The sequence below is a fragment of the Hyperoodon ampullatus genome (genome assembly GCF_949752795.1).
Source record: "Hyperoodon ampullatus genome assembly, chromosome: 6".
Taxonomy (NCBI): Eukaryota; Metazoa; Chordata; class Mammalia; order Artiodactyla; family Ziphiidae; genus Hyperoodon; species Hyperoodon ampullatus.
Window position 1 is genome coordinate 38,391,762 of NC_136919.1, and position 72,089 is coordinate 38,463,850.

A 72,089-nucleotide genomic window follows, 5' to 3' on the forward strand; every position below is an offset into this window, starting at 1 on the left:
CAGGTGACACTCTGCAATCCCTGGAGTACCATTTCTCTTCTCTGGGGCAAACCCAGGGAGGCAAAAAAAAAAAAATTGAAAAAGTGAAGTGACAAAAATCCTCTGTTTCAAAATAATGAGAAAGAAGAAAAACTCAAACTAGTAATAACAGTATTAATAATAGTAATAATAGCATCCATTGAGGAGATGTTCCTGTGTGCCAAGACCTGTGTTGGTATATCTTATCATAATTCTTAAAACAATCTCCCAAGTGGGTATTTGAAGGAGGTCCCCCTAAGTGGGTTCCCCTGCTTTGCTACTGCCTCATCTAGACCCTGCCTTGGCCAACAACAGCTTTTTCTGTTCCTGTGCCACATTCCAAGAGGAGGGGTCTTGCAGGGGCTCTGACCTGAGCACATATTCTATCATTTCTTCCTCTTTCTTCCTCTTCTTTTACTGGTAGTGGAACGAATGGTAGAAGTACTTGGAGCTTGGAGCAGAGACACATGCTTTATTATTTGTGCTTCTGACCAACTGCCTATAAATCAGATGTTCCCACGACACTCTGCTTGAGTTCAATTAATTTGCTAGAATGGCTTACAGAACTCAGGGAAACCTGTTTTACTCACCAGATTACAGATTTATTATAAAAGGATATTAAAGGATATGAGTCAACAGACAGATGAAGAGATACATAGGGCAAAGTCTTGCCAAACAGAGGAGCTTCTGTCCCAGAGGAGCTTGGGGACTTGCAACAGTGGCATGTGGAAGTGTTCTGGTTCCCCAATGTGGAAGGTCCCTAAAAAAGATAAAAATCTGACCTTTGGGGATTTTATGGAGGCTTACCTAGTCATGATTGACTAAACCGCTGGCCACTGGCCAGTGACAACTGATTCAACCTCAAGCAACTCTCCCCTCCCTGGAAATCAGGGAGTGGGACTGAAAATTCCAACCCTCTAATCACATGGTTGGTTCTCCTGACAACCAGCCCCCATCCTGGGGTAGGATCCAAAAGTCATCCTCATTGTGTTGGAAAGGACTTGTTATAAATAACAAGACCCATTTCATTTTATGGTCCTGAAGCATTTTTCAGGAACCGAGGACATGAGACCAAATATTATAACAAAAGATATTCCAATTGCTTGTATTGATCAAAAAATTGTAAGGGTTTCAGGAGCTGTGGATGAAGATCAAATATATTTTGGTAATCTAAATGACCAAATATATATTTTTCTTATAAATCACAATACTGCATCAATGATAAAATATGAAAAGGGGAAAAGAAAGAGAGAAAGGACAGGAGGGAGAAACAGAAGATAGAGATGAGAGACAGAGAGAGAGAGAGAGAGAGAGAGAGAGAGGAGAGAGAGAGGAAGAAAGGAAAGAGAAAAGGAGTGTTTTATGTTTAAATATTTCTCATCTTGCCATAAAGTATGTATTTCATCAATTTCCCCCTTGTGATCATCTTTAATCTTTTTTTTTTTTTTTTTTTTTTTTGTGGTATGTGGGCCTCTCACTGTTGTGGCCTCTCCCATTGTGGAGCACAGGCTCCGGACGCGCAGGCTCAGTGGCCATGGCTCACGGGCCTAGCCACTCCGCGGCATGTGGGATCTTCCCGGACCGGGGCACGAACCTGTGTCCCCTGCATCAGCAGGCGGACTCTCAACCACTGCGCCACCAGGGAAGCCCCATTAATCTTTTTTTTTAAAAAACATCTTTATTAGAGTATAATTGCTTTACAATGATGTGTTAGTTTCTGCTTTATATCAAAGTGAATCAGCTATACATATACATATATCCCCATATCTCCTCCCTCTTGCGTCTCCCTCCCACCCTACCTATCCCACCCCTCTAGGTGGTCACAAAGCACCGAGCTGATCTCCGTATGCTAGATCATTAATCTTTTGATAGAAAGCATTAATTGATCAAATATTTGGTCCCTCAATGCCAGGTTGGTTGCTTACATGCCCTGGGCCTGGGTCCATCAAGTCTCTAGATGTTGGATCTTAATAGTGCAGTTCTTTCTTTCCTTTTAGGGGCTTATACCAGTAAGACGTCTGGCAAGGACTAATGGTCAATTCCAACTGGACTTATGCCAATTTTACCATGCATGTGCATTGTGCATATTCATTAATTTATAGAGAACAATGTCATTAGTAAAGATTTAAGTCAAGAACCACCCAACCAAACCATTTCCTAGTATTTCCCCTAAGCTGACAAGAGGATCATTCAGAGTTGAAATTTGATTCTTCATGTGTCATATGATGAGTTAACAAATATCATGGCCAAATGGTCATACCACTGGAAAACTGATAGAAACCAGCTTGTTTATATTAAAGACAGATTGGCAGTGGCTGTTTCCAAGGCTAACCACAGATGATCTTGAGCCCAAGGGAAACCACGTGTTCACCTTTCCAACCAACCTGGGGAGAGCCAAGGCCATAAACTTGCTCCATAAATCTACTGGGTCCTATTAGGAGATACCCAATATTTAACAACTAGTGAAAAGGAGTATTTATGACCAGGCTCAGGACAGGTATCATTAATTGGCCAAGAAAGAGGGTTTTACTAAGTGACATTGACAGTAATGTTAACTTTCACAGTGCTAAAGTTTCTTTTCTCTAAAATAAAATTTCTAAGGGCCATCCCTTAGAGCCTTAGAGAAGAGAAATCCACCAAGGCAACCTAAGAGTACTGGATACAGGTTGCCACAAACCCAGCAATTGTATTGATTTTACAGAAACTTTCAAATGATTGAGCTCAAGGAATAAATATATTTGGTTCATGAGCAAAAGTGTGAGCAATTGTCAAAGTAATTAGTATACAGGCCTGGTCCAGCATTTGAGTCAGCTGTCTACAGTTGGGACATCCGTCAGCAGATGTCCTTTTCTTCTCATCCTGGTCTGGTAATGTTGGTCTTAGAATAAGAAAAACGAGTTACAGTTTATTCAGGAGGAGGCCTGATGTTGTCCCTTCCAGTACAGCTGTAAAAAGTCCTTTATCTGATATCTTTTCCAGTGTGCATAATCTCCTGGTTGCAGGTCACGTAGCATCTGATCTTTACCTAAAATAGGTTACTGTGATAAGCTTCAGAAACAAACTTAGAGTGTCTTTTTAACAATTCACTTAAACTTTGAAATAATATAACATCAAGGAGCTATCTGGGAAGTGAGTCTTAGGCAGTAAATACAGACATCAAGTAACAAAACTAGAATGTAACATCCACTGAAACATAATCTTTTCTCTCTAAAATTACCCTAATTTCTACCAAATATAGCCAAATTAAGACTAATTTCTTTGCAAAACAATTCTGGTTAATTGACCACATAGGCTGTTTTAAATTGGTCGTGCTGGAACTTTTCATAAAATATCTCAGATTGAACTTTTTAAAAAAAACCTCTCAAGGCCAGGAAATCCACACCAAGGGCATGCCCCAGATTCTGCCTGCCACACCTATATATATGGATGAATTCCTCTCTTTCCAAGGTCTGTTAAATACCTTGAAATTCCTGCACCTGTTAGGAGGTGAGCTTCCTTATTTACCTGATGAACCTGCTGGGAACATAGGAGGGATAAGGTAGAGGGAAAAGACAAATGTTTCAATTCTACTTATAAAAGTATAATTTACCAAATTTCTGTATGTCATAATTAGCTCAAGGGAGAGAATTTCTTTATATCTGGAAAACACTGAATAAAAACCAGTAATATTTCAGACAAAAATCAAAAATTATAACCATACCCATCAGTTCACTCAGTCCTATGTGACTAATCCTTGGTCTTAATCCTCAGGTAGCTGTTTTATGAAGCCATCAAGTTTTTCATTAGAATTCTTTAATTTATTACCCAGTTAAATGGTATGCTCTGAAAGTTATCAGAAACCTATGCTTGTCAAAAAGTTCTTTCTATGAATCTTTTTAAAGGTGAAGCATTTTTTGCAAAAGCATCAGAGTAAGACAATAACAGTCTATACATGACTCAAGACATCAAAATGAAATGTTAAAGATATGATTGCAATGCAATTGATAAAGACACTTGGTTACTGCTGTGACATAAAACAATTTAAGATAATTACTAGAATTATGTCTGAAAACATTGTACTAGGACAATGGATTTTTTGGAATTCCATATAATTTCTAGAATATCTATATTAATAACTTTTACCCATACAATGTAACCAGTTTATCACCACTCATCACCACTCATCACCACAATGCTTCCCATGTAATTTAACATACCAAATATACCTAATTAGCTTAATATTTCTCTCTCTCTGTGATGCTTCAGGGGTCCTCTGTGAAGCATCCCAAAGTTAGAGGTCAAAAGAATTTTGATTAGAATTCAATATTGGGATGTTTGTCAAAAATATCAAAAGGTTTCAAAACACTTGGCCAAATAGGATCATAGGTCACTGTAGAACAATGCTTATTCATTTAACCAAAGTGACAATAAAAGATTTTGAAGGAAAATACAGAAAGTTATAATAGATTACTAGTTAAAGGTAGAGAAATTTACAATCTGTTATCAAAAGCAGATCAGTATTTTAAGAAAACTTTATCCTCTTGAAAGAGAGAAAACCAGATTCAGGTTTTGTATCATTTTACTTTTAATATTAAAATTTATTTACTTAATCAAATTCAGTCTAATATTACCTAATATTTACAATGCATAAAAATTTTTCTTCAAGGTTTCCTTTCCCTTAACAAAATGAATTTCCATTTCTCACACCTTCTTTTACTGAAAACATGCCTCCTACTTTCCTTACATATTGAAATGTTTCCCTTATTATTATAGTAGTTTTTGTTACACATATTTTAATTCTTAGCCTTAAAACCTAGTTTCTATCAAAAACCAACAAGTAAGCAATTATGAACTGTCTTTTATATTAGCATTAAATAGATTTTAGCCAACTTATAAATATTACTTATGGTTTCTAGAAAATATGTGCTTTTTTAAAATAGAAAATGTCTTAATGTGGCACCAAACATATTTACTAATTGTCCTAAATATCTTTAGTTCCTCTGTAAAAAGAAGTCTATGTTCAGTAATTAATGTTCCAGTATCTTACTTGGAAGTGATCTGGGTTTTTAGTGGATTCCCATCACTTAATTTAAACAAAACTCAAGTTACCCAAATCTGGAAAGACTATTTTAAACAGACATTCTCAAAATGTAATTATTCCTGAAGATTTTACCTAAAAGATTTTATCTTATTTAATTCTATTTTATTTACTTAAAAATTTCACCATACCAAGTTATTTTTCTTGCTGGCAAACTTTGTAACGGGAATAATATCTTACTTGATTTCTAATAAACCTAAGTATAATAAAAGTATTATACTTAATGTTGATAACTCTAAAGTCATGTCTTAATAATTAAGCCAACAAGACAATATCTTTAATACCAGATATTAATTCAATACTGAATATTTCCCACAACATGTGAATCTGAAATTCATTCTGACCAGTTTCTTTTCTAATTCTGAGTATTTATATGAGCGCTTAATTTCCTGTAAGGCAGTTAGATAGAGCTCTTTTACAAATTAACTTTGGGAATACAAGACATCTAAAACACACATATAAAAACACACAGACACCCCATAGTTCCCATCCCAAAATTTCATCCATGAATCAGTTATAAAAATATAAAACCCATCAGTTACAAAAGGGGGTGGATTCAAATTGGGTTTCTGGCAGATGGAACGAATAAAGGTCACCTGTCCGAATGGCTAAATCCTTTTTACTAATATTTATGGAGAAGACACTTAAGATCTCTATTTGTCCTTGACAAGTCAAGTCCCAAATTACCTATCTTCCTTTGTTTTACCTTTCTGAAATTTTAAAGAGATGGGCAAGACAAGAGTTTCTGGAGAAGACTAGGTAGAACATTGGCATGTCAAAGGCACAGGAGGAGAAAAGTAAGCTCCTCCTAGGAAGTCTTAGTTTCCTTAAGGCCAGGAAATTTTTTTTTCAATTTTTTTTTTTAATGTCGGTTCATTGGTTTGTTTATTTATTTATTTTTGGCTGTGTTGGGTCTTCGTTTCTGTGCAAGGGCTTTCTCCAGTTGCGGGAAGCGGGGGTCACTCTTCATCGCGGTGCGCGGGCCTCTCACTATCGTGGCCTCTCTAGTTGCAGAGCACAGGCTCCAGACGCGCAGGCTCAGTAGTTGTGGCTCACGGGCCTAGTTGCTCCCCGGAATGTGGGATCCTCCCAGACCAGGGCTCGAACCCGTGTCCCCTGCATCAACAGGCAGATTCTCAACCACTGCGCCACCAGGAAAGCCCTTTTTTTTTTTCAATTCTTATGAACCTCTTAAGATAAATAGAGGAGGTTTGGGGCGTGGTGAAAGGATTGATGGGCTTTGGATTGTTTCTAGAGACACACACCTCTGGTCCTATAAAGACTAGATTTGCAAAATAAGGACAGTCATTTTTAACTTCTCAGAGAATTGGCTGGCCACCCCAATGACATCAAAAGACTGACATACTCATTCACCTATGTTGGAACGTTTTACTTTCCCTCATTTAGCTTAGGGGTGAAGGTCCCCTCAAAAAAATTCCTATCAGGCTCTGAATATTAGCTATAGTCAGTTTAGTCAGACTGGTGGCCTCTCATCTTGGTAATCCATCTACAAACACTTTTGAGGATCCTCCCTGGGTTTAAAAATATTCTTTAACTATGGTACTTAATTTTTTTTTTTTTTTTTTTTTTTTGCCGTACGCGGGCCTCTCACGGTTGTGTCCTCTCACGTTGCGGAGCACAGGCTCCAGACGCGCAGGCTCAGCGGCCATGGCTCACGGGCCCAGCCGCTCCGTGGCATGTGGGATCTTCCCGGACCAGGGCACGAACCCGTGTGCCCTGCATCGGCAGGCAGACTCTCAACCACTGAGCCACCAGGGAAGCCCACTTAGTCTGTTTTTGATCTGAAGATGTTCACATACAGCCTCAGGTTGTCCCATTTCTAAAGGTAAGCATTTAACAGTGTCTTCATTGTGGAAAGTCAATTCAGACAGAATATTACTAGAAAGACTACTCATATAAAAGATAGTTAAAGTTTTAGGTCCTTTTACATGATTAATCTTTAATTAGCTTTCTTAAACAAATCTTTCAGTGAGGTTATTTTGGAATTTTGAAGATTCTGCATACCAATGAAAAGAGATAGTTTAAGATGAGAGCTCTCTAAAATTTTAACAATTTAGAAGTTTTTCCAAGTCAAAGGATCCAAGGAGCTAGCCCTAAAAATATTTTTCCCTGCTAATCTAATTTTAGAAAGAGAAAAACTCTTACCATTGTTGTTTCCAGTAGACCCTGTAGGCAGAGACCCAAGAGACTGCTGGCTTCAACTGTTCATGAAAAATCAGTTTTGGAATGCCTAAAAAGGAATCCCATCTTGGCCATTTCAGAGTGGGATTTCTTTTAATTCCCAATTACATACTTGCAAGCATACATAAATGCAGCTGGCATTCCCATAGGTGGTTTTCTGCATGGGAGCTGTTTGGCCTTTGAGGCAAAATTTCCCATTATTAATTTGGTAGCCTAATTCACATATGAGATATGATCTGAACAACTTTCTGAGGACACTGTGGTAGACTGAATATGTGCTGCTTCTCAGTCTGGCTCCTCAAGGAGTTACCCTTGAGTCAGTTCGACTCTTTTACATGTTTCAGTTTCTCCTTCCAACAGTTTAAAACCACTCTGCGTGCTTGGAGCACTAGGTAATCAGCTTCTGTCATGCAGTATTTACTTACTGGTTGCACTGGGTCTCCCTTGTTTTTTGAAGCTGCATAATTTAGTCTCATTTCACTAGAAAAAGTTTTGTTCAGACCATATATCAACTTGTTTTTTTGTTTGTTTGTTTTATTGAAGTATAGTTGATTTACAATGTTGTATTAATTTCTGCTGTACAGCAAAAGTGATTCCAATATATACATATATATTCTTTTTTATATTCTTTTCCATTATGTTTTATCTCAGGATATTGAATATTGTTCCCTGTGCCATACAGTAGGACCTTGTTGTTTATTCATTCTATATGTAACTGTTTGCATCTGCTAACCACAAACTCCCAGTCCGTCCCTCCCCCAACCACAAGTCTGTTCTCTATGCCTGTGAGTCTGTTTCTGTTTTGTAGATAGGTTCATTTGTATATTTTATTGATAGATTCCACATATAAGTGATATCATATGGTATTTGTCTTTCTCTTTTTGACTTACTTCACTTAGTATGATAATCTCTAACTCCATCCATGTTGCTGCAAATGGCATGATGTCACTCTTTTTTATGGCTGAGTGTTATTCCATTTTATATATGTACCATGTCTTCCTTATCCATTCACCTGTTGATGGACATTTAGGTTTCAACTTGTTTATTGTTTTTTGGGTTTTTTTTTTTCAATTTAAGCCAAATTTAACAAAAACCCAGCCACCTATGTTTTCCTAGGCCTTCTGCCCAGATCCTCCTAAGACCATGCCTGGGAAATGTATACCAGTGCCCTTTAAGACTCCAAGTCTTAAGTAAAAACAGCTTGAATAAAACTCAGGATCATCACTCAAACAATGAAATCTGGATGTCAGAAGAACTCACCAGAACACCTGCGGAGTACTGAGAAGCCAGTGGGGCTCAATGGGTCCATGCTTGGTACCAAACACCAGTTTGGGGTGGACTCCAGGTGTCTTCTGGTGGGTATCTGTGATATCCTGCTGGCTACACCATACATGTTTGAAGAAAAAATTAATCAGTTGACCTAAGAAAGAAATGGAAAATTTTATTTGAACCACCCTGAAGATTACAACCCAGGAAACAGGCTTTCAGAAAGCTCTAAGGACTGTTCCCACACATTAGAAGTCAAAGCACAGTTAAATAAGTATTTGGGATAAAGGGTTATATGTCAAAACAATATATATCGTTAACAGTTTACACAATCCAGATGTACACATACAAAGCAAGTATCAATAGAAGGTCAGGGGTCATCATAGCCCCTTACAAGATAAAGATGAAAGGTTATCTCCTAAGGAGTTATGATCCTTGATGAGATTAAGAAGGAATGTTATCTCCTAAGAAGGTCTGGTTAATGCAGATAATAACACAACACACACTAAAGGGGTGGGAGGAGGCCCAAATGGTCAAAGAAAAATTTTATGTTTAAATTTTTCCTATCTTGTCATAAAGTATGAATTTTATTTCATCAGGAGGGAGAGAAAGAAACTGTCATCAGGTAATCTGTCACCTGCTAGTTATTCAGCTTCACTGTATTTTCTGTGGTTTCAATGAGCTCCTTGGAAACATTTTTTATTGAGTTTTTCTTTCTTTAAATTGTTGCTTTTGTATAAGTGGTACCCTACAAAATAGTTTCAGAATTAACTCCTCTCTCTCCTTATGTAAAAAAGTTTTCACCTGTAAAATTTGGTTCTGCTATTAAAGTAGGCATTTAGTTTAAAGTAAACAGGTTTATTACTTTTGTAGACTCAATATTAAATATTACCACTTCAATAAGATAAAATTTGAACATCAATATTAGACAAAGTTGTCACATGTAACATCAGTTATACATTTTTAGCCCACTGAACCAAGTAATGGGCATGCAATTAGTAACATAGTAGAAGGATATGATGAAAACCAGAGCTATTTGTGTTATCAGATGAGTGAGTATTCTAAATGTTTATTTTAAGGACAAAATGTGCTCCTCCAAAATGGGATAAGAGCCACTCTAAAATGAGAAGTCATCTCACTTGGATACAGTTTATTGGAAAACACTCACCAGGGGTCAATTCCTGCTTCCGCTGGTAGAGAACTAAGCAGACTGTGATATGTCATCACCAGATTCCATTCAAGGATTAATGGCTCCAAAGAACAAGATGCCTCTCTAAGTCTTCCTGTAATGTTACACCCAATAGTGACTTGTCCCTCCATTCTAGTCGCCTTTGCACACTGAGGGGCAGAGGATGGCTTTTCACAACTCTCAGAGGAACAGGGCACATGGATAATCCAATACATGTTCTAAATCATCTCTTTTGGTTCAGGCCAAGTCATGGCACTTGTGGGATCTGCCAAAACAGAAGCTCCTCTGCCCTGGGGTGGGTGGGATAGCAAGAGATGGAATTTGTTTAGAGCCATCTCTCACCACAAGGGAAGGCTACAATGTCCCTGGAAAGATAATTGTCTGATTCTGCTACTAATTTGGTTCAAATGACCTTGGAAGGATTAGGGATTTCTGTAACTCCTCCACTCCATATATAAAGGACTGTAACAATGAGATTTCAGGACACCACATGTGGTCTCCACAAATCAGAGCTGAGGATCCAGGAGTGGGACTGTGAGACTTGTCTTCATTTGCATCCCCGCAGGATATCAGTTCACCTGTAAATTCATCTCTAAGGTACAGTGTGTTCAGCTTTGTGTTGTCAGGTGTGGGAATAGCTTACATCTGGGGCTGGGAGTTGAATCCCAATTTTTATACATGTGTTCTTTTTGGCCATTTGGACTCATTTTTTTCCCCCTCACTTTGAACACCCCACCCTGTGCCAGTTTGGAAATAGAGTTAGACAGGCCAATAGGATTTTTCCGTCTCTTGATTTCTACATGTCAGTTATGCATGAATTTCAAGTTAAAGAGTGTGAAAAAAAAAAAAAACCCAGAAATCAGTTTTTTATCTCACTGAACAAGGCTCTCTTAAGATTAAATAAATAAAATACAGAATACACCTCATGTTGATGAATGGATAACTTAGTCCCAGGGAAACATTATTATGGGTGCCAGAATCATGGAACCTTCTCAGAAAGCTGAAGGTCAGGAGAATTAATCTTTAATTTTTTTTTTTTTTTTTACTTGACTGAATTACCTGGGACTTGGGAAATTAGACTGTAGAATTTTCTTTTGTTTTAGCTTATATAATTGACCATTGCCTAGCCCCTCATTAGATGATATAAGTGCTTGAGCCTCACACAAAATCAAGATTCAATAAATGTTATTTGATTAAACTGATATTTATTTAAAGGAAGTTCTAGTACTCTTTCACTGTAAGTTAATTTACCAATTACCAAAGGAATTATGACTTTTCTGAATTGGTAATGAGTTGCTGCAAATAAAACTAATTCTTCTGATAGATATAAACTTTAGTGAAAAGTACTTCACTGTGGAAATGCAGAGAAACAGAACTGCTCCTTTATCAAAGAACAGTCCCCTTTTGCTAAAGTCCACTTTTGTCTAATCATTGAAATTTGCCCTTCACATATATGTAAGGCAACCAGACATCCTCATTTGGAAGATATAAAGTGAAATACAAAGCTCCTGTAATGCTGAAGGTACAGCTCTTGAACTTGATACTCATGGATTTCCCTGACTATTAGAGCCAGAAGGAACCTTGGTAAACCTCTAAGCCAAACAGCTTCGAGGCTTCACAGATGAGGAGACTGAAGTGAAGTGTCTTTGCCAAAATCTAAAAAGAAACTCTGTAAACAAAGTGAATGAAACTCATAAAATTAAAAATGTTTAAACATGTATTTAAGAAATAAATATATTAATCATAATATGGTTGAGATAACTATAGGCCACGTATCATCCAAAGAAAATAGGAGAAATAGAAATTAATAATTGGCCATTTGGAATATCTATCTACTGTGAGAACTTTGAACATTTCTTTTTAATTACCTCAAACTATGTATCTTTCCTTTTAGCACAAGAATGCAATAAAACTTGTTAAAATTTGCATTTATTTGTTTAAATGAGTTTTATGTTTGAACACAATTGAGTTAAAACACATACTAACTCTATATTGGCACTGCCATGGTTTGTTTATCCATTAATTCAAGAAATACTTTTTGAGTGCCAACTACTTTCCAGGGCCTATCTTGGGGTGGCACATTCACATATGTTCTCCTGAGTACAAGACTAGAAGCTGTGCTTTTGTCTTTTCACTAAGAGCTGAATACATTGACAGTCTGGTGTTTTCTGCCCTAGAGGAGATTAAAAGCACCTCTATAGAAGAGGATTATCTAAGTCCATAAACATTCCAACATTTCCATAACTGCAGAGTGCAATATGGAATTATACATTCGACGTTTAATAATATATAGACTTTGACCTGCAGTTATACTTCTAGGAGTTTATGCTCCATATATACTTGTGAACAAAATGTATGATTCACTCTGTAATTTTTTGGTAATAGATCCAAATAAGAATTAATTTAATGTCCATCAATACAAGAATGCTTAAATAAATTATGGCATATCCATTAAAAGTGGCAACCATGAAAAACAATATGGGCTGGTAAGGAAATATTTTTTGAAGTGAAAAAAGAAAAATGCAGAACAGTGTATATAGTATGGTTCTACTTGCAAAAAACATGCACACATGTGGTTTCATTAAAATGGAAATGTAAATAAGACATCATTAACAGTGGATAACTTTGGGAGGTGTATCTGGCAACAGCAAGGAAAGAGAAGATTATGAGTTTTATATCCTTCAGTACTTTTTGAAATGTTTTGCTGTGTACTACTGTATTTTCACATTCTTTAAGGAGCATCTTTGCTTATAGTGTAAAACTTCAAAACTGGTTGACCAAATTATTTGGGGGATTTTCTGACAAGAAAGATTGAATAAATTGTGGCATGCAGTAATTTTCATATGTATCCCCAATATATGGACCATCACAACAAAAGGGGAAAAAAATTAAAAGTGACCTACAATACTCAGAGAGAAAAAGGAAGGTGAATGCTGCTCTAAGTCTCCATATTTTGGTCTCAAGTGTCTTATCTCCTTCAATACCACCACCAAGTGTGCCAACTGTGTTTGTCCTCCTTGTCAGCCATGCTCACTGTTTTCTCCTCACACTCCAGTCTTCCAGAATTTGTCTGTTTGGACACAGCTGCCTCTCTCACATCTCTTGATTTTCTAAAGAATTATGCTTTATTGATCACAATGATCCAGCTTATTTAGAACCTGCTCTCTGTGGGGCAGAAATGTGAGATAACAACCACCATGATTTTATTCTCACTCAGCAGAGCAATAAAGATGATTAAGGAGGTTTGTTCCATATATTCCACTTTCTGAAAGAAAAAGAAATGTTTCTGGACATGCAACTATTTGGGAAATCAGACTCTGGCTAAAACTCACTTTTTAAAAGAAGATACACAGCTCATTTTCTGTCCAGGAAAAAGTAACATTGATTAATGACAGTCAAGTATCCACTGGGCTGGAATTGGGGATGGGGGGAGAAACAATATTTTAGCCAAATTTTATGTCTTAGCCATCTTACCACTTACTTTTAAAGATTTTTTTAATGGGAGTAGAATATAAAATTTACTAGAGAAGTTATCACTTTTAGCTCAAAATTCTTTGGAGAATCATGAGGGAATCATAGGCGTTTTGTCCATTGGGCAAGAAAGTTTATGATGCACTGGATGAAGGGTGTTCTATTAAGCAAGGTCCTTGGCCCACAGTGTTTAGAGTTTAGTTAATGGGAAAAGGGGATGGAGACCTGGCTCTTGGTCCCAACTCAGCCAGACCCAGAGGCTCTCTGTGCTTCAATGGAGTTGGGCAAATGCAGACCCAGGGGCTTCTCAGTGATTGGCAAGATGGGCTTTATGGCCTCCCAGTTCCCTTCCAACCCCAGTAAGGTGTCTAGACATCAAATGGGACAGCCTACATGTGACCAATATAAACCTACAGTGGTTAGCAGTGACCAGGGAGGTGGAGGAGGCTAAACTCTGTTTGCTTTTGCTTTGTAGTATTTTAACTCTACACGTGCCCAGTGTATATTTTTTCCTGGAGTCTAAGGCATAGCTACATGGTTCACAGAGAACTCCAAGGTTTTTCCCATTAGACCATGTAGGACTCAGAAACTGGTGACTGAAAGGCCAAAGCTAGCCAACAGACATTTTCTGATATTCATACAATGCTTTAAAATGTCTTAAATTCATTATCAACATTTTAAAAATGAGATAACACATTTTTAGAAATCAGAATTTTTAGCTTGTCTTGAAAAACTTTTGGCAACTCTGGGACCAAGCTCTGCTGGCAACAGTCAGTTCGAGCTGAGTGACAGTGTCTCCTTTAAATGGGCCATGCATTCTAGAATTTGTTACAGAGCCATCTAAATGCACCTGGACCCTGCAGCCTTCTGAGTCTGTGGCCCGTGACTTGTAGGCAATCAATGTTATGGATATGAATTAGACAACCCAGGATTTTATTAAGCAATTACTTTGTCAGGTGCTAAATACTTATCACAGCAGCTTTTTCAGTTGAAAATTAATTTAATCTTGTGAAAGTATGTATTGTTCCATTTTACAGATGAGAAAACAGACTTGGTTCGAGTAACTTGCCCATGTGGAACATAGAGGTCTCCTAACTCCTAGTTCAGGGCTGTTTCCATGACTCAGGTAGGGTTGTGCTCCTGGAGGGGTTAATTCTGAGCTCATTGAAAATGTTCCTCTGCTAGAGAATGGTCCATAATTCATAACTGTCAATAGTGTCAGGAAGATGAACCTACTTGATATAAATTTTTTTTAACTTTTTATTTTGAAATCATTTTAGATTTAGACAAAGTTGCAAATCTGTCACCCAGTTTTCTCTAATATTAACATCTTACATAACCAGGTACATTTATCAAAACTATGAAATAAAAATTGGTACAATAAAATTAATTGCAGACTTTGTTCTGATTCCTCCAGTTTTTCCACTGATGGCCTTTTTCCTGTTTCAGGATCCAATCCAGAATACTACATTGTATTTATGGTAACTAGATCAATTCCAGTCTGTGACAGTTTTTCAGTCTTTCCTTGTCTTTTGTGACCTTGACACTTGCAAGAAACAGTGATCAGGTATTTTGTAGAGCATTCCAGAATTTGATTTTGTCTGCAGTTTTCTCATGAATACACAGACTTAACTTTCTGGTGTTAAGGAAAGTATACCACAGAGGTGATGTGTCCCTCTGTCTTATATCAGAGGACATGTGATATCAATATTGCTTATTACTAAGGATGTGAACCTTGGCCATGTGGTTAAGGGTGCTATTTGTTTCTCTACTGTAAAGTTACTATTTTCCCTTCAGTCACCAAGTCATCTCCGACTCAAGGGGAGGGGAATTCAGCTCCATTCTCAGGATGGGGGTCGGGTAATCAAGAATTTGTGGTCATATGTTAAAATTGCCACAGTGGTTACTGAATTTTTGGAGAGATTATTTTTTATAACAAATTTAATCAGTTATACATATACATATGTTCCCATATCCCCTCCCTTTTGTGTCTCCCTCCCACCCTCCCTATCCCCCCGCTCCAGGTGGTCACAAAGCACCGAGCTGATCTCCCTGTGCTATGCGGTTGCTTCCCACTAGTTATCTACCTTACGTTTGGTAGTGTATATATGTCCATGCCGCTCTTTCGCTTTGTCACAGCTTACCCTTCCTCCTCCCCATATCCTCAAGTCCATTCTCTAGTAGGTGTGTGTCTTTATTCCTGTCTTACCCCTATGTTCTACATGACATTTTTTTTCTTAAATTCCATATATATGTGTCAGCATACAGTATTTGTCTTTCTCTTTCTGACTTACTTCACTCTGTATGACAGACTCTAGGTCCATCCACCTCATTACAAATAACTCAATTTCGTTTCTTTTTATGGCTGAGTAATATTCCATTGTATATATGTGCCACATCTTCTTTATCCATTCATCCGATGATGGACACTTAGGTTGTTTCCATCTCCGGGCTGTTGTAAATAGGGCTGCTATGAACATTTTGGTACATGACTCTTTTTGAATTATGGTTTTCTCAGGGTATATGCCCAGTAGTGGGATTGCTGGGTCATATGGTAGTTCTATTTGTAGTTTTTTAAGGAACCTTGGAGAGATTTTTTTGAGGCTATGCAAATACCATGTTTCTCCTTAAAGTTTCATCCACTAATTTTATCATTCATCAAAGGATCCTACCTGCAGCAATATTGTGGTATTCTCATGATGATATTTCTATTCCCCTCATTCCTTCTACATTTATTCATTGGAATTCTTCTGAAAGGAATGTGTTCCTTCCCCCCCATTTACTTATTTCACTAATTTATATTGGATCCATTCTTTGGTCATAACTAATATCATGTCATTTGTTGCTCAAATTGTTCCCAGTTTTAGATATTGGGTGCTCTTTCAAGTTGGCTTCTCATCTTTCTTCAATGCCCCTCACTTTTTTAAGCCCTTTCTTACCCTTTGGCATTACAAAATGCTCCTCAGTACCAAGGATTTTAAACGGTACTGTGTGTCCAGGGTTTATTCAGGGCTCTGCATAAGAAGTTGGTGGGGGGCGGGAGGGGGCAGTAAATGTGAGAGAAAAAGGTAAAAATAGCAATTTGTCTCTTGAAAGAAGAAAAAAGTAAGTTTTATTTTTTTAACTTTTTATTTGGAAAAAAATGTCAAGATGATGAAATGTTACAAGAATAGTTCTGATCTAGTTACCAAGGCTCCCAGTCTAACACCACAGAGATACGAAGACTCTCAGGACTGAAAGTGTAGGTTGGACCTGGGTGAGTCCAACAAATGCCCTTGCAGAGAATAATTATATTCTCTGATGACAGAAACTAAGCAGTCTTTATTTTTTCTGGGGTAGGTGAACTTTCCCCTAAATGAGTGGGGAAAGTGGTTCAAACTGTGGGAGGTGATGACAGGACCTTTGGAATCAGACAGCATGGGTTCAGAGCTCAGCACCAGCATTAACTTGTTCTGTCATGTGAACAAAAATTTAAACCTTTAAGCCTGACTTTTTGTCTGGTAACAGGAAATAATGAGACCTACTTCCCAGAGCTATTTATATCATTAAATAAGATAATTTTCAAGATCTCGTTAGCAACTGCAAAGCATGATTCATCACCCACTGTTACTTCCGTATGATGTCAACACCTGATGAGTGAACAGACCAGGGACCGTGAAATCCACAGGTCTGGGCTAGATTCGTGGATTTCCCCGTTATTAGCTCAGTGACTGTGGGTAAGTCTCTAAGTCCCTCAGACTCACTTTTTCATTCACAAATACAAAAATAATAAAACCTACCACAATATTCTAAGGATTAAATGAGATAACAGTTAGTGCTGTACTTGATGCAAGTCGATAATTTGAATATAGAATGATGAGGACAATGATGAGTGTTTTCCCATAGGCCACATATTATGTTAAGTGTTTTAGATGCTAATCTCATTTACTTCTCACAACAATCTTTTTTTAAAAAATTTATTATTTAGTTAGTTAGTTAGTTTTGGCTGTGCTGGGTCTTCGTTGCTGCACGCGGGCTTTCTCTAGTTGCGGCAAGCGGGGGCTACTCTTCGTTGTGGTGTGCGGGCTTCTCATTGCAGTGTCTTCTCTCATTGTGGAGCACGGGTTCTAGGCATGCAGGCTTCAGTAGTTGCGGCACGCAGGCTCAGTAGTTGTGGCTCACGGGCTCTAGAGCACAGGCTGAGTAGTTGTGGCACACGAGCTTAGTTGCTCCGTGGCATGTGGGATCTTCCTGGACCAGGGATCAAACCCATGTCCCCTGCATTGGCAGGCGGATTCTCAACCACTGTGCCACCGGGGAGGCCCAACAATCTTTTTTTTTTTGTAGAGAAAGTTGAGCTTTAGAAAGATTATTTAAGTTTCCCAAGGTCACATAGACTCAAGGCCACTTCCTTACTTAATTGTTAGCTATTTGCCTAGTAATTATTGGCATCCCTCCTTCATGAATTTGTGTCATTTCAATTAATCCAGATAAATCCCAGAGGAAACAACAGGGCTGAGTTATTATGGGCACATTCAATACAAGCATTTTTTTCTTATTAGTCTTCTTTTACTTAAAATGCTCAGCTATCTCAGAACTCACTCGTACTGCCACAGGCAGTCTTTTATTTCACCTGCGCCTTTTCCTAAGACCCAAATATCATACAGTGGGCAAAAATCTGAGGTGGCTTTGAAGTATATTAATTGCAGGGAAAACTATGGAGAGGGACTCAAGACAAATTTAAATAGCCTTTAAGAGGAGAGGGGAGGTTAAAGAGAAAATGTTTTCTGAAAAAGTGCTAAACTGAGGAGAAGTGCTTTCACATAATCCTCCAACTTCCAACTGCAAAGGAGGAGACGGTAAGAAAACTCACTTTACTCTAATCCAGGGGGGCCGAAAGGTGGGATGGGAGGAGAAACCCATCAAAATATCTCAGAGCCACTGTCAGTTGCAGTCATCTTAGCAACTGGTACTAGGAACATCACTCCTAAAGTTATTTTCCCTATGGGTGAAAAAGACAACCTGAGAGGAGGTGAAATGATAGCTGTGTCCCCTGACACTTGTAGAGGCAGAATTTCCAGGTGACGGGCTCAGCATTTGTGTGGGATGGGGGAAGGGTGCCTCTAGTTTGTGTATGTGTGTTTTAGTTCTTATCATGATGCACATAAAACTGATAATGGTCGGCACCTTTCATAAAGGTACTGGAGAGAAGAAGGGAAGTTTGTCTTAATTCAATAATCATAAAATAATCTTGGAAAAAAGTGAATCTAGTTCTGCCTTGAGAAAGAACTAATGATTTGCATATCACTCAGAACAAATTTAACCAGGACGTATGCTTCTCGCATTACCCAGCTCTTCCCATGAGTTGACATCTTTCTGATGGGCTGACTGGGAAGTGTGACTGTGATGAGCACAGGCTTTGGAGTTGGGTAGGGTTTGAATCCCAGCTCCATCACCATAGATTAGGTGACTTTGGGCAATGGCTTGCCTCTTTGCATGTCTTCAGTCAAATGTGGATAAGAATAGCATTGTAAGAAATGAACGCAAGATATAAAGCATTTTGAAAAATGAAGGTGTTCAGTAAGTACTCAATAAAGAGCATAAAAATAAGCCAGAGATCACAGACTAGCAGCCCACCAGCCAGTAGCGGAAGGCATGGCAGCAGGTTTTCTCTGGTCCCTTCATGGGGGCATGAACTCACTTCATACCTGAACTCACTTATTTCTTATTTCTGTGACTATAAAAGCACCACTGATCTGTCCCACAGGAGATCACAGTGGTTTTCCCTTCTTCCTGACTCTACTCAGAGAACAACTTGGGAAAGTAATGCCTTTTCACTCTCATTGGAGCCCCTACAGGGCAGCACCACATACATAGTTGAAGGACCAGGTGAAGATGCAGAGAAAGTAACTCTCAGTGCTTAGGTTTCTCATCAGTACCCTTAAGGAAAACTGGACACCTTTTATTTTCTGTTCCCTGTCTCATTTTGATATTTTCCTGAAAAAAATGCTTTTCTAAAGTTACTGTCGATTCTGTTTCTTCAGGGTACAAAGGAGAGGATACCAGCTCCTACCATGCTGCTCACAGCACAGTATATAATGCAACAGATGTAAAACAAGTGAAAAAAGAAGTTGGTGTGGCATTGCTCATGCAAAACAAAATGCATTTCCTCTTATAGAAGTTCTTACAAGTTGTCATGATCCTAAATGCTGAAGTTCAATTTCCTAGCAGTTTCCAGCAAAACAAGCAGGTTAGGTTATGAAATAGCATGGGAGGATTGAGTCCAAACTTTAGCAGAATGGCAACTGTCAACTTTAGTAAGACAATCACTTCTTAAACATATTGGGCATCACTTAGTGAATGCAGTTATAAGCTCTGACATCAAAGGTCCCCAAATATAGCATCCTAAGCGATATAAGGGCGAAACATCACCAAGAGCCTTTGCTAAAGTGTTCTCTGTACACAGTCCAACCCTGGGCCTTGGACAAGAAGGGAAGCCTCTTATCCCTGAGGAGTAAGGGTTTCTAGTTCTGACAGCTCAGCAACAGAGATAAATAAACCTTAAATATGGTCTGAGTCAAGAAGGAGCAAAACATTTAATATCATTTATAAAATAGACAATGAGAGCTTATTTAGGTGATGGTTCAAATTCACTTAACATTTTTGATCTCTTACCAGGGATGGGACAATAGACTGTGAGCTCCCTGAGGGCAAGCCTGTATTGTATTGGTAGATGAACATTTGGAGAATGAATGGCAGTGTATTAGGTGTTTTCCTCTATATTGCCACGTTTAAACTCTAGTTCATGGATAATGAAACTGGGGCTCAGAGCACCTGAAGGGGTTATTGCCTAAAGTCACAGTAGTGACAACAGTCCTCCGTCCTCCTTCTTAGCTCCCTGGCCATCCTGGCTGTCAGAGCACAGCCTCCAGGTCTGGTGAGTGAGACCAAAACCGAAGTTGTGTTTGGTAGGTAGCTGTGTCCACATGTCCTCTAGTGAGTGAGGTGAGGCTTGGTAGAAAGTTTCAATCCCAGTTGCTGCTGGGATGACAGCAAGAACCAGTCTGGACTGTGAGGATGCTGTTTGCACATTCAGGTTTGGAGGCAGGAATGCGTAGGAAGAAGGGAGGCAGAGAGAAAGTGAAATAGTTCACAAGGCCCTTCAGGGAGAGCCTGGGGAGGAGGTTGTGAGAAAAGCTAAGGAAGAAAGACATAAAGCTAAAGCTTCAGATAGAGAATGCATCCCTTAAGAGGAGCAACTACGGAGCCATCAGACTGCATGTAGCCGAAAACCCTCTTTTCTTCAGCAAGCACAGTGTTCGCCTCCTTGAATGGGATGTCTTGAAGCAGAGCATGTGCTCTGCAGATGACCACAGTGCCCACTGCTCCCTGTTGCTCAGGTCTAGTAGCTTCACTTCCTTATGAGTAAAGGGAGCCTGGTCTGGCCCCTGAGAACGTCTGAGTTCAACCCTTCCTCAAGTCCTCCCAAAGGTCACAGCCTCAGAAGTGCTTCCTGACCCAAAGGGAACAGGAAGCAGAGCCAGCATGCATCAGATTCTTCAGAGACTGCTGCCTGATTTCCCAAAGGCTTACGCTGATTTAATTTATTCCTTGGATGTATACCACCCTGTATACCACCCTGCTTTCAGCTGTTTCTCTTAACCTAGCTCATAATTACACAGCTACAATGTTTTTTAGAATAAAGCCTCCTTCCATATCCAAACTACACCTTTTATCCAAATGGAATGTGTGTGAAATGACATGATGAAATGATGATGTGAGCAGTCTGTGTTCCTGAATAGACCTCTTTTATTAAAAATGAAAATCTCTTTAGAAAAAAATATTAATTCAAAATTTCAAGGAAAAAAATTTAATGAGTTCCTATTAGACCAAATTATCCTTTTTTGAATACCAGATACCTAACATAAACTTAAAATTTTTAGGGACATTTTGTAATAAAAGAATGTGTGAATGAATCTTGCATTACCTTTTGTCTACTTAAATTGCAAGTCTGCATGAACACCTTCCTCCCAGTTCAAAGCAAGTGCTACTTTCTTATCTAGCATTTATAGAGGCAGAGGTCATATCAGGAAAGTGAGAGGCTTAGACACTCCTGCAGCTTGAAATTCACAGGAAACCTAATTGCACACATCCTAGACTCTAGTCCTATGAAATAAAATTTAAAATATGATACATACTTTTTAAAGTCTGACATATGCTTTTGTTAACAACTTTTTTTTTTAATTGGAGTATAATTGCATTACAATATTGTGTTAGTTTCTGCTGTACAATGAAGTGAATTAGCTATATGTATACCTGTATCCCCTCCCTCTTGGATCTCCCTCCCACTCCACCCCCCATCCCACCCATCTAGGTCGTCAGAGAGCACCGAACTGAGCTTCCTGTGCTTTATAGCATGTTCCCACTAGCTATCTATTTCACACATGGTAGTGTATGTCAATCCTAATCTCCCAATTCGTCCCACCCTCCCCTTCCCACCCTGCGTCCGTTCTCTATGTCTGCATCTCTATTCCTGCCCTGAAAATAGGTTCATCTGTACCATTTTTCTAGATTCCACATATATGCCTTAATATACGATATTTGTTTTTCTCTTTCTGGCTTACTTCACTCTGTGTGACAGACTCGAGGTCCATTCACATCTCTACAAATGACCCAATTTTTTCCTTTTTATGGCTGAGTTATACTCCATTGTATATATGTATCGCATCTTCTTTATCCATTCATCTGTTGTTGGACATTTAGGTTGTTTCCATGTCCTGGCTATTGTAAAGACTGCTGCAGTGAATATTGGGGTAAGTGCGCCTTTTTGAATTATGGTTTTCTCAGGGTATACGCACAGTAGTGGGATTGGTGGGCCATATGGTAGTCCTATTTTTAGTTTTTTAAGGAACCTCCAAACTGTTCTCCATAGTGGCTGTATCAATTTACATTCCCACCAACAGTGCAAAAGGGTTTCTTTTTCTCCACACCCTCTCCAGCATTACTTTTCTGTAGATTTTTTGATGATGGCCATTCTGACCGGTGTGAGGTGATACCTCATTGGAGTTTTGACTTACATTTCTCTAATAATTAGTGATGTTGAACATCTTTTCATGTGCCTCTTGGCCATCTGTATGTCTTCTTTGGTGAAAGGTCTATTTAGGTCTTCCAGCCATTTTTTATTTGCATTGTTTGTTTTTTTGATATTGAGCTCCATGAGTTGTTTGTATATTTTGGAAATTAACCCTTTGTCTGTTGCATCTTTTGCAAATATTTTCTCCCATTCTGAAGGTTGCCTTTTCGTCTTGTTTATGGCTTCCTTTGCTGTACAAAAGCTTTTAAGTTTCATTAGGTCCCAGTTGTTTATTTTTGTTTTTATTTTCATTACTCTAGGAGGTGGGTCAAAAAAGATCTTGCTGTGGTTCATGTCAAAGAGTGTTTTTCCTATGTTTTCCTCTAAGAGTTTTATAGTGTCCAGCCTTATATTTAGGTCTTTAATCCATTTTGAGTTTACTTTCATGTATGGTGTTAGGTAGTGTTCTAATTTCATTCTTTACATGTAGTTGTCCAGTTTTCCCAGCACCACTTATGAAGAGGCTGTCTTTTCTCCATTGTATATTCTTGCCTCCTTTGTCATAGATTAGGTGACCGTATGTGCGTGGGTTATCTCTGGACTTTCTATCCTGCATCATCGATCTATATTTCTGTTTTTGTGCCAGTACCATACTGTCTTGATTACTGTGGCTTTGTAGTATAGTTTGACTTGAGGGAGGCTGATTCCTCCAACACCATTTTCCTTTCTCAGGATTGCTTTGGCTATTTGGAGTCTTTTGTGTTTCCATACAAATTGTAACATTTTTTGTTCTAATTCTGTGAAGAATGCCATTGGTAATTTTATAGGGATTGCATTGAATCCACTCTTGCCACTCTTATTCAACATAGTTTTGGAAGTCCTAGCCATGGTAATCAAAGTAGAAAAAGAAATAAAAGTAATCCAAATTGGAAAAGAAGTAAAACTGTCACTGTTTGCAGATGACATGATACTATACGTAGAAAATCCTAAAGAAGCTCCCAGAAAACTACAAGATCTAATCAATGAATTTGGTAAGGTTGCAGGATACAAAATTAATGCATGGAAATCTCTTGCATTCCTATACACTAACAACAAAAAATCATAAAGAGAAATTAAGGAAACACTCCCATTTACCATTGCAGCAAAAAGAATAAAATACCTAGGAATAAACCTACCTAAGGAGGCAAAAGACTTATACTCAGAAAACTATAAAACACTGATGAAAGAAATCAAAGATGAAATAAATGGATGGAGAAATATACCATGTTCTTTGATTGGAGGAATCAATATTGTGAAAATGACTATAGATTCAATGTTAACAACTCTTTCAATGTCAAGTGACTAGGAATTTATTAGAAATCTGTGCACTGAATCCATTAGCCAAGGACAGAAAATAAATGGGAAATATGTGCTTACAGGAGAGAACATGTGCTCCCATCAGGCTACAGGACAGGCCCTGCTCCACTCTTCAGAGCTCAGGCTCAGAGAGAACCTGGAGAGCCCCAGGGTACAGTGCCCTCCCACACACTTCTGGCACAGTTTTGCCCAAGTCAGTTGTGGCTACAGAAATGACCAGATGAATAGAAGATGGGTCTAGGAGGAAAAATAGGAGTGGATTTTTAAAAAATCTTTACAGAATACTCAAAGTGGCCTTCAGTTCCAGAAAACAAAGTTTCTTCCTACTTTAGGACATTTATATATCTCTACAAGTGGGAAGGTCTTGCCACCTCTGGCACAGGTGTCAGTCTGTTATTATAAATATAATATAAATAAAATATTCTCTGTTATTCTGTATTATAAATAATTCTATATTATAAATTGCATATTCTATAGCATAAAATATTATAATTCTATAATATAGAATTACCATTCTATATTATAAATATGAAACAATAAATGGGTTATTTATTCCCTGAAAGCTTTTCTAAACTTCTCTCTCACCCCCAATCCTCTGGGCTGCCCCCCCAGGCAATCCAGCTTGAATGGGATCACTGGGACTCTGTAGCAAGGGAGTGAAGGTCCAGGTCCTTTCCAATCTCCAGCCAGGGACAAAGCTCTTCTCTGAGCAGGCACTCACCAGCAGGCAGAAAAGGATTTGTTTTGCAGTCCTTTTCATCTACCTGCCCACTAGAGCCACTAAGATCTGGAAAATGGGCAATGTTTAAGTAAAAAGTAAATGTTTTTTAGTAGTAAATATGTATACTTCCAAATACAGTCACCATTTCTTGTGATGAGGATTGATAGAATAGAGGGCATCCACTTTGAAGATGGACAGACCTAGATCCAAATTTCTGCTCTTTCATGCTCAGTTATGAGGCTATAAGCAAATTCTGTCCTCTCAGTTTTCTCATCTGAAACATGAATTCAGAATCACCCATCTCACAGAGTTGTAGTGAGGATCAAATGGGACGGTGTGTAAGAAAAGCCTATTGCACATTATATGCTCAATAAATAGTAGATGTTATTATGTGAGGAAGGATGGAAAGAACATTTTCTGGGTGCCTGTTATTTGCCTTGCATTGTGTTTAGAGCTTTGCATACACCATCTCGTTCTACACACACACAAAGCTGTGAAGTAATTGTTAAAGATAATTTTTTAAGTTAAAACCATGACTCTCATACAAATATAAAATGAACTTGTATCAAATATTTTACTTAACTTACTATAATTAATAAGAAAACTAGTAAGATACTACAACTGATTCAAGGAGAATTAAAAAAACACATATATAGACAATCAAGAATATTAAAATGAATTTATAAGTAGATGAAAATTGGTTGATATTCACAGGGATATCAATCACATTCCACTGGACAAAATATATTTGAATCTCTATGTTCAAAAATCATTTGCATTACTATACTTTTTCTATAATTTACAGAGTTGTAAAATAGCTCAAAGGCATGAAAGGGGCAGGCCCTTGTAGAATCAGATAATCTGGAAGGGTTATCAGACATCCTTTGTATTTTTGTTCATTTCAAAATTTTTCACAGTATATTCTGACATTAACCATTATTATCCCCATTTGCAGTTGACAAAAAAAAATCATAGTGACTGTGTGATTTGTCTACAGTCACAAAAAGTGTAATTGGCAATGTATGGATTCAAACTCATCATTCATCACTCCAAAATTAGAGTGGCTTTATTTGAAGTACTTGGATTTGTTTTTTCTTTTATTTTCAGAGGATGAACAATCAATATATACGTCGAGAAGTCTTCTGCTCTGAAACTTGTCATGAGCTCAAAAGCTTCTGGGAGAAAGAAATTAGCAAACAGACTGGTTACCGGGAACTGGAGGAAGATCGTCAGGGAAGGAGTGCCCTGAGAAAGTATGTGGATTGTTTCTTCACTATTTTTTAAGGTAGATTTCCCCAGAAATATACCAGACGTGAAGATGGGGAAACTGAATAGTTTTCATTACCTACTGTTCTAATAATGCAAATATTGGAGGTAGTATGGTCAAGTCGGTGTAGCCACAAGACAAAAGGAGAATGAGGCTTAGAAGGAAGACATTTATTATACACACAGCTTTCAGAGAGAGTATCACTGTATGACATTCAGGGCCACAGGATAAGCACCAGGTTTTGGCCACGTGGCAGAAGATGAAAGCAGAGGGAAAGTCTAAGCCAGAGCCTTTATCAGGGTTTCCAAGGAAAAGGAAAGGAAAGTCAGAGTAAACAGTTTAAGATTGGCTAGTTTGAATAATTCCTGAGGGTTGTGGGATTTGGGGATCATCTCTAGTTGTCTGGTGCCTGGCCTGGTCCTGGGATGATATAGGGCAGGGGAAATATGGCTTTATCTATGAGAGTTAGATAAGGAGGTGGTTAGGGCCACAGACTCAGGATTGGTTGACATGCAGAATAAGGCTAGCCCTGTCAAGGGCAGCCAGAAAGCTTTTTAAGATGTCAAAATATCATAAAATATAGATAATTAAAGACATGATTAATTCATCTACTCATTTAGTCTTGCTACCATCTATATCAGAGTTTCTCAACCTCAGCACAACTGACATTTAAGGTCTTATAATTCTTTGTTACTAAGGCAGGTGTCCTATGCTTTGTAAGATGTTTAGCAGCATCCTTCAAAACATTAGATGCTGGTAGGACTCCCCTGCCACATTGTGACAACCAAAAATATCTCCTGACATTGCCAAATGTCCCCTGGAGGGCAAAGTTGCCCCTGATTGAGAACCAATGACTTATAGATATGAGCAAGCTTTTTTTGGTGTAAACAAAAATGAGTTTCTGTTATTTATATCTTAATGAACTGAAAAAATCTCTTCCTCACCCTGCCTCTGTTGCAATCCTTAGCACACAACGATACACTAAATTTCTGAGTTAGGGCAACAGATGTGTATAAGTGTGAAAGATCCCACATCTGAGATGATACATATTAAGATTCTTGGGGGAAGAATAATGTGATCTTCCTCTTACTGGCCGTTGAACTTGTTCTAGTCAAAGAAGTCTGCTGAGAGGGGAACATTTATTTACGTGAGAAGACATGTGTTACAAGTGTCAACATTGCTCTGACTAAAAGGGCCAGCACCTGCCCTCATACATGTAGTGCCCTGGAGCAGACGGATCAGCTCAACTTTTCAGGGACTGTCTGGGTTCTCTGTCCCTAAAATGGGAACAGCCTAGCCAGGCTGTCTATTTGCTGAGATGCCCACTTATAAGTGGAATCATATCTGTGTGTTCTGCTGGACAGCAAGGCATGTGCTTCCATGTTTCTGAGTATGATGAGCTACAAACATGTGTAATTCGCATGTGTTGCACAAACATTAACTTAAAAATTTTCTTCAGCTCCTGAGGGGAAATAGCCTCTCTCTATATCCAGAGAAGAGCTCTACCATTATTCCAGTTACATTCCTGGTTGTCCAGCAAGAAAAACCAGGTTTTTCTAAATGCTAAAAGAGTTACATGTTAGAGCATCCAGTCCTGAAGAGTCCAGGGGAGCAAGAAGAGTCAGTTGTATGGTCCCTTCCATCTTCCTTCCGTAGTCCTGGCACACAAGCCCACTGGGAGCCAGATCCCCACATGAGCCCTGTACTGCATCTTCCTTTCCAGAAACCCTGGCGTGTGGGATTAAGAGCAAAATTTGCAATATGATCTGACTTTATAAATATATAGATGCAGTTTATCCATATGTGTAGGGAAAGATTAGAAGAAAATACTCTAAAATATTAAGAGGGTTATTTTTGACTGGTGGAATGGCAAATTTTGTGTGCATGTGTTCTTCTATTTTTTCCAAAGTTTCTAAAATGATACTGTGCCATAATATAATTAGGAAAAAAGTTATTAAAAAAAGCAACCATTTGCAAATGGCCCATAGAACAAATGAATTAATTATCCAGGCTCTAATGTGCCCCCTAAAAAGACTCCCTTCAGAGTTTGGAGCAGTTTTCTCTTCCTTCTATAGCCAAGAGAATAAATCTTCAAAATGTGCTCATCATGAAACGTTTTAGCATTGTCTCTCCCAAATAAATGTTTGAAGATGGAGACAGAGCTGCTGCCTTGCTCAGAGAAGAGGAAAATCAGCAGAGGCTGGAGGAGGAGAGGCAGCTTCTATGGTCTCCTCCTCTGTTCTTGAGTCTCACTTACCAGAGCTGTTGCCCCCTGTCAACTATGAATATAAAACTCAAAAAGCCTTCTTAATTTGGTAAACAATGAATGACAACATAGTGGTTTTGTTATTATTTTTGATAAAAAACAAAACAAAAAATACAGCCACATATATCCCAGATGAACCAAGTTGCACAGAAAGAATATAAATATTTTTAAACCAAAACCAGAATGTCAGAATATTTGCTAAAATATTGCTTATGTAAGCAAACAGTTTGAAATATTGCCCTAGAATAATTATCTTCCAGGATACACTTGACCAGACCAATGAATGGCATAAAACCTTGGGTCCCTATTTCACCTAAGGCTATGGCTTTCCAAAATGCTTATATGTAAGTGCATAACACTGACACCTTTTGTTATTTTACCCTCCATTTATAAAAGTGGCGATTTCAAGCCACTGTGCAATCAAGAAATGTTCTAAATGAACAGTAGAAAACAAAAACCTCAAAAAAAGAGAAAAAAACCTCAAAAATTTCCACCAATGCCTTTGCTGATAGCAGAACAGAGCCAATAATGCCTTATGTTCCTCAGCTGGGCTAACCGGCAAGGCCTTGTGCCAAAGCTGGGTATAGTGGAAACAGGTGTTTCACCATGGACATGCTCATTAGCACATGCCTACGGGTTCACTGACTGAGAGGAATGCAACCAGAGCTGCAGAGAATCCATTTACCCTAGGAACACGTGTGTGTGGAAGAAGCCCTGGTGGTGAGATCACAAGACAAAGTGGGTGGCCTCAGAACTAGAAACCCTCTTACTCTCTCTGAGTCTGGCTAGAAAGAAGCAACACAGCAGGCATCCGTCCCCTGGAGAAGTTGAAATCTGTTTGCAAATAACTGATTGAGGCAATTTGAGAGAAGTCAAGTGTACTGTAGGTACAATGAACAAATCTCCTGGTGTGTTGGGACAGTCCAGGTGTACGTATATCAATTTGTTATAATTATGAATTGTGCTCCCTTTTATTTCCAAAGTATCTCAATTTAGATGATAAATTATATGAACACCTAAGCCTAAATAACCAGCCTGTAACTATAACTGAGTAAATGTACAATGCTTATATGAAAATAATAATGTTTTAATGCAAGAAGTATGATCTTCAAAATACCTCTTCAGAATTTAGCAGAGCTCAGAGTGTCTAAGTGAGGAGAGGGGTTTATCAGGTCTCACCCCAAGACCACTCACCTCCCTCTGCTTTGATTCCTACTTATCAGTTATGTCAATCAGGATGCTTTCAGAACAGGTAACAAAATATCCAACTCATAATCTCCAAGCCAGGTGAGATCATCATTTCAAACTTTTTATAAGATTTAGTCTACGAAAAATAACCAGTGAGAAAAATTTTAGTTAGTTTTTTCATTCAAACTGAGGGGGTGAGGTATATGGCTGGTAAACTGAGTTGTTCAGAGCAGTATGCTGAGCTGCCCCGTGACCAGATCCAGCTGGTGAGCTGAAGGTCAAAGGGAACCAGGATGAGGCCCATCTCTCCCCACTATGGAAAAACCACTGTAAAGGCATGTTCATTATTACACAGGAATAGGGGTAGCAAAAGCATCATCTGACCTTTCATATTAAAACAAAAGCACAGAGATTATGATTATAGTGTGAAATCTGAATTGGGAGATCAAGGACTCAGTAAATTATAAATTCCTTGATGACAAGGATTATTATTTTACTGCTCTTCTTTACATATTGGGGTAGCCACAGATGTGCTCTAAACTTGCAATGGGGAGAAAGTTGACTAAGAGCCCTAGGTGCTGTCTTTCTGGATCTGCCATTTTATTTGAGCTGAGGCCACATTTACCCCTGACTGCTCTAGCCAATGACTGAGCATGGCAGGGGTAGCTAGTCCTGGTAAACTCCTGTGTGACAGAACTCCTCTACTGGGAAACTTTTACCCAGGGACTCCTCACCAGCTCAGCTAAGCTTTCTCAGAACTATGCTATAGTTCGGGCCTTTTCCTACCCAATCATTCCTTACTTCTCACTCTCCTTTCACAGGTGTTAGACCAGCATGCTAATCTGAAGGCTATCCCTTACCATTTCTGTTTCTTCCCCCAACCCCTGCTTTATTTTTCATAGTTGATTCCTTTGAATCTGCTTCTTGGAGGACCCAAACTGACACATATCTTTAGGGCCTAGCAAGCACATGATAGAAAAAAAAAAACTAATTATGTACCCAGTTGATCTTCTGTGGTTATTAATAAGGACATTGTGATTCTGATTTGTGATTCTGGCTTATGGTTCTTAAAAAGAAGTCCTCCTTTCTAGTCAAATCCCATACTTATCAAGCAGAATCTGTGTTCCTAGATACTAATTACAACTCCTTCACAAATCAGATGAATCTAGAACAATAAATAGTAAATATCATTTGGTCTCCTTTTGAAAAGTGAGGCCAATATTTCTAGGCTTAAGGAAAAAAATGTTCTCTTCAAGTTTAATGTCAGTTTTATTGCTCCTCTGCTGTATCTGACTCTGCATACCAATTTTTAAGCATTATCTTTCTCATATTGAACTTCCTTACTACAAAAGAAAAGATCCATATATACACTTATATTCACCGGCTTACTGAGAGCACAAAGATAAAGGGAAGCAACACAGTGATGAAAGACATTGACCAGAAAGGGGCAGGAAACAGTCTAAATACTCATAAAATAGGATTTAATGGGAACTAGGTAGTTAGTGGCATCTATCATCCATCTGGCAATAAATGGTGATATAGCTAACACAAAAAGTGAATAAATGTGTCATAAACCCCAGATTCCTAAATTCTGTTCCTAGAATAAATTCATCATTCCAAATGTGTTGATTTGATTCCTCCAAGAAGCAGAGGGCAAGATGAAATTAGATGGGTGTGAGATTTATTGGGGGAAGCACCTGTGAGAGAAAAATGGGAAGCAAGTTATGGTGTGCTGGTAAACATTTAATGACTGTCTCTCTGTGGAAAAAGTGTATACACATATATATGTACATAATTTTATCATAAATTTTACTTTTATAAAGATGTGTGACATATACTTTACAAATAAGAAGAAAACATGCAATGCTCTTTATTACACATTTCATATGTCCAACTGATTCTCACAGCATCCTTCTATTGGTTTTTGCCAACCTTTCGTCTGTATAGCCAACCTATGGCTGCAATTCAGCCATGATGGGACAAAATCAGACAACGAATAAATGTTTAATTACTATACAATTCAGCAAAGTCAGATTGTTAAGGATGATAGTTTTCTAGTGCCGGAAGAGCTTTTCCACATTCTTTTTTTGCCATTCACAACATAATAGTTATAGAAGACAGGGCACACTTCTAAGTTTCATCTGCATTATTAAGATTTTCTCCATCACTTTCTTAAATCTAGATGAGGGATCAGCAAATATTTCCTATAAAGGACAAAGTAGTAAATATTTTGGGCTTGTGGGTCAAGTGCTGTATGTTGCAACTACTCAATCCTGCCATTGTATGAAAGCAGTCACAGACAATATGTCACAAATGGGCAGGGCTGTGTTCTGATAAAACTTTATTTACAAAAACAGGCAATTGGCCAGCAGGACCTCTGAGTAACACATTTTCATACCCACCACACCAAGGAAAGGTTAAAGCCCCTTTAATTAATGATGAATTCATATTATATTATGCCCCTACTATTCAATGAAACATACAGGCAGCAACCTTTATTACTGAGCCTTAAAAGACCCCAGGTGACAAAAGTCATGTACATTTGGAGGCAGAATTATTATCAGAGATGCTTAACAACGGGAGCTTGTGAGCTTGGATATTTCCCAGGTTGGAGAGGTTGATTGCAAATAAAATAACAAGATTATTACTTAATAACCATAATGGAGGAGTATAATTATTAAAATTACGAATAGGTGGATCTCAATATAAGGTCATATAATCTCAATAAATCATCACTTCTTAAGAAAAATGTGCATGGACCTATGTCCACTAATGGGAGAGCAGCAGTTACATGTTTTATCTTCCCTTTCAAACCGGCAAACTATATTTCTATGTCATTCATTCTATTTAAAGTTGAGGTAGAATGAGGATGATATTCCCCCATGTCCCTATTCTCTCAATGTTTCAACTTTTAATCCTTGGTTGCTAATGTGCTTAAGCAACATCACCACCAAACAACAGGCCAACATTCCAAATTCTTTCCATTCTTTCTTGGGTCCATAATTGAGCAGAGTTTTACATAAGAAATTTCTTGGAGTCAGTTTGATAATAGGTGCCTACAGCTTTCAAAATATTTATACCCTCTAGTTATTCACCTCTGGGGATCTCTTCAAGGAAAGTGGATTGGTATATGGAAAGAGTATTAATTATTATCATACTAATTTTAGGGTTATTTACAAGAGTAAAAAATTAAGGTTGAATCCAATTTTTCTTTATTCATTATTGTGTATTCTAATTTATCCATAATAATCATGCATTGCTTTAGCATTGTTACGAATTGTGTCCCCCCAGATTCATATGTGGAAGTCCTAACCGCCAGCACCTTAGAATGTGACTGTATTTGGAGATAGGGCCTTTAAAACAAGTGACAGTTAAAGTGAGAGCTTTTAGGGTGGGACCCGATCCAAGTAACTGTTGTCCTTATAAGAAGAAGAGGTTACGATACACAAAGAGACACCAGGGATGCACAAACACAGAGGAAAGGCCACATGAGGATGGAGCAAGAAGGACATCTGCATGTAAAGGAGAGAGGCCTTGGGAGAAATCAAACCTGCTAACACCTTGATCTTGAACTTTCACCCTCCAAAACTGTGAGACAATAATTGTCTGTTGTTTAAGCCAACCAGTCTGGTATTTTGTTATGGCAGCCCTATTAAATGAATAAAATGATTTATCCAACTTAAGAAACTAACCAAGCATATACCTTTTTTAACATCTTTATTGAAATATAATTGCTTTACAATTGTGTGTTAGTTCCTGCTTTATAACAAAGTGAATCAGTTATACATAAACATATATCCCCGAATCTCCTCCCTCTTGCGTCTCCCTCCCACCCTCCCTATCCCATCTCTCTAGGTTATCGCAAAGCACCAAGCTGATCTCCCTGTGCTATGTGGCTGCTTCCCAGTAGCTATCTATTTTACATATGGGAGTATATTTAAGTCCATGCCACTCTCTCTTCGCCCCAGCTTACCCTTCCACTTCCCCGTGTCCTAAGGCCATTCTCTAGGTCTGTGTCTTTATTCCTGTCCTGCCCCTAGAATCTTCAGAACCATTTTTCTTTAGATTCCATATATACGTGTTAGCATACGGTATTTATTATTCACTTTCTGACTTATTTCACTCTGTATGACAGACTCTAGGTCCATCTACCTCACTACAAATAACTCAGTTTTGTTTCTTTTTATGGCTGAGTAATATTCCATTGTATATATGTGCCACATCTTCTTTATTCATTCATTTGTCAATGGACACTTAGGTTGCTTCTACATCCTGGCTATTGTAAATAGAGCTGCAATGAACATTGTGGTACATGACTCTTCTTGAATTATGGTTTTCTCAGGGTATATGCAGAGTAGTGGAATTGCTGGGTCAGATGGTAGTTTTATTTTTAGTTTTTTTAAGGAACCTCCATTCTGTTCTCCATAGTGGCTGTATCAATTTACATTCCCACTAACAGTGCAAGAGGGTTCCCTTTTCTCCACACCCTCTCCAGCATTTATTGCTTGCAGATTTTTTGATAACGGCCATTCTGACTGGTGTGAGGTGATATCTCATTGTAGTTTTGTTTTGCTTTCTCTATGATTAGTGATGTTAAGCATCCTTTCATGTGTTTGTTGGCAATCTGTATATCTTCTTTGGAGAAATGCCTATTTAGGTCTTCTGCCCATTTTTGGATTGGGTTGTTTGTTTTTTTGGTATTGAGCTGCATGAGCTGCTTGTAAATTTTGGAGATTAATCCTTTGTCAGTTGCTTCATTTGCAAATATTTCCTCCCATTCTGAGGGTTGTCTTTTCATCTTGTTTATGGTTTCCTTTACTGTGAAAAAGCTCTTAAGTTTCATTAGGTCCCATTTGTTTATTTTTGTTTTTATTTCCACTTCTCTAGGAGGTGGGTCAAAAAGGATCTTGCTGTGATTTATGTCATAGAGTGTTTTTCCTGTGTTTTCCTCTAAGAGTTTTATAGTGTCTGGCCTTACATTTAGGTCTTTAATACTTTTTGAGTTTATTTTTGTGTATGGTGGTAGGGAGTGTTCTAATTTCATGCTTTTATATGTAGCTATACAGTTTTCCCAACACCACTTAGTGAATAGGCTGTCTTTTCTCCATTGTATATTCTTGCCTCCTGTATCAAAAATGAGGTGACCATATGTGTGTGGGTTTATCTCTGGGCTTTCTATCCTATTCCATTGATCTATATTTCTGTTTTTGTGCCAGTACCATACTGTCTTGATTACTGTACTTTGTAGTATAGTCTGAAGACAGGGAGCCTGATTCTTCCAGCTCCGTTTTTCTTTCTCAAGATTGCTTTGGCTCTTTGGGGTCTTTTGTGTTTCCATACAAATTGTGAAATTTTTTGTTCTAGTTCTGTGAAAAATGCCGTTGGTAGTTGGATAGGGATTGCATTGAATCTGTAGATTGCTTTGGGTAGTATAGTCATTTTCACAATGTTGATTCTTCCAATCCAAAAACATGGTATATCCTCCATCTGTTTGTATCATCTTTAATTTCTTTCATCAGTGTCTTATAGTTTTCTGCATACAGCTCTTTTGTCTCCTTAGGTAGGTTTATTCCTAGTTATTTTACTCTTTTTGTTGCAGTGGTAAATGGGAGTGTTTCCTTAATTTCTCTTTCTTATTTTTCATCATTAGTGTATAGGAATGCAAGAGATTTCTGTGCATTAATTTTGTATCCTGCTACTTTAAGAAATTCATTGATTAGCTCTAGTAGTTTTCTGGTTGCAACTTTCGGATTCTCTACATATAGTATCATGTCATCTGCAAACAGTGACAGCTTTACTTCTTCTTTTCCAATTTGAATTCCTTTTATTTTTTTTGCTTCTCTGATTGCTGTGGCTGAAATGTCCGAAACTATGTTGAATAATAGTGGTGAGAGAGGACAGCCTTGTCTCTTTCTTATCTTAGAGGAAATGGTTTCAGTTTTTCACCATTGAGAACGATGTTGGCTGTAGGTTTGTCATATATGGCCTTTATTATGTTGAGGTAAGTTCCCTCTATGCCTACATTCTGGAGGGTTTTTATCATAAATGAGTGTTGAATTTTATCGAAAGATTTTTCTGCATCTATTGAGTTGATCCTATGATTTTTCTCCTTCAATTTGTTAATATGGTGTATCACATTGATTGATTTGCATATATTGAAGAATCCTTGCATTCCTGGGATAAACCCGACTTGATCAGGGTGTACGATCCTTTTAATGTGCTATTGGATTCTGTTTGCTAGTATTTTGTTGAGGATTTTTGCATCTATGTTCATCAGTGATGTTAGCCTGTAGTTTTCTTTCTTTGTGACAGCTGGTCTGGTTTTGGTATCAGGGTGATGGTGACTTCGTAGAATGAGTTTGGGAGTGTTCCTCTATCTGCTATATTTTGGAAGAATTTGAGAAGGATAGGTGTTAGCTCTTCTCTAAATGTATGATAGAATTCATCTGTGAAGGCATCTGGTTCTGGGCTTTTGTTTGTTGAAAGATTTTAAATCACAGTCCCAATATCAGTGCTTGTGATTGGTCTGTTTATGTTTTCTATTTCTTCCTGGTTCAGTCTTGGCAGGTTGTGCTTTTCTAAGAATTTGTAGATTTCTCCCAGGTTGTCCATTTTATTGGCATATAATTGCTTGTAGTAATCTCTCATGATTCTTTGTATTTCTGCAGTGTGTGTTGTAACTTTTCCCTTTTCATTTCTAATTCTATTGATTTGAGTCTTCTCCCTTTTTTTCTTGATGAGTCTGGCTAATGGTTTATCAATTTTATCTTGTCAAAGAACCAGCTTTTAGTTATATTGTTCTTTGCTATTGTTTCCTTCATTTCTTCTTCATTTATTTCTGATCTGATCTTTATGATTTCTTTCCTTCTGCTAATTTTGGGGGGTTTTTTGTTCTTCTTTCTCTAATTGTTTAGGTGTAAGGTTAGGTTGTTTATTTGAGATGTTTCTTCTTTCTTGAGGTAGGATTATATTGCTATAAACTTCCCTCTTAGAACTGTTTTTGCTGCATCCCATAGGATTTGGGTCATTGTGTTTTCATTGTCATTTGTTTCTAGGTATTTTTTGATTTCCTCTTTGATTTCTTCAATGATCTCTTGGTTATTTAGTATTGTATTGTTTAGCCTCCATGTGTTTGTATATTTTACAAACTTTTTTCCTGTAATTGATATCTAGTCTCAGCGTGTTGTGGTCAGAAAAGATACTTGATACGATTTCAATTTTCTTAAATTTACCAAGGCTTGATTTGTGACCCAAGATATGGTCTATCCCTGGAGAATGTTCCTTGAGTACTTCAGAAGAAAGTGTATTCTGTTGTTTATGGATGGAATGTCCTATAAACATCAATTAAGTCCATCTTGTTTAATGCATCATTTAAAGCTTGGGTTTTCTTATTTATTTTCATTTTGGATGATCTGTCCATTGGTTAAAGTAGGGTGTTAAAGTCCCCTACTATGATTGTGTTACTGTCGATTTCCCATTTTATAGCTGTTAGCATTTGCCTTATGTATTGAGGTGCTCCTATGTTGGGTGCATAAATATTTACAATTGTTATATCTTCCTCTTGGATTGATCCCTTGATCATTATGTAGTGTCCTTGTTTGTCTCCTCTAATAGTCTTTATTTTACAGTCTATTTTACCTGATATGAGAATTTCTACTCCAGCTTTCTTTTGATTTCTATTTGCATGGAATATCTTTTTCCATCTCCTCACTTTCAGTCTGTATGTGTCCCTAGGTCTGAAGTGTTTCTCTTGTAGACAACATTTATATGGGTCTTGTTTTTGTATCCATTCAGCCAGCCTATGTCTTTTGGTGGGAGCATTTAATCCATTTTCATTTAAGGTAATTATCAATATGTATGTTCCTATTAAGATTTTCTTAATTTTTTGGGTTTGTTATTGTAGGTCTTTTCCTCCTCTTGTGTTTCCTGCCTAGAGAAGTTCCTTTAGCATTTGTTGTAAAGCTGGTTCAGTGGTGCTGAATTCTCTTAGCTTTTGCTTCTCTGTAAAGGTTTTAATTTCTCTGTCGAATCTGAATGAGATCCTTGCTGGGTAATCTTGGTTGTTGGTTTTTCCCTTTCATCACTTTAAGTATGTCTTGCCACTTCCTTCTGGCTTTAAGAGTTTCTGCTGAGAGATCAACTGTTAACCTTATGGGGATTCCCTTGTATGTTATTTGTTGTTTTTCCCTTGCTGCTTTTAATATTTTTTCTTTGTATTTAATTTTTGATAGTTTGATTTATATGTATCCTGGCATGTTTCTCCTTGGATTTGTCCTGTATGGGAATCCCTGCACTTCCTGGACTTGATTGACTATTTCCTTTCCCATATTATGGACGTTTTCAACTATAGTCTCTTCAAATATTTTCTCAGTCCCTTTCTTTTTCTCTTCTTCTTCTGGGACCCCTATAAGTAGAATGTTGGTGAGTTTAATATTGTCCCAGAGGTCTCTGAGACTGTCCTCAATTCTTTTCATTCTTTTTTCTTTATTCTGCTCTGCAGTAGCTATTTCCACTATTTTATCTTCCAGGTCACTTATCCGTTCTTCTGACTCAGTTATTCTGCTATTGATTCCTTCTAGAGAAGTTTTAATTTCATTTATTGTGTTGTTCATCGTTGCTTGTTTCCTCTTTAGTTCTTCTAGGTCCTTGTTAAATGTTTCTTGTATTTTCTCCATTCTATTTCCAAGATTTTAGATCACCTTTACTATCATTATTCTGAATTCTTTTTCAGGTAGACTGCTTATTTCCTCTTCATTTGTTAGGTCTGGTGGGTTTTTACCTTGCTCCTTCATCTGCTGTGTGTTTCTCTGTCTTCTTATTTTGCTTAACTTACTGTGTTTGGGGTCTCCTTTTCACAGGCTGCAGGTTCGTAGTTCCCGTTGTTTTTGGTGTCTGCCCTCAGTGGCTGTTGGTTCAGTGGGTTGTGTAGTCTTCCTAGTGGAGGGGACTGGTGCCTGTGTTCTGGTGGATAAGGCTGGATCTTGTCTTTCTGGTGGGCAGGACCGCATCCGGTGGTGTGTTTTGGGATGTCTGTAACCTTGTTATGATTTTAGGGAGCCTCTCTGCTAATGGGTGGGGTTGTGTTCCTGTCTTGCTAGTTGTTTGGCATAGGGTGTCCAGCACTGTATCTTGTTGCTTATTCAGTGGTGCTGGGTCTTAGCATTGAGGTGGAGATCTCTGGAAGAGCTTTCACCATTTGATATTACATGGAGCTGGGAGGTCTCTGGTGGACCAATGTCCTGACCTTGGCTCTCCCACCTCAGAGGCACAGGCCTGCCACCCAGCCGGAGCACCAAGACCCTGTCAGCCACATGGCTCAGAAGAAATGGGAGAAAAAAAGAAAGAAAGAAAAAAGAAATAAAATTATTAAAATAAAAATTTTCTAAAGTATTAAAATTTAAAAATTAGAAAGTGATTAAAATAGAAAAAGAAGAAAGAAAGAAAGAAAAAAGAAAGAAAGAAAGAGCAACCAAACCAAAAAACAAATCCACCATAGATAACAAGCATTAAAATCTATATTAAAAGAAAAAAACACAGAAAAACAGACAGACAGAACCCTAGGACAAATGGTAAAATCAAAGCTATACAGACAAAATCACACAAAGAAGCATACCCATACACACTCACAAAAAGAGAAAAAGGAAAAAAATATATTTATGCATCTATTTTAAAGAAAGGAAGAGAGCAACCAAATCAATAAACAAATCTAGCAATGATAATAAACTCTAAATACTAAACTAAGATAAACATTAAACCAGAAGCCAGTCAGTCACATACAGCAAACCTCAAGTCTACTCTTGCTCCCAAAGTCCACTGCCTCAATTTTGGGATGATTCGTTGTCTATTCAGATATTTCACAGATGCAGGGTACATCAAGTTGACTGTTGAGATTTAATCTGCTGCTCCTGAGGCTGCTGGGAGAGATTTCCCTTTCTCTTCTTTGTTTGCACAGCTCCTGGGGTTCAGCTTTGGATTTGGCCCCACCTGTGCATGTAAGTCTCCTGAGGGCATCTGTTCCCACCGACAGGATGGGTTTAAAAGAGCAGCTGATTTGTGGATTCTGGCTCACTCAGGCTGGGGGGAGGTCGGGATACGGAATGCGGTGTGAGCCTGTGACAGCAGAGGCCGACATAACGTTGCAACAGCCTGAGGTGCACCGTGTGTTGTCCCAGGGAAGTTGTCCCTGGATCACGGGACCCTGGCAGTGGTGGGCTGCACAGTCTCCTGTGAGGGGAGATGTGGATAGTGACCTGTACTTGCACACAGGTTTCTTGGTGGCTGCAGCAGTAACCTTAGCGTTTCATGCCCGTCTCTGGTGTTTGTGCTGATAGCCGCGGCTCACGCCTGTCTCTGGAGCTCGTTTAGGCGGTGCTTTGAATCCCCTCTCCTCGCGCACCCTGAAACAATCTCTTGCCTCTTAGGCAGGTCCAGATTTTTTCCCGGACTCCCTCCCAGCTAGCTGTGGTACACTAGCCCCCTTCAGGTTGTGTTCACACAGCCAACCCCAGTCCTCTCCCTGGGGTCTGCCTCTGAAGCCCGAGCCTCAGCTCCCATCTCCTGCCCACCCCGGAGGGTGAGCAGACAAGCCTCTGAGGCTGGTGAGTCCTGGTTGGCAGTGATCCTCTGTGTGGGAATCTCTCCACTTTGCCCTCTGCACCCCTGTTGCTGCGCTCTCCTCTGTGGCTCCGAAGCTTCCCCCGCCCCCCGCCACACCCCGTCTCCGCCTGTGAAGGGACTTCTAGTGTGTGGAAACTTTTCCTCCTTCACCGCTTCCTCCCAGATGTGCAGGTCCCATCCCTATTTTTTGGTCTCTGTTTTTTCTTTTTTCTTTTGCCCTACCCAGGTACGTGGGGGAGTTTCTTGCCTTTTGGGAGGTCTGAGGTCTTCTGCCAGCGTTCAGTAGGTGTTCTGTAGGAGTTGTTCCACGTGTAGATGTATTTCTGATGTATCTGTGCGGAGGAAGGTGATCTCCACATCTTACTACTCTGCCATTTTGAAGGTCTCCCCAAGTGTATACTTTTTAATACTAGTGTCCTTCACACTTAGGCTCCTAGACCTGCTCTCCAGAGAAAACTGACATCAAGTTTCTCATATATCTCTCTCCAAAACTTTAGTTTTATAAGCAAATAAATAAGTGTGCTGTATTTTTATGCAAAATGGGACCTACACAATCTTCAATATTCTGCACCTTCCTTTTTTAATTAAAAAATTTTTTTTATTGGAGTATAGTTGCTTTACGGTATTGTTTTAGTTTATACTGTGCAGCAGAGTGAATCAGCTATACATATACATATATCCCCTCTTTTTTTGATTTCTTTCTCATTTAGGTCACCACAGAGCACTGAGTAGAGTTCCCTGTGCTATAGAGTAGGTTCTCATTAGTTATCTATTTTATACATGGTATTAATATGCACCTTCCTTTTTTAACTTATGCTATCTTGGAAGTTTTTCTATATTGGCACTTTCAGTACTTCTTTAATGTTTTCCACAATAATGATGCGACAATTAATTTAAACAATCACACTGAAGGACATTTAGGTTGTTTTTCATTTTTTGGCTTTACAAACAATGTTGTAATAAAAATACTTGTACATACATTTTTCATACATGGATAAGCATTATGGGATAATTTCATAGAAATGAAGATATGTCAGAAGATGAGTGTTTTAAATTTTGATAACTATTGCCTCCTTGTTTTGCAAAGACGTTGTTTTAAACTTCCACTCTAAGTATGGGAATGCCAATTCCCACAGTCACTCACACTGTGTGTTGTCAAACTCTTAATCATTGTTAATCTGACAGGTGAAAATGGCATCTCACTGTTTTAAAATGAATTTAATTAATTACAGGTTTGGTTGAGATCTTTTCATATGCATAGGAACTAGCTGGATTTCTTCTTCAGAAACTGCCTTTGTATAGCCTCTGCCTGTTTGATTATAGACTTTCTTTTTCTTAATTGATTTATAAGCACCATGCATTTCTTTTCTTTTTGTGTACAGATCTATGAGTTTGACAAATGCTCAGGGTCATGTAATCACCACAGTCAAGATATAGAATAGTTCCATCACTCTGAAAAATTCCCTTATGCTTCTCCTTTGTGGTCAACTCCTTTCCCAATTTCCAGTCCATAGCAGCCACTGATCTGCACTTCATCCCTATAGTTTTGCCTTTTCCAGAATGTCATAAATGAATTATACAGTATGTAGTCTTTTGTGTCTGGCTCTTTTCACTTAGCACAATGTACTTGGGATTTATTCTTCTTGTTGTGTGTATCAATTGTGTATATCCATTCCTTCTCATTGCTGAGTACTTTTCTGTAGTAGGGATGTATCACAATTTGGTGATCCAGTCCCCATTGAAGGACATTTAGGTTTCCAGTTTTTGGTGACTATAAATAAAAGTGCTGTAAACATTCACATATAGATTTCTGTGTGAACATAAATTTCTATTTCTCTTGAGCAAATAGGATTGAAATTACTGGGTCATAGGGTAAGTGTATGGTTAACTGTATAAGAAACTGCCAAACTGTTTTACAAACTGACTGCACCGTTTTGCATTTTAATAGCAATGTAAAAGAGTTCCAGTTACTCAGCATCCTGGCCAACACTTGGTTTGAGTTTTGTTGTGAGGGTTTTTTGGTTTGGGGGGTGGGGGTTGGTTTTTGGTTTTGCCAGGGGAGGTAGGGGGAAAGAGTTGGTTTTGGTTTTTTTGTTTGTTTGTTTTGGTTATTCTATGAAGTAAGTGGTACCTCATTGTGGTTTTAATTTGCATTTTCCTAATTATGTTGAGCATCTTTTACATGTTTATTTGCCACCCATATAACTTCTTTAGGAAAATGTCTGTTCAAATATTTTCCCCATTATATTATTTTCTTATCATTGAGTTTGAAACTATATATATTCTGGAAATAAGTCCCTTATCAGATATGTGACTTGCAAATATTTTCTCCCTGTTTGTGGCTTGTCTTTTATTCTCTTTACAGTATCTTTCACAGAACAAATTGTTTTAATTTTGATGAAGTCCCAAATTTTTTATTCTTTTATGAATCATGCTTTTTGTAATGTATATAAGAATTTTTTCCTTATCCCAAGGTCATGAAGATATTATTTTGTGGCTTTTTTCTTGAAGCCTTGGTCTTACGTTTTACATTCATGTCTATGATCCATTTTTAGTTAATTTTGTATAAGACGTGGAGTGTGGATCAAAGGCCTTTTTTAATATGGATATATAATGTTCCAGCATCATTTATTAAAAAAAAAAATACTATCCTTCCTCCATTGAGCTGCCTTTGTACCTTGTCAAAAATCAATTGGCTATATTTGTGTATGTTTATTTCCACACTATTCTGTTCCATTGAGCTATTTCTTCCTTCACCAATGCTACACTGTCTTGATGATGATAGCTTTACATTAAAGCCTCAAAATCATGTAGTATGAGTCTCCCAACTTTCTTCCACTTTAAAATTGTTTTGGCTAATTGACTTCTTTTGCCTTTCCATATAAAATTTAGAATCAGCTTGTTGATAGCTACAGAAAAGTCCTGCTTGGATTTTGACTGATATTACACTGAGTCCACATACCAAGGTAGGAAGGAATAAATTTTGGAGAAAACGACATATTCATAGACTGCTCATTACTCTATTGATTTTTTTCTTCATTAATTTGTAAAAGCCATTTATTTCTCTTAAAAATTATTCTTCAGAAGGAAAAAAAAAACACCAAAACAAAAAAAAACTGCTCTGGACCAGCAGATGTATAGACAAATGCACTAACCACTTATACTGTTTCCCCTCCTCAGGCTCAGAGAAGAATGGAAGCAGAGACTGGAGAAAAGGCTGGGGATGTTGGACAATCCTGATGGGAAGGAAAAGCAGGCAAACACTGTGGGCTGAGAGTTTCCTGTCTCATCCACTTCAAAGATTACAAGCCACCAAGGGCACTTTTCTAAGAGAAAAAACTAGCACGCAAATTATGTTGACTTACTAAGCAGGACACTCTCTATTTGCTCTCCCATTTGTGAGGGGATTTATATGTGAAACCTCCCCCAGTGCTAATGGGAGTCTTTATCCAACTCAATCCTCCCTGCTGCAGAGGACAGGATGACCTCCAAGGGCTAAGAAGCTCGGGTTATCTAATATAAAAATCTCTTTGAGTTAACATGTAATGTAATTTATTTCCACATTTTCTTCTTATGTAAAAAAATCTTGTTATTTTATCCAAGCTTACCAGGGGCAATGACCTTGTTGAGAAACTGGCTTACCTAGGTCTTCTGGAAAAACATAGTCATACAATCTGTTTTCCTGTTTTCCCTTTTTTGTGAAGACAGAAATGCTACTGCTTACAGAAAGAAAGCTGCTATTATGAAAAGAATAATTTTTTAACATTATGGTTTGAAAATGAACTGAACTAAATTATTTTCTCTTCATATAAATTGGGTTTTTTTTAAACAAACATTTAATTAGAAACATGCAGTGAAAGCAAAATAATGCTTAATAAACTTGGTTGTCGTGCCCTCACTGGTGTGTGCCCTGTGTTAACTCCCTCACGCCTGTCATGGTTAGTTCTCTGCTGCTATAGCAAGTGCCAGCTCCAAGCTGTCTTTAGAAGGTTTTGGAATTTATAGTCACTTTCACTGCAGCCTCCTCTCAGGCCCAGAGCGTGATCACGCTCACAGATCAGGAGGGACTCTGTCAATCACAGGAACTAGGGCTCCTCTTCTGCTCTACCCAGGGATTCATCACAGGGGACAGGAGCAGAGTGGGAAGCCTGAGGCAGCCAAGGAGCACAGATGGCCAGAGGGACCCAGAGAATGACACAGACAATGCTGGGGAGGGTATCAGAGCACTCACAGATGTTATGTGGTGGCATAATCTGCTGTCCCTATAAAACTAAAAGAGATCCTATGGCTGAGAGGTCCACAGGGTGGCAAGAGGGTTGGAGAGGTGATTCCACATCCCCACAGTTACGAGATCCAGGGTACAATGTTCAGGTCTTTGCTCTAAGCTCTTATCCAATTCAGATATAACAACTAAGCAGTAAATTACAGCTGGGAAAACCTGAGCAAAGTTTGGGAAAAGAAGCTAATAATAAAATAGAATTTTAGTAAGGACAGAGAACCATGGGAATAGATATCAGGATACATAACCACATCTGAGAGTCAGCGAAAGCCCCCTGAGAAACTGATGTTGAAGCTGAGACATAAAAATGAGTCAGAGCCATGCAGAAGAAAAGAAACAGCATGTTGTGAAGAACTAAAGAGGAGCAGGAGGGCTGCAGCGTGGTGGGGGCCTGGGGGTCCTGGGAGGTGAAGAACCAGGAAGCATGTCTGTGACACAGAATGAGGAGGGCAGCTGTTTTATAGGAGAGTGGAGACATGAGCAGGGGCCTCTGGAGCCCAAGCTAAAGATCCTGCATTGATCCACAGGGGATTAGGAAGCCACTGACAGATTTTAGGTAGAGAAATGAACAGATTAGGTTTGCATTTTTAATTTTTTCAGATTTTGTCTATACATACATATGTATATAATTTTATATAAGTGCATAAATATGATCATATCATATATGCTGATATGATTTTATTTGTTTTTATTAACCTTTTATCCTTTGTCTTTACTGTCTTGGCTTGCTCCCTCCCTTTTTTCTGCACTCTTTACCATCAGCAACACTTGTACTCCCCTTACCCATATTAATTACCTAGTCTGAGTCCTCCTGTAGTTTTCTCTGTGTTCACATACACATGTGCAGACACACACACACTCACTCGCACACTCACATACACACACAAACACACACACTCACTCTACATCTAAAGGACTTTGTGTGAATGTGTTTGTGTGGTAACAATTTATAAAATAAGATCATATCACATTTTCCTGCATCTTGCTTTCCTCACTCAACTGTTCCTGATACAAATGCTTTGAAGTCAGTTTGGCTCCAATATATATTTTTAATGCGATCATATTATACCATGATGTGGATGTTCCATAATAAAGTCAACAAGTCTTTTAGGGATGGACAATCATGCTACATCCAGGTTTTTGTCATTTGAACAATGCAGCAGTAAATACTCTTGTTCACAGGTCCTTTATTCTAATGGTTTTGAGCTGGAAAGTAAACTGATTTCCAGAAATGGGAAATTAGAAAAAACAGTATTGCAGTTTCTTTTAAAATGTCACTAGAACACTTCCCAAAAAGGCTGACGAAACTTCCCTATGAACCAGCAGTTTACAAGAGTACCCTTCTCCCACATTGCTGCCAGCAATATGTATCATAGTTTTCTTTTTTTTTTAATAGATCCTTATTGGAGTATAATTGCTCCACAACACTGTGTTAGTTTCTGTTGTACAACAAGGTGAATCAGCCATATGCATACATATATCCCCATATACCCTCCCTCTTGAACCTCCCTCCCACCCTCCCTATCCCACCTCTCTAGATCATCGCAAAGCACCGAGCTGATCTCCCTGTGCTATGCTGCTGCTTCCCACTAGCTATCTATTTTACATTCGGTAGTATATATATGTCCATGCTACTCTCACTTCGCCCCAGCTTCCCCCTCCCCCCCACCCCATGTCCTCAAGTCCATTCTCTACGTCTATGTCTTTATTTCTGCCCTGTCACTAGGTTCATCAGTAACTTTTTTTTTTTTTTTAGATTCTATATATGTGTGTTAGCATGCGGTATTTGTTTTTCTCCTTCTGACTTACTTCACTCTGTATGACAGACTCTATGTCCATCTACCTCACTACAAATAACTCAATTTCATTTCTTTTTATGGCTAAGTAATGTTCCATTGTATATATGTGCCACATCTTCTTTATCCATTCATCTGTTGATGGACATTTAGGTTGGTTCCATATCCTGGTCATAGCTGTTTTTAATTTTTTCTAATCCGAGGGGAGTTGAGTGACATCACTTTGTTTCTTTGACCATTAGTGATTGGGGTTTCTTTTCATTTATTTGTTTATTAGTTTAATTTCCTCATCTGTGAATTACCTATTCATACCTATTGCCCATTCTTCTGAGGTTTGCCTTCCTACGTCAATATGTACAAACTCTTTATTCATTGTAAAACTTAACCCCTATATTATCATTTGCATTAGAAGTCTAAAGGGCAGGGAAAGCTCACTTAAACATCCATTATCAAGTCTGAAAACCTCAAAGCTATAAAGGTAAAAATAGGCATATTTTTATATGTAAAAATGAAAAGCTTATATGTGCTAAAATATACCACGAGCAGTGGCTTTGGCAGATTTGCAAGTTTAAATGATTACTCAGCTACAGTTAGGAAAACAGATTATAGGTGAAATGGTAGGAGACAAATTAGAATGCTGTTTCCGAGGTCTACATGGCAGAGAATGAAGATGGGCAGATAGAGTGGGTAGGTCTTGCAAGTTGATTGAATGTAAAGGAGCATGGCACAGAGATTCTAAAAATATAGATGTTAACTTATTTTAACTAATGTTTAATTAACATGAGTTAAGTAAAAAGAATGAGCCTAAAAAGACAGCAGAGCTTGTTTTGTTACCAGTGGGAATCTTGGACAAGGGCCCAACCCCTTTAACTGTGGTTTTCTTGTCTATAGTAATAGGCTTGGACTTGCTATAATCTATTTCTTGAGGTGGTTGAGATTAAATGCACAGATGTAAAATCTCCTAGAGAGGAGCTGGAACAGAGTAAGTCCTCCATGTACCTCAACTCTCTGCCTCATTCCATTCCTTGCTCTCACTGGGCTGGGTCCATGGAAAATGCAATGGGGCAGTGGTTACCAAGCCTGTCTGCTGGTCAGAATCACCTAGAAAACTGATTAAAATTTATGGATATCTGGACTCCACTCCCAGAGATTCTGATTCTGTTGGTCTGGTATGGGGCTCAGGGATTTTTGTATTTTTATCAAGCTACCCAGGAGACTCTGATGCTTAGCCAGACTTGGGAATGTCTTCTCCAGAGGGCACAGGATTGAGTGGAGAAAGACAAACAATTAAAACCGAGTCAGTCACCAGGGTGTACACTAGATCTCCAAAACTTAGTCATCCTGCACAACTGAAACTTTGTACCATCTTCCCATTTCCCCCAGGCCCCAGCCCCTGGCAACCACTGTAATTTAATAGTACTATATTGTATATTTGAAATTTGTTAAGAGAGTAGACGTGTTCTCAGCACACATATACATACAGATAAAGGTAACTATGTGAGGTGATGGAAATGTTAATTAGCTTGACTGTGGTAATCATTTCACAAAGTATATATGTATCAAAACATCACATTGTATATCTTAAATATATACAATTTGTCAATTACACTTCAGTGAAGAGGGGTGGAAACTGAGTCAGCACGGAAGGCCATAAGAAGGGCACATGAGATGTTATGGAGGGTCCAACCTGGGAGAGGCATGGAGGTCTCACAGAGAGGGTGAGATGAGGCCTTGAAGGAGAGGGAACAGCATTCTTCCTCAAGAATGAGCTTTTTTTAACTGGAGAGATGGGTTGGGGTTAAACGGGGAGGCCCTTGAAATGCTGGCTAAGGAGTTGATGAGTCTCCAAAGGCAATGGAGACTCATTAGAGGCTTTTAGGCAGGGCAGTAACTTGCTAAGAATTTGTCTTAAGTGACTGAATGAAACACCCTTGGCAGCAGTGTGGAGAATGCACTCTACAGATGCTAGGGATAGTCTTTGTTAAAACTATGTTTATCCAAACAACTTGATTTGGAAAATATACCCCTTATGTGACCTCTACTCCATTCAAGGTAAGTGAAAATACAAATAAGAATGTGGTCTAAAGTGATTAAATATAGAGACCAAAACATGACTAATTTGTCTTATGCTGTGACTCAAAAAAAAAACCCTTAAGCTTACAGCTTTTTATTTCAAAATTAATTAGCACATTTCCTTTAATAACCCTGTGTGAAACAAACTGAAAATGGAAAATCTTGAATTGCACCAAATTAGAGATGACCTCAGCCACTCAAAAAGGCTTTACTGAATTTAAACCACAGCTTTATTTATGATTGATAATAAGTAGTTATGAAAGGTCTTTTGTCTTTTGGACAAATGATTTAGTATCAGTGACAGAAGAAATGAAAGCAGAAAGTATCTCTTTTCACAAAAGCAATTAAATAGTAAAATTGTGAAGAGCTCTCAACATCCAGATCAGCGCCCAAGCCCTCGGGCTGTTTTTGGTTCAGAGAAGTGGAAACACGTGCCCAGCCAGGAGACAACATGGCACTTGAAGGCTTTGCTACCAGAGACATGGTGGATGGGCATAGAGTGAGGGGTGGACACTGGTTAGAAAAGATTTACTGTCCTATGCTTTCAGATGAGATGGGCAGCACCCGAAGACCTAATAAATAATCTTTAGATAAATCAAAGGATTATTTGCAACTCTGGGCCACCTCCCCCAAACACCATGAGCACTGAAACACTGCTGAAATGCAGGTGAAGAACAAAGCCAGGCTTCCCCAGAGGACCACAACAGGACAGGAATGAGGAGCCCCAGGCAACCCCTCAGCTTTTGCTTGCCAATGTGCCCCTTGAGAACATAGATGCTAAAGGGGGAAGATAGGATTCCCCCACGCCAGGAACCTTAGATTAATTATCTTAGAAAATAAAAGTTTTCTTTGAAGAGAGTAAATAACTGCACTTGTAGTAAATAATTTCTGATTGTAAAAATAGACAAGTTTGTGGTAAAATTTCAGGAAAGTAAAAAGCTTATAAAAATCACCCAAAGTTCACCAACCAGCAATAAACACTGCTAATATCTTTTAAACTTTCAAGCATCCCTCTATTTAGATATATTATCTTTCAAAAAGACAAATAATTTTTCAAAAGTGTAACCTTACCACAAATTATTTTTTACCTGTTTTTCCATTCAACAATATATTCTGGACATTGTAAAATTGATTAAAAAATCTTTTGTACACCATATTTTTGTCAGCTGTGTATTATTTGCATGTAACTAATTAATTTAAACAATTCCCTTTTGACAGACTTTTTAGTTTTTCACTACAAAGGACATTTCAATGGATGTTATTTTCTTTAATTTTTTTTATATATCTGTCCAATTATCTACTTAAAATAAACTCTAAGAGGTGGAACTGCTCTGTCAAAGAGTGACCATGCAAGAGAAGACAACTCCTGGCTCATACTAGACCCCTTGGTACTGGTGCTGTTGGTTTTACCTGACCAGTGTCAATTCCCCCTTTCCCTTATAACAGACTGTAATGGGGTGGCGGATGGGGTAGAGGCCCATCTCCAACTCACTTTGCATGTGGTACAGAGAGGTATCCCCACCCCTAGGCCTGTGACACAAGCCTGGCTGATCAAAGAAGTGCTAAAGATCGGTGCCCAGGACCCAAATAGGTCCAGGGCCTGGGCTGGAACTATAAGATCTGCCAGCAATAAAGCCGATGGAGCCTGAAGCTGCTGTCAGTCACCACGGGGACAGTGCTGTCCATGAATGAAGCCAAAGCACAAGAAGGCAAAGCTGAGAGATGGGGAGGAAGGTGGACTTTATTTTAGTCCTTGGATTCAGACAGATCTGGAGCCAACTTCACCCCTAGACCATTTGATTTCTTCACCCTTTTTTTTTTTTTCTTAAAACATTGTAGTTGTCTTTCTCTCTCTCGTAAACAACAAAAAAAAGTAAAGAGTAAGGAAATAATGGTTAAAGAAAAAAAAAGTCCTTCTCTGGACCTAGTTCCCAGTACACAGGCACCAGCCCCAGGGCCCTGACTAGGTTGCACCTAATGATACTGCCTGGATGTCTGGCTACAATGACTGAACCCAGGCTAGATACTGGCCCAGAGCCTGGCCAGAGACAAGCACATCAGCGTTAGTGGATGCCCTGGGAAAGGAAGCTCCTCCCGTGCCTGCACAAAGATGCTCACAGAGCCCTGGCTCACTTCCTTCTATGTTCTGGGGAATAAGAATCCCATTTAAAGGTGGGGGTGGGGTAGGGGGCTGCTCAACTAAGTGTGAGACACTTTAGACTGAAGAAATATAATCAACTTCATTTTTTAGTGTTTACTGCTGAACGTCTCAGCTGTATTAGCATACTAATATGCATCAGGCTCTCCAAAGGCTCCATGTGGTCTGGATCTTCAGAGTATGGGGGGAAGTGGGGGACAGGGGGGCCTCTGGCCAGCTAGCCCACAGGCTACCAGTTAAGAGTCCTGGGCTGCACCTTCCAAGCTGAAGACCCTAGGCAAGTCACTTAGCCTCTCTGAAACTCAGTTCCCTCATCTCTGAAGTACCTACCGTATAGGGTTACTGTCAAGATTAGATGAGCAGAGTGCTTGAACAATACTTGAAACACCAAAAGACTGCAATAAATGTTAGCTATTAACATTTTAGCATTAAAGTCCACAATGTACTTTTCCCATTATTACCTCATCTGAGGACTCTTATACCCAAGTCCAAGTCCAAGAGGGCAGCGAGCAGATCATACTCTACGTCTGCTGACCCGGCAGAAGGCTGGTGGAGAGGAGGTGACAGTGCAAGAATATGATTTAAGCAGTTAGATCAAAGGACTCAGGTGGGAGCCAAGGTCACCTTGACTTCTGGCCTCCACATTGGCTTTAGTGCCCACTGAGTTCCTTCATTGTGTAAGCTGTGGTCACAGTGCATCTGCTGGAAGGCAATGGGGGTGCTCCTCCTGCCAAGGCTGCTCTTTTCAGCTGAGGTTTGTGCAGGGCTGTGGTTTGAGATTTTTTTCTTTTAGATCCCACACATTCTGTTTTCTTGGACTGGGAGAGGAAGAGGCAGGTGGACAAGGCTGTTCATAATTGCATTGCATTTCAGGACATTTCCAGTGGTGGTGGTCTTAACCACAAGTCCCTTTCAGACACCCCTACCTGTGAACTTCTGTCAAGAGGTCAATATTTTAAACATTGTTTGTTTGGGGCTGGTATCAAAATATGTTATAGTTCCTCCCAAGGAGAACATTCTTTTCTCTTCAGGTACCCCTTTGATTCCCAGGGTGTCACCCCAGTGCAATAAATACAGGCTGGCTCCTTAAAAGCCCCATCCATCCCCAGGGAGGTGGTACAGCTCCTCAGAAGCCTTGGGTGGAAGAGGGATCCTTTACTTGATCCTAACTGGTAATGAGTCTTTTCAGTCTTTTCTCATCACCAGTACCTCCTACTATGTGACAGTCAGACCAATGGTGGTAAAAAGCTTTTAAAAAAATGCTTAATTGATGTGTACAAGTATTCATATATTGGTAAAAAACTGATTGAGACTTAAAAAGGATATATATATATATATATATATATATATATATATATATATATTTATATATTTACTTAAGTAAAAGAAAGTGAGCACATTTTTAAAAATATTAAGCAAATAACAAGACAGATGGTACATATATGTTGGAACTTGTGTCCGTGGTGTTGAAGCAGCAGAGGTTTGGGGCTCCTTCCCCAGAGTAAGGACAGCACAGGAGCCCCCATTGTCCTGGTCTGATCGGTGTGTGAGAAGTCCTGGTCACTCCAGTGCACTAAACAGGTACTGACAGTCGCACATTTATTTCAGTGTAGAGTTGTCTCCAACAACACAGGTTTGAACTGTACAGATCCACTTATACTGATTTTTCTATAAATGTGTACTACAGCACTACACGATCTACAGTTGGTTGACTCCCTACATGCAGAACCACAGATACAGAGGGCCAAACGTAAAGTTATATGTGAATTTTCAACTGCAGGGAATCAGGGTTCTATCCCCCACATTGTTCAGATATCAACTGTATTAAAAATTCGAATAGTAGCATATAGCCATGGCTAGGATAAAAGTTCACAGTATACTGAGGAAGGGTTCCTCACAGAGCAAAAATTTTCCCAGGCTTCCACAGCACAGGAAGGTGAGTGAGCTGCAAGGGCAGGGAAGGCCCAGTCCTGGAGACTGATCAAATATTTTCCAAGGATCAGCATTTAAACATTGATTCTTTTCCTCCCTCTCTCACTCCCTTGACTATTTGTCTCTCTGTACTTACTCTTTCTCTAGCTTAAATAAGAGGGAGAGGCAGAGTAGACTGAACTTTTTAAGACCAAGTAATCAGCATTTTCTTTTCTGCAGTATCCATTTGTTCACCAGCACCTGGTGTCTCCTGGAGGGTCCAGCTGAGCGAGGTCCCACGGCACCACCTGGATCCCTATCCCAGGCAGTCTTCCCCTAGTCAGTGGGTGAGCCTTCAGGTTGATCCATCTCTGTTTCCAGGTCAACTGACAAGTGCCACTCCTCCTTCCAGAAGTTAATTTAAAACATAAGATCTGACTCTGAGGATTTGATCATAAACACAGCTGAGAACAGAGGCAGGTCTCAAGAGAAACCAGTCTTGGTGCAAAACCTCAGAATCAATGGCAATGCCTCAAGGTCAGGTCAGAGCTGAGCCTTCTCTTCTCAGCCTCGCACTAAGAGAGTGTCCGGGTTGTGACCAAGAAGAACCTTAAGCTTTCTTTTAAGGCCATTTGAAAATAAATAGAATGCAAGGATTCATCCTCTGGATGAGTACAGAGACTGAGAAATGTGGCTGGCAAGTGGGGTTGGAAATGTGGAACAAAGAAATCACAGAGTTTAGACTTAATATAACATTAATGTTGCTACCCCAGTTTTCTTTGGTTGGCATTTTTTGGGTATTCTTTTTCCATTTCTCTATTTTCCACTGTCTTGGTCTGATGCACATTGAACATATGGTGAAACATCACGAATCTGACATTATTCTTGTCCTATCTACCTGCCAACTAAGCCACATGAAGTAAACTATGTGCCCCCAAATGCAGCACAGGGCAGGGACACTGTAATGATGAGTGAACATGAGGGGGTCCCAGAAGACACCGCTTGAATTATCATGTTTGATCTTTTCCCAGTCAGGTCTTATGAGTGGGAGGATGATGCCAAGTGATAAAGTTTGGGTGTTAAAACTTGATTTAAAAAATGAGTGGTTAGGGCTTCCCTGGTGGCACAGTGGTTGAGAGTCCGCCTGACGATGCAAGGGACATGGGTTCGTGCCCCGGTCTGGGAAGATCCCACATGCCGCGGAGTGCCTAAGCCCGTGAGCCATGGCCACTGAGCCTGCGTGTCCGGAGCCTGTGCTCCGCAACGGGAGAGGCCACAACAGTGAGAGGCCCGTGTACCGCAAAAAAATAAATAAATAAGAGTGGTTAACTGGAGCTAACTTTTTACCAAGTGTGGTCTGAATATACTTATATTCCAAGACTCTTCCCAGGATTAAATTCTCAGCATTTTAAAGTAAATATTTAATAATTAACTGTCAAATGTTAATGGGCATCTCTCATGATTGGGAGAGTGATTAACAAAGGGAACAGAAACCTGCAAGTCTGGTTTTCAAGTGTTGCTTGCTGGGACTGTGACAAAGTTGTTATTAGTAGAGCCAAGGGGCCAAGTGTATGCGCTTTGGAGTCAGACAGACATGGGAGGTAATCTCAGGTCTACCAATTACTAGGCATGTTAGTGAACCTCCATAAGCATTAGTTTCCTCACCCTCAGGGTGGGGGAAATAATTCTACTTCACATAAATTTTAGAAGGATCACATGAGAAAATGTACATGGTCTACTTTAAAATTGAAACCTCCATTCATCTGGGTATATCATTTGGGAGAATGAGGAGTCAGGCTTTGAAGTGAAGGGGGTGTTTTGTCATTTATAACAAAGAAGGCTTGCATCCAGAATGTTCTGAGAATCATAAGAGATGAGTAGATAACCCATCGGAAGAATGAGCAAATGAACCAACAGCCACTTTTCAGGGGAAGATGTCTAGGTGGTCAATGAAGATATAGGAGGAAGGGTGTTCAACCTCACTGCACTGGGAAATGCAAAGCAAAACAATGGTGGGTTGTCATACACACTCATCAGGACAGCTAACATGCGAACTAATATGTGTGCATCAGAAGGCGCATGCAAGAATATTCATAGCAGCATTGTTAAAATGACCATAATCAGGAATTGCTTCAGATGCTAACAAAAGAGTGGATAAGAGGATTTTTTAATGTACTGAAATATTATATAGCAATGAAAATGAATGAATTACAGCTACATACAGCAAGGTGGATGAATCTCAAAAGTGATAACTGAGCAAAAGAAGCTAGACACAAACACGTAAGTGAGATTCCATGTGTGTGAAATTGACAAACTGCAGAATAAAACCCAAATTTGGAGATGCGTATTTGGTGATGGACAATCAAAAAGAACAGGGAAATGATTACCTTAAATGTCAGGGTGGAGGCTACTTTTGATGGGGAATGAGGGTGTAATGAGAAAGAGTGTTGGCTTTGTGATAATTCTCTTGGATGTATATTTATGTTTGATAAACTTTTTCTGTATATGTCATATTTCACAATAAAAAGGCTAAGAAAAAGAAAATGCATGTAAAACCCTTAGCACAGTGTAAGTTCTCATTAAATAAGGTAGTTTTGGGTCTTGTTGATATTAATTTAGAGATGTGTAATTGGAACTGAAAAACTAGATGAAGCATTTCAAGCTGACAACTTTCTTTCTAGGTATAAAAACTAAGAGTGAGACAGAATGTACCTGGTCCAAGAGTGAATTGGGAGACACAGTTAGGGAGAGGTCTTTTCTCTCTGGTGTTAAGCAAGCCAGAAGACTGCAGGCAAGTGCTATGCCTTGTGAGGCCATGATGAGCAGAGCCTAGGAGAACTACCTCACCTTGGTAGTCAAGAATTTCTGAAGATAAGTACAGCTGTGGCATTTTCTCAAACCTCCCCTGGTAATTCTTTTTTTTTTTTTTTTTAATTTTTTTTTTTTATTAGTTTCTGCTTTATAACAAAGTGAATCAGTCATACATATACATCTGTTCCCACATCCCCTCCCTCATGCATCTCCCTCCCTCCCACCCTCCCCATCCCACCCCTCCAGGCGGTCACAAAGCACCGAGCTGATCTCCCTGTGCTCTGCGGCTGCTTCCCACTATCTATCTACCTTACGTTTGGTAGTGTATATATGTCCATGCCTCTCTTTCCCTTTGTCACAGCTTACCCTTCCCCTTCCCCATGTCCTCAAGTCCATTCTCAAGTAGGTCTGTGTCTTTATTCCCGTTTTACCCCTAGGTTCTTCATGACATTTTTTTTTTTTTTTTAAATTCCATATATATGTGTTAGCATACGGTATTTGTCTTTCTCTTTCTGACTTACTTCACTCTGTATGACAGACTCTAGGTCTATCCACCTCATTACAAATAGCTCAGTTTCGTTTCTTTTTATGGCTGAGTAATATTCCATTGTATATATGTGCCACATCTTCTTTATCCATTCATCCGATGATGGACACTTAGGTTGTTTCCAGCTCCGGGCTATTGTGAATAGAGCTGCAATGAACATTTTGGTACATGTCTCTTTTTGAATTATGGTTTTCTCAGGGTATATGCCTAGTAGTGGGATTGCTGGGTCATATGGTAGTTCTAGTTTTAGTTTTTTAAGGAACCTCCATACTGTTCTCCATAGTGGCTGTACCAATTCACATTCCCACCAGCAGTGCAAGAGTGTTCCCTTTTCTCCACACCCTCTCCAGCATTTATTGTTTCTAGATTTCTTGATGATGGCCATTCTGACTGGTGTGAGATGATATCTCATTGTAGTTTTGATTTGCATTTCTCTAATGATTAATGATGTTGCGCATTCTTTCATGTGTTTGTTGGCAGTCTGTATATCTTCTTTGGAGAAATGCCTATTTAAGTCTTCTGCCCATTTTTGGATTGGGTTGTTTGTTTTTTTGCTATTGAGCTGCATGAGCTGTTTATAAATTTTGGAGATTAATCCTTTGTCAGTTGCTTCATTTGCAAATATTTTCTCCCATTCTGAGGGTTGTCTTTTGGTCTTGTTTATGGTTTCCTTTGCTGTGCAAAAGCTTTGAAGTTTCATTAGGTCCCATTTGTTTATCTTTGTTTTTAGTTCCATTTCTCTAGGAGGTGGGTCCAAAAGGATCTTGCTGTGATTTATGTCATAGAGTGTTCTACCTATGTTTTCCTCTAAGAGTTTGATAGTTTCTGGCCTTACATTTAGGTCTTTAATCCATTTTGAGCTTATTTTTGTGTATGGTGTTAGGGAATGATCGAATCTCATACTTTTACATGTCCCTGTCCAGTTTTCCCAGCACCACTTATTGAAGAGGCTGTCCTTTCTCCACTGTACATTCCTGCCTCCTTTATCAAAGATAAGTTGGCCATATGTGCGTGGGTTTATCTCTGGGCTTTCTATCCTGATCCACTGATCTATCTTTCTGTTTTTATGCCAGTACCACACTGTCTTAATTACTGTAGCTTTGTAGTATAGTCTGAAGTCAGGCAGCCTGATTCCTCCAGCTCCGTTTTTCGTTCTCAAGATTGCTTTGGCTATTCGGGGTCTTTTGTTTTTCCAAACAAATTTTGAAATTTTTTGTTCTACTTCTGTGAAAAATGCCAGTGGTAGTTTGATAGGGATTGCATTGAATCTGTAGATTGCTTTGGGTAGTAGAGTCATTTTCACAATATTGATTCTTCCAATCCAGGAGCATGGTATATCTCTCCATCTATTTATATCATCTTTAATTTCTTTCATCAGTGTCTTATAATTTTCTGCATACAGGTCTTTTGTCTCCTTAGGTAGGTTTATTCCTAGATATTTTATTCTTTTTGTTGCAATGGTAAATGGGAGTGTTTTCTTGATTTCATTTTCAGATTTTTCATCATTAGTGTACAGGAATGCCAGAGATTTCTGTGCATTAATTTTGTATCCTGCTACTTTACCAAATTCATTGATTAGCTCTAGTAGTTTTTCGGTAGCATCTTTAGGATTCTCTATGTATAGTATCATGTCATCTGCAAACAGTGACAGCTTTACTTCTTCTTTTCCAATTTGGATTCCTTTTATTTCCTTTTCTTCTCTGATTGCTGTGGCTAAAACTTCCAAAACTATGTTGAATAAGAGTGGTGAGAGTGGGCAGCCTTGTCTTGTTCCTGATCTTAGTGGAAATGGTTTCAGTTTTTCACCATTGAGGACAATGTTGGCTGTGGGTTTGTCATATATGGCCTTTATTATGTTGAGGAAAGTTCCCTCTATGCCTACTTTCTGCAGGGTTTTTATCATAAATGGGTGTTGAATTTTGTCGAAAGCTTTCTCTGCATCTATTGAGATGATCATATGGTTTTTCTCCTTCAACTTGTTAATATGGTGTATCACATTGATTGATTTGCGTATATTGAAGAATCCTTGCATTCCTGGAATAAACCCCACTTGATCATGGTGTATGATCCTTTTAATGTGCTGTTGGATTCTGTTTGCTAGTATTTTGTTGAGGATTTTTGCATCTATGTTCATCAGTGATATTGGCCTGTAGTTTTCTTTCTTTGTGACATCCTTGCCTGGTTTTGGTATCAAGGTGATGGTGGCCTCGTAGAATGAGTTTGGGAGTGTTCCTTCCTCTGATATTGTTTGGAAGAGTTTGAGAAGGATGGGTGTTAGCTCTTCTCTAAATGTTTGATAGAATTCGCCTGTGAAGCCATCTGGTCCTGGGCTTTTGTTTGATGGAAGATTTTTAATCACAGTTTCAATTTCAGTGCTTGTGATTGGTCTATTCATATTTTCTATTTCTTCCTGAGTCAGTCTTGGTAGGTTGTGCATTTCTAAGAATTTGTCCATTTCTTCCAGGTTGTCCATTTTATTGGCATAGAGTTGCTTATAGTAATCTCTCATGATCTTTTGTATTTCTGCAGTGTCAGTTGTTACTTCTCCTTTTTCATTTCTAATTCTACTGATTTGAGTCTTCTCCCTTCTTTTCTTGATGAGTCTGGCTAATGGTTTGTCAATTTTGTTTATCTTCTCAAAGAACCAGCTTTTAGTTTGGTTGATCTTTGCTATCGTTTCCTTCATTTCTTTTTCATTTATTTCTGATCTGATCTTTATGATTTCTTTCCTTCTGCTAACTTTGGGGGTTTTTTGTTCTTCTTTCTCTAATTGCTTTAGGTGCAGGGTCAGGTTGTTTACTCGAAATGTTTCCTGTTTCTTAAGGTGGGATTGTATTGCTATAAACTTCCCCCTTAGAACTGCTTTTGCTGTGTCCCATAGGTTTTGGGTCGTCGTGTCTCCATTGTCATTTGTTTCTAGGTATTTCTTAATTTCCTCTTTGATTTCTTCAGTGATCACTTCATTATTGAGTAGTGTATTGTTTAGCCTCCATGTGTTTGTATTTTTTACAGATCTTTTCCTGTAATTGATGTCTAGTCTCATAGCATTGTGGTCGGAAAAGATACTTGATACAATTTCAATTTTCTTAAATTTACCAAGGCTTGATTTGTGACCCAAGATATGATCTATCCTGGAGAATGTTCCATGAGCACTTGAGAAAAATGTGTATTCTGTTGTTTTTGGGTGGAATGTCCTATAAATATCAATTAAGTCCATCTTGTTTAATGTATCATTTAAAGCTTGTGTTTCCTTATTTATTTTCATTTTGGATGATCTGTCCATTGGTGAAAGTGGGGTGTTAAAGTCCCCTACTATGATTGTGTTACTGTCGATTTCCCCTTTTATGGCTGTTAGTATTTGCCTTATGTATTGAGGTGCTCCTATGTTGGGTGCATAAATATTTACAATTGTTATATCTTCTTCTTGGATCGATCCCTTTATCGTTATGTAGTGTCCTTCTTTGTCTCTTCTAATAGTCTTTATTTTAAAGTCTATTTTGTCTGATATAAGAATTGCTACTCCAGCTTTCTTTTGATTTCCATTTGCATGGAATATCTTTTTCCATCCCCTTACTTTCAATCTGTATGTGTCTCTAGGTCTGAAGTGGGTCTCTTGTAGACAGCATATATATGGGTCTTGTTTTTGTATCCATTCAGCCACTCTGTGTCTTTTGGTGGGAGCATTTAGTCCATTTACATTTAAGGTAATTATTGATATGTATGTTCCTATTCCCATTTACTTAATGGCTTTGGGTTCGTTATTGTAGGTATAGTCCTTCTGTTGTGTTTCTTGCCTAGAGAAGTTCCTTTAGCATTTGTTGTAAAGCTGGTTTGGTGGTGCTGAACTCTCTCAGCTTTTGCTTGTCTGTAAAGGTTTTAATTTCTCCATCAAATCTGAATGAGATCCTTGCTGGGTAGAGTAATCTTGGTTGCAGGTTTCTCTCCTTCATCACTTTAATTATGTCCTGCCACTCCCTTCTGGCTTGTAGAGTTTCTGCTGAGAGATCAGCTGTTAACCTGATGGGGATTCCCTTGTGTGTTATTTGTTGTTTTTCCCTTGCTGCTTTTAATATGATTTCTTTGTGTTTAATTTTTGACAGTTTGATTAATATGTGTCTTGGCGTATTTCTCCTTGGATTTATTCTGTATGGGACTCTCTGTGCCTCCTGGACTTGATTAACTATTTCCTTTCCCATATTAGGGAAGTTTTCAACTATAATCTCTTCAAATATTTTCTCAGTCCCTTTCTTTTTCTCTTCTTCTTCTGGAACCCCTATAATTCGAATGTTGGTGCGTTTAATGTTGTCCCAGAGGTCTCTGAGACTGTCCTCTGTTCTTTTCATTCTTTTTTCTTTATTTTTCTCTGCATCAGTTATTTCCACTATTTTATCTTCCACCTCACTTATCCGTTCTTCTGCCTCAGTTATTCTGCTATTGATCCCATCTAGAGTATTTTTCATTTCATTTATTGTGTTTTTAATCGATGCTTGATTCATCTTTAGTTCTTCTAGGTCCTTGTTAACTGTTTCTTGCATATTGTCTATTCTATTTCCAAGATTTTGGATCTGGGAAATAGAATCTTGGATCAGCTTTACTATCATTATTCTGAATTCTTTTTCAGGTAGACTGCCTATTACCTCTTCATTTGTTAGGTCTGGTAGGTTTTTATCTTGCTCCTTCACCTGCTGTGTGTTTTTCTGCTTTCTCATTTTGCTTATGTTACTGTGTTTGGGGTCTCCTTTTTGCAGGCTGCAGATTCGTAGTTCCCGTTGTTTTTGGTGTCTGTCCCCCGTGGCTAAGGTTGTTTCAGTAGGTTGTGTAGGCTTCCTGGTGGGGGGGACTAATGCCTGTGTTCTGGTGGTTGAAGCTCGATCTTGTCTTTCTGGTGGACAGGTCCACGTCTGGTGGTGTGTTTTGGGGTGCCTGTGGCCTTATTATGTTTTTAGGTATCCTCTCTGCTAATGGGTGGGGTTGTGTTCCTGCCTTGCTAGTTGCTTGGCATAGGGTGACCAGCACTGTAGCTTGCTGGTCGTTGACTGAAGCTGGGTGCTGGTGTTGAGATGGAGATCCCTGGGAGATTTTCGCTGCTTGATATTATGTGGAGCTGGGAGGTCTCTTGTGGACCCGTGTCCTGAAGTTGGCTCTCCCACTTCAGAGGCACAGCACTAACTCCTGGCTGCAGCACCAAGAGCCTTTCATCCACCCGGCTCAGAATAACAGTGAGAAAAAGTAGAAAGAAATAATTAGTAGAAGAAAGAAAGAGAGATTGAAAGAAAGGAAGAAGGGAAGTAAGGAAGGAAGGAAGGAAGAAAGAAAGGAGGGAGGGAGGAAGGATGGAAAGAAAGGAAAGAAAGGAGGGAGGGAGGGAGGAATGAAAGCAAAAGGAAGAGTGAATGGAAGAAGAGAGGGAGGGAGGGAGGAAGGAAAGAAAGAAAGAAAGACAGGAGGGAGGGAGGGAGGGAGGAAGGAAAGAAAAAGAAAGTGGAAAGAAGAAGGGTGGGAGGGAGGGAGGGATGGAGGAAAGAAAAAGAAAGAAGGAAAGGAGGAGCGGAGGGAGGGAGGGAGGAAGGGAAGGGAGGAAAAAAAGAAAGAGCAGGTAAAGTAAAATAGAATAAAGTATGAAATATAGTAGCTTTATTAAAATTAAAAAGTAATTATTGAAAAAAAACACGGACCGAAAGAACCCTGGGACATATGGTGGAAGCAAAGCTATACAGAGAGAATCTTACACAGAAGATTACACATACACATTCACAAAAAGAGAGCAGGGGAAAAAATCAAAAATCTTGCTCTCCAAGTCCACCTCCTCGATTTGGGATAATTCGTTGTAAAAAGAGGAAAAGGGCGAAAAGTCTGAAATCTTGCTAAGTCCACCTCCTTAATTTGAGATAATTCGTTGTAAAAAGAGGGGAAAAAAAAGGGGGGGAAGTCTTAAATCTTGTCCTCAAGGTCCACTTCCTCAATTTGGGATGATTCGCTGTCCATTCATGCACTCCACAGACGCAGGGCACATCAAATGGACCGTGGAGCTTTAATCCGCTGCCTCGGAGGCTGCACAGAGAGATTTCCCTGTCTCTGCTCTCACAGCTCCCGGGTCTCAGCCTTGGACCTGGCCCCGCCTCTGCGCGTAGGTCGCCGGAGGGCGTCCGTTCTTCGCTCAGACAGGACGGGTTTAAAGGAGCCGCTGATTCGGGGGCTCTGGCTCACTCAGGCAGAGGGGAGGGAGGGGAATGCCCTCTCCTCGCGCACCAGGCAACAAAAGGGAAAAAAGTCTCTTGCCTCTCCGGTAGCTCCAGACCCTTTCCCCGGACTCCCTCCGGGCTAGCACTAACCCCTTCAGGGTCTCTTCCTGCCGCCAGCCCCAGACCTCTCCCTGCGCTCCGACTGAAAGCCGATACCCGAGCCTCAGCTCCCAGCCCCGCCCGCCCTGGCGGCCGAGCAGACAAGTCTCTCGGGCTGGTGTGTGCCTGAGGGCACCGATCCTCTGTGCCAAAATCTCTCTGCTTTGCCCTCCACACCCCTGTTGCTGTGCTCTCCTCCGCTACTCCGAAGCTTTCCCCCTCCGCCACCTGCAGTCTCCGCCCTCGAAGGGGCTTGTAGTGTGTAGAAACCTTCCCTCCTTCACGTCTCCCTCCCACTGGTGCAGGTCCCGTCCATATCCTATTGTCTCTGTTTATTCTTTTTTTTCTTTTGACCTACCCAGGTATGTGGGGAGTTTCTTGCCTTTTGGGGGGTCTGAGGTCTTCTGTCAGCGTTCAGTAGGTGTTCTGTTGGAGTTGTTCCACGTGTAGATGAATTTCTGATGTATCTGTGGGGAGGAAGGTGATCTCCGCGTCTTACTCTTCCGCCATCTTCCTCCGGCCGCGCCTCCCCTGGTAATTCTAACCTGTAGCCAGGGATGAGGAACCTGCACTAGTGTTGAAGTGGATGATGGCAGCTGCTGCCAGAGGAGCATCTGTGGTTACCAAGAGAACACAAGATACCCCAGAGGTGGAGCAGAAGGTCCTTCAGCAGACCCCATGATCCAGGGATTTTGTGTAGCAGGCTGAGATGAATAATGGTGGGAGTGGTTGGTCTCCAACTCTGTCTCCTCTGGGTGAGTTTTCCTTAAGGCAGCAGAGCTTCCATGTTCATGAGTAGTTCCTTTTGTCCCCTTCAATGTTTAATCCTGGAATTAGTTTTTCAGAGAATGGCACTGACATCAATTGGCTCAACATCATTTGGGATAAAGCCCATATACTGGATGCACTACCACCAGTTGTTGAAAATATGATTTTCAGACCTCCCAAGAAATTTCGACTTTTTAACTATGTAGGAAAGAAAAGTTACAAGCTGTTTCACTGGTATAACAATAACCAAAAATGCCAGCTTATACATTGATGATTCTTTACCAAGACACAGGTGCCTCTAGAGATAAAAGACATGGAATAAATGAATTAAGAGAAACTAATCTTACCTGGGGGATGTGGCCCAGCAAGAATTCCAAGGACACCAGGGCAGGACAGATATATCTCTTCTTGTGCCATGAGTACAGCCTTTGTATAAGGCAATACAATTCAATGATGATGCAAACACCCAGAGTTAGCATCAGACTCCACAGGTCCCCAACAAGACTGTCCCCCTTTGAGATGCCAGCCACAAGTTCAGGGATTCCCAGGCCACCTGTACTTCTGACCAAATGGCTACAAGTCCAGGACGTCCCCATGAGTCCCCTTAGTTTCAATAATTCACTGGAATGACTCACAGAACTTTGGAAAGTTCTAGCCTTATAAATATGGTTTTATTACAAAGGATTCAAATCAGGACCAGTAAAAAGAAAACATACATAGGGCAAGATCTGGAAGTGTTATGAACACAAAGCTTCCATGCCCTTTCCCCGTGGAATCAGTGTTCATCACCCTCCCAGCGCGTTAATGTGTTCAGCAACCAGGAAGCTTCACCAAGCTTCAATGACCAGAGTATTTATTGGGATTTTATTATGTAGCCATGATTGGTAGAGTCCTTGGCCACATGATTGAACTCAATCTCCAGCTCTTCTTCCCTCCCTGGAGGTCAGACTGGCTCAAAACCTCAACCCTCTAATTACATGGCTGGTCTTTCTGGTGACCAACCTCCATTCTGAGTTATATTGTTAGGATAAACTCTGGTGTGATCCCAGAGGCTCATGAATAACAAAGACACTCTTATTATTCAGGAAATTCCTAGGATTTAGTCTCCCTCCCAGGAACCAAAGACAAAGGCCAGGCAAACTCTTTATTATAAATAACAAACTTCATACTCTGGGACACCATGCTGTAGAAGGGGAAAAACAGGTTGGTGACATCCGAAAGACTGAGCTTTTGTCTAAGAGCCGTACATAAGAGAATATTTAAACCAGTCCTGATATCCAATGGGACTTTAAACAGACCAAATGCTCAAATTCAAAATGTTCCATTTAAACCAAAATACTGTTAACTGGCAAGTCTAAAGTGTCTCACCACCACACAGACTGTGGGCTCCTGAGGAGGATCAAAGCAGTTTGGAGGCTATGGAACAGATTAGCACCAACCAAACTTATCCAAAAGATGATATAAATCTGAATAACAGTATAGTAATTTGCGACTAGGAATATTTTGATTAGGTGATTCAAAATCATTGTACCAACTTTTTGGTGAATGCTTCCACCTGCAAAGCAAAGCCAACATTCAGGGCCAAATTAACAAGAGAATGGTGCTTAGTGACTATGGAATCAGAACAGTGGCAAAATCCCATAATCCCATACATTCTCATTTTTCCCCCTTTTTCTTGCACTCCAGGTGTACTATCACCCTTCTATTTTCATAAAAGAATGCTTTCCTTAAATGTATTGTACTTGTAACATTTGTTTATATGTAGCCTTAGTCACATCATACTGTAATTTCTTGAAGATACATCAAAGGTCATCTAGGTTGACCTTTGTAGATTAACAAGTTTCCATCAGACCTGGGGGTTTGTCGCATACTTGTATCCACTTTTAAATTGACTATGACTAGCCAATTCCAGAGCAGTAAATTTCTGAACTTACCCAAAAATTTGACCTGTACACCTTTATACACTGTGAGAGAACTCAGTCCGTGATCATGATTAAAAGTTGACATTCAATCTAGCCAGAGTTTACTTCTTGAGGCATGTGTAACAAATTGCAGGCATTTATTACATGCTTAGTTGCCTAGATGGTATGTCCTAAAGCTAGAGTCTTTTAAAATGTTGTTTTCTTGACATTTGATTGTTCACTTGAAGCCTTTACACATCTTTCATTGGTGGGGTGTGAATAAAGATTGAGGTTACCTCAGATGGGACTGGAACAGTGGTAGGCATTTCAGAGAAGCTCAAGGCAGGGAGGAGAGAAGCTCAAAAATACAATGCTACCTCTGCCTTGGGTGGATGTTTTTGATTTTCCAAAATTATCAAATGAAAAGGCAGATGTTCCAGAAACTATCAAGCCCTGTGACTGAACATGACATTTAGCTTCAATTAGTCAGCACACATTACCTGCCTTTTATGCTTGATGTTTCAGAAGCACTCTGAGGACTGCTTACCCTTGGGTCTAAAAGACTGGAGGTGGACACATAGATGCCATCCCAGCTGCATACATCCAACCACATTTTATCTACCATCCACACCATGTATGGTTTAGTCAAGATTAGCAGCTCTTCAGAAGAAGAAAAAATTGTTTTTGTCAACTGCCCAGTGGAGCAGACTGGGTGTTCCTTCTGTTTTCTCTCTTGGGAGTGGTCCTGAGTCCTCACATGTCCCATGAGAAACATGCCTCAGAGAACAAGTTGTGCTGTGAGCCAGGTAGCATCACCAGAAACTCTACCAGAAATTAGTGTGGGCCTCAGTTAACCCAGCACCAATGCCCCATGTGTAGGTCCCCCTGCACTGGCAGCTGTAAACTTCCTGAGGCTCACAAACTCAGCATGTCCAAAACAAGAATCATGATCCACCTCTCCAAACTCCTTCTCTCTGTGCTTCCTGTCCCAGTCACTGGAACCACCATCCATCTGGAAATGGGGAGATCTTTCTTGACTGGTTCCTCCCCTCACCCCCAAAGCAAACTTTCAACAAGTTCAGCCATTGGCCCTCTGACTTTGCTCAAATCTATCCACTTCGCTCCATCTCAACCTCAACACCTTAGTCCAAGCAACACCCATCTGTCTTCTGAAGGACTCTGACACCTTCCCAACTGGTCAGCCACATCCACTGCCCCTCTACCCACTGTCTACCCTAGTACGTGGTAATTTTTAAAAACACAATTCTATTGCTGCCCTTATGGAAGCTCTTCAACAATTTCCCACTGATCTCAGGACAAAGATCAGTATCCAGGTTTGTGGTGGTCTGGCCTCTGCCTGTGACTCCTCATCTCAGGCCATAGAACATCCTCCAAATCTTGACAAACCAGCCCTGCTGGCTTTCCTCTCATCCATGCTCCCTCTTCCCACAAGACATTTGTACCTGCTGTTCCCTCTGTCTGCAATGGAACCATCCCAATACCATTCCCCTTTTTTTTATTGTGGTAAAATATACATAACATAAAATTTACCATTTTAACTAATTTAAATATACACTTCAGTAACATTAAGCACTTTCACATTGTTGTGCAAAAATATGGAACACTTCACAAATTTGTGTGTCATCCTTGCACAGGGGCCATGCTAATTGTATTTTTCCAATTTTAGTCTATGTGCTGCTGAAGTGAGCACCTTCTCCCTTTTGACTACAAAGTCTGACTCATCTTGCATTTATTCAGGGAAGCCTTTCAAGACCAGGTCCATCACAAGTCATACATTCCCCTTGAATGCACAGCACCCAGTATGAGTTATATCAGCTGTCCAACCTTTTTGGCACTAGGGACTGGTTTCGTGGAAGACAATTTTTCCACGGGCTGGGGTGAGGGATGGTTCAGGTGGTAATGCGAGTGATGGGGAGTGATGGGGAGCAGCAGATAAAGCTTCACTCGCTCACCTGCTGCTCACCTCCTGCTGTGCGGCCAGGTTCCTAACAGGCTAAGGACTGGGGATTGGGGACCCCTGAGTTATATGCTTGTTTCATTAGTGTCTGTTCTTTCTCACTAGACTATGAGCTCCTTGAGGGCAACACTCAGGGCATAGAGGAATGTTAGGTACACAGTGGGAGCTCAGTGCATCCTAGTTAAATGAATAAACAAAGTAATGCAATTCTACCTTTAGTGGAAACCATCTTTGACTTTATTATAGAAAACTATGCAGTTCTGCATTGCCTTGAATTCCATTCCAGAGCAGGATCTTGACTTCACCTTTGAAAAAATAAAATCAATAATGAGGGTTTTTATTTTAATCCTTTTCTCAAATAGAAGAATTATTAATGCAGACTTTATCTCTCATAAAAGAGGAAACACCTGATTATTTTTTTTTTTTTTGCAGTACGCGGACCTCTTACTGCTGTGGCCTCTCCCGTTGCGGAGCACAGGCTCCGGATGCACAGGCTCAGCGGCCACGGCTCACGGGCCCAGCCGCTCCGCGGCATGCGGGATCTTCCCGGACTGGGCCTCGAACCCGTGTCCCCTGCATCGGCAGGCGGACTCTCAACCACTGTGCCACCAGGGAAGCCCTACATTTATTTTTCTGTTAAAAAATTTTAATAATTTTTCTATGAGATATTTGTTTTTTTAAATTTTTATTGGAGTATAGTTGATTTACAATGTTGTGTTAGTTTCTGCTGTACAGCAAAGTGAATCAGTTATACATATACATATATCCACTCCTTTTTAGATTTTTTTCCCCATGTAGGTCATTACAGAGTACTGAGTAGAGTTCCCTGCCCTGTACTGTAGGTCCTTATTAGTTACCTATTTTATATATAATAGTGAGTATATGTCAATCCCAATCTCCCAGTTTATCCCTCCCCCTTTTCCCCTGGTAAACGTAAGTTTGTTTCTTTACATCAGTGACTCTATTTCTGTTTTGTAAATAAGTTCATTTGTACCATTTTTTTTAGATTCCACATACAAGCGATACCATGTGATAGTCTTTAAATAGTAGGTTTTCCTTCGATTCTATGCATCAAGGTTTCACAACTATTGACACTCAGACCTCTGAAGCAGTTTGTAATTTCCAAAAACTAATGTAAAGTAGAGCCTATTTTGCCTAAGCCTGCAAGATACCCAACAAGATGCTGCCCCACCACATCTGCAAAGAAGTCCCCACCTCTCATTGGGGCTGATAGTGGGTTCTGAAGATGGTTTTCCCTGGAACCTGAGGTATGTCTGCAGCCACCAAGTTCATGGAGAACTTGTCACACTCAACTCCAAGAAGGCCATGCTATGGGCCAGACTGGGTAGATCTGAGATTTCGTGAGACCAAGGATGCCAACACTGAGTTATAGCAAGGAAAGCTGACATTCACGTGACCCTTCACACTTTATGGTTTATTCATAACACCAAGAGCTCTTAGGAAGCAACATCAACAACAGCATTCTAATTTTACAGATGAGGGGAAAACACTTAGAGGTCAAGCAGCTGGTCCAACAGGAGCCAGGCCAGATTTAGCACATGGTTTTGATGCCTAAACCCTTGCTTTTGTTACTCCATTTTGTCATTAACTACTGCATTTTTTTAAGGCAACTTCTATTCCCACAGCACCCTAGAAATGGTATAAATAAAGTTCTTCTGGTCACTTTGCACCATGAGTGAAGCCATGGAAAGTAGAAAGAAATGTGGCCTGTGATTATAAGGCCCTTTAATGTGCTTGAACTTACCTTACCACTTGATTGCATACTCTGTGGTTATTCATTAAGTGTGTTCTGACCCCCTGGCTGATCAAAAGTCTGGAGGTATCACACGATGATCAAGACTGCTTGGTAACACACAAAACCTTAAAAGCCCTGGGTCCATGAGCTATCTCCAGGCTCTGTCTCCACTGTAGAGTATGTCTTCATGCAGACACAGTCTTGAAGCTGGTTCCTGTCCTGGCATTTGCAAAGTTTCACTTAATCTTTGGGAAAAACTAGAATGCCCTCTGCCTCTAAGCATAGCTTCTGGTAGGCTGGGTCCACTAAGTTTCCTCTAAATCCTGCTTGTTCCCACCCTCTTCACAGAGAACATGGTGAAAAACACACTAATCTCTTAGATCAAAGTGAGAACAAAATGCGTAATGCTCCCACTGCAGGATCAGAGCGTGCTTAGATAACCCTGTGGGCTCTTGGCTGAGGAGGTGATGAAAGGGAGAGAGGTGCCTGTCATGAGGTCATGGACCGAAACCTTCTGACACCTGTCCCCTTGCCACCATACTTGGCCCTGCTGAGCCAAAGATTCCAGTAACCAGAAATATCCCTCTGTCTGCATGTGCCATCTCCCCGTTAGGTTTTCCTTTTTCATGTCTATGAATTTGCTTTTCATCACCTCTGCCACATGTTCCCCTGAGCTCCGTATGACCCTTACCTCTTCTCCCCTTGGCCACAGCTCTTTTTTTTTTTCATGTTAACCATCAAAAATCCAACAGGAGCAGAATGTAGGTAACTTAGCTTTATCCACTCAGCAGTGCATGCACACATCCCCCAAACTTTTATTATCTACCTCCATCTTAGGATTTCTTTTTTAAACAAAGCTCCTTTGTTTAAAAAAGAAATCTTTCCAGGCTCCTTCATCTCTTACTTCAGTGGTCTCACCTTCCAACTAAAAGACTTCAAACAGTATGGGGACAGAGGGAAAGGGTTTTATGTTGTTTTCATGATTTTTTAAAATCAACATAATCTTCATCATTGTCATCATCATCATCATCGTTATTATTGTTATCATTTAGTATTGATTTTCACTCTGATCCTTACTTACAAAATCCTCTCTCCTAACATAAAAACATTCTGCTTTTGTATTACTTGAATTGTTGTTGAATTTTAACTGTCAGCTTAAGAATAGTTTCCACTGGTGTCTGCATTTTACCATCCATACATGCTCATTTTTCCCCTCAGGTGTGTGTTAGTTTTTTTTAACATAAGGGCTTCACACAAGGAAACTGTGTATAAAAGGCATCAAGAACATACCTGTGGTCAGAGATAACAACTCAGAGGCACAGGAAGACCCTGGTTATTCAGGTAGCTATTCCTGTCCTTTAACTTTTCTTACTTTTTCAGAGAAAATTGATGCCCTGAGAAAACCACTAGTGGTTTTGGAGAAATACTGATTTTTTTGAAGGGAAAATCTTGCATTTCCATAACCAGGTGCTTACTTACCAGCACTTATAGATTAAATAAGCCATTTTACTCTTAAAATTATTCATGACAATGTATCTTGAAGAGCTCATTTAACAAACTTACTATGGAAACCATGGACTGAATGGAAATGCTACAAAGCAGAATTGGAGAAGAACAGCACACTGATTTGAAAGCACATTAGCAGATTTCTCTCTGCTAATACTGAAAGGGCTGATCTGAAAAAGAAACCTTTGGGCTTCAAAGCATGGCATTGTGTTGGGAATTAAATTTATCTTAGTGCACTGAGTATTAAGCAAAACGGATTGCTGTAAGTGTCTATGTATGGTCATTCAGTGCGTGTAGGAGGATTTGTGTCTGGTAGCAACAACAACCGTCGCTCCAAAAGTTGAACGTGCCCGGTGAGCACAGGCAGCCGTGGTGATGGGGACACCATCCTAACCAGACATTCATCCTTGGGTGAGTACCAACTTGACTTCTTGGTGCTTCAAAAGCATAAACAGGAATCACTATATTGTACATTTGTATCTTATATAATATCGTACATCAACTATACTTCAATTTTAAAATATGATATTAAAAAAAGCATAGGGGGGGAGCCGGAGGAAGATGGCGGAAGAGTAAGACGCGGAGATCACCTTCCTCCCCACAGATACATCAGAAATTCATCTACACGTGGAACAACTCCAACAGAACACCTACTGAACGCTGACAGAAGACCTCAGACCCCCCAAAAGGCAAGAAACTCCCCACATACCTGGGTGGATGAAAGGCTCTTGGTGCTGCAGCCAGGAGTTAGTGCTGTGCCTCTGAAGTGGGAGAGCCAACTTCAGGACACGGGTCCACAAGAGACCTCCCAGCTCCACATAATATCAAGCAGCGAAAATCTCCCAGGGATCTCCATCTCAACACCAGCACCCAGCTTCAGTCAACGACCAGCAAGCTACAGTGCTGGTCACCCTATGCCAAGCAACTAGCAAGGCAGGAACACAACCCCACCCATTAGCAGAGAGGATACCTAAAAACATAATAAGGCCACAGGCACCCCAAAACACACCACCAGACGTGGACCTGTCCACCAGAAAGACAAGATCGAGCTTCAACCACCAGAACACAGGCATTAGTCCCCCCCACCAGGAAGCCTACACAACCTACTGAAACAACCTTAGCCACGGGGGACAGACACCAAAAACAACGGGAACTACGAATCTGCAGCCTGCAAAAAGGAGACCCCAAACACAGTAACATAAGCAAAATGAGAAAGCAGAAAAACACACAGCAGGTGAAGGAGCAAGATAAAAACCTACCAGACCTAACAAATGAAGAGGTAATAGGCAGTCTACCTGAAAAAGAATTCAGAATAATGATAGTAAAGCTGATCCAAGATTCTATTTCCCAGATCCAAAATCTTGGAAATAGAATAGACAATATGCAAGAAACAGTTAACAAGGACCTAGAAGAACTAAAGATGAATCAAGCATCGATTAAAAACACAATAAATGAAATGAAAAATACTCTAGATGGGATCAATAGCAGAATAACTGAGGCAGAAGAACGGATAAGTGAGGTGGAAGATAAAATAGTGGAAATAACTGATGCAGAGAAAAATAAAGAAAAAAGAATGAAAAGAACAGAGGACAGTCTCAGAGACCTCTGGGACAACATTAAACGCACCAACATTCGAATTATAGGGGTTCCAGAAGAAGAAGAGAAAAAGAAAGGGACTGAGAAAATATTTGAAGAGATTATAGTTGAAAACTTCCCTAATATGGGAAAGGAAATAGTTAATCAAGTCCAGGAGGCACAGAGAGTCCCATACAGAATAAATCCAAGAAGAAATACGCCAAGACACATATTAATCAAACTGTCAAAAATTAAACACAAAGAAATCATATTAAAAGCAGCAAGGGAAAAACAACAAATAACACACAAGGGAATCCCCATCAGGTTAACAGCTGATCTCTCAGCAGAAACTCTACAAGCCAGAAGGGAGTGGCAGGACATAATTAAAGTGATGAAGGAGAGAAACCTGCAACCAAGATTACTCTACCCAGCAAGGATCTCATTCAGATTTGATGGAGAAATTAAAACCTTTACAGACAAGCAAAAGCTGAGAGAGTTCAGCACCACCAAACCAGCTTTACAACAAATGCTAAAGGAACTTCTCTAGGCAAGAAACACAACAGAAGGACTATACCTACAATAACGAACCCAAAGCCATTAAGGAAATAGGAATAGGAACATACATATCAGTAATTACCTTAAATGTAAATGGACTAAATGCTCCCACCAAAAGACACAGAGTGGCTGAATGGATACAAAAACAAGACCCATATATATGCTGTCTACAAGAGACCCACTTCAGACCTAGAGACACATACAGATTGAAAGTAAGGGGATGGAAAAAGATATTCCATGCAAATGGAAATCAAAAGAAAGCTGGAGTAGCAATTCTTATATCAGACAAAATAGACTTTAAAATAAAGACTATTAGAAGAGACAAAGAAGGACACTACATAACGATAAAGGGATCGATCCAAGAAGAAGATATAACAATTGTAAATATTTATGCACCCAACATAGGAGCACCTCAATACATAAGGCAAATACTAACAGCCATAA

General features: G+C 39.5%; 1 protein-coding gene across 1 annotated transcript; it reads left to right on the forward strand.

The window, feature by feature from the left end:
* Positions 1-25,462: 25,462 nt before the first annotated feature.
* On the forward strand, positions 25,463-42,964 carry FAM240B (family with sequence similarity 240 member B; the record flags this gene model as incomplete). Its single annotated transcript, XM_079705763.1, has 2 exons — positions 25,463-25,605; positions 42,871-42,964. 2 exons carry the CDS (start codon positions 25,463-25,465, stop codon positions 42,962-42,964), a joined length of 237 nt encoding a protein of 78 aa, XP_079561889.1.
* Between the last annotated feature and the right edge of the window lie 29,125 nt (positions 42,965-72,089).